The 72,089-nt window shown below is 39.5% G+C and overlaps 4 protein-coding genes across 10 annotated transcripts; 1 reads left to right on the plus strand and 3 right to left on the minus strand.

The window, feature by feature from the left end:
• The first annotated feature begins 21,609 nt into the window (after nucleotides 1-21,609).
• On the plus strand, nucleotides 21,610-42,815 carry LOC121745238 (DNA topoisomerase 2-binding protein 1-A-like). 3 transcript variants are annotated; one of them, XM_042139061.1, is made up of 18 exons: nucleotides 21,610-21,890; nucleotides 21,971-22,013; nucleotides 22,911-23,032; nucleotides 24,006-24,113; nucleotides 25,697-25,841; nucleotides 25,914-26,005; nucleotides 26,614-26,707; nucleotides 26,856-27,333; nucleotides 28,240-28,382; nucleotides 28,477-28,605; nucleotides 28,681-28,805; nucleotides 38,214-38,381; nucleotides 38,675-38,965; nucleotides 39,058-39,456; nucleotides 39,535-39,579; nucleotides 39,657-39,742; nucleotides 42,228-42,315; nucleotides 42,453-42,815. In XM_042139061.1, the coding sequence occupies exons 1-18, from the start codon at nucleotides 21,714-21,716 to the stop codon at nucleotides 42,534-42,536; spliced, it is 2,817 nt and encodes a 938-aa protein (XP_041994995.1). In that variant the 5' UTR covers nucleotides 21,610-21,713; the 3' UTR covers nucleotides 42,537-42,815. The 3 variants fall into 3 exon arrangements, with proteins under 3 accessions (XP_041994995.1, XP_041995011.1, XP_041995003.1); XM_042139069.1 differs by having other exon boundaries at nucleotides 21,722-21,890; nucleotides 22,895-23,032; XM_042139077.1 differs by lacking the exon at nucleotides 38,214-38,381.
• A 1,069-nt stretch (nucleotides 42,816-43,884) lies between these two features.
• LOC121797224 (ubiquitin carboxyl-terminal hydrolase 24-like) lies at nucleotides 43,885-46,750 on the minus strand. The gene is made up of 3 exons (XM_042195983.1): nucleotides 46,485-46,750; nucleotides 44,984-45,160; nucleotides 43,885-44,434 (listed from the first exon to the last, which is right to left on the minus strand). Exons 1-3 carry the CDS (start codon nucleotides 46,500-46,502, stop codon nucleotides 44,246-44,248), a joined length of 384 nt encoding a protein of 127 aa, XP_042051917.1. The 5' UTR covers nucleotides 46,503-46,750; the 3' UTR covers nucleotides 43,885-44,245.
• Nucleotides 46,751-51,896: 5,146 nt separating this feature from the next.
• Nucleotides 51,897-52,895, minus strand: LOC121745280. 2 transcript variants are annotated; one of them, XM_042139133.1, is made up of 2 exons: nucleotides 52,634-52,895; nucleotides 51,897-52,558 (listed from the first exon to the last, which is right to left on the minus strand). In XM_042139133.1, the coding sequence occupies exons 1-2, from the start codon at nucleotides 52,716-52,718 to the stop codon at nucleotides 52,092-52,094; spliced, it is 552 nt and encodes a 183-aa protein (XP_041995067.1). In that variant the 5' UTR covers nucleotides 52,719-52,895; the 3' UTR covers nucleotides 51,897-52,091. The 2 variants fall into 2 exon arrangements, with proteins under 2 accessions (XP_041995067.1, XP_041995059.1); XM_042139125.1 differs by having other exon boundaries at nucleotides 51,897-52,561.
• Nucleotides 52,896-62,781: 9,886 nt separating this feature from the next.
• Nucleotides 62,782-69,590, minus strand: LOC121745257 (VIN3-like protein 1). 4 transcript variants are annotated; one of them, XM_042139096.1, is made up of 5 exons: nucleotides 69,179-69,590; nucleotides 67,796-67,871; nucleotides 64,415-64,895; nucleotides 63,551-63,855; nucleotides 62,782-63,468 (listed from the first exon to the last, which is right to left on the minus strand). In XM_042139096.1, the coding sequence occupies exons 3-5, from the start codon at nucleotides 64,801-64,803 to the stop codon at nucleotides 62,996-62,998; spliced, it is 1,167 nt and encodes a 388-aa protein (XP_041995030.1). In that variant the 5' UTR covers nucleotides 64,804-64,895; nucleotides 67,796-67,871; nucleotides 69,179-69,590; the 3' UTR covers nucleotides 62,782-62,995. The 4 variants fall into 4 exon arrangements, with proteins under 4 accessions (XP_041995030.1, XP_041995037.1, XP_041995047.1 ...); XM_042139103.1 differs by having other exon boundaries at nucleotides 64,415-67,048; XM_042139113.1 differs by having other exon boundaries at nucleotides 62,782-63,465; nucleotides 64,415-67,871.
• Between the last annotated feature and the right edge of the window lie 2,499 nt (nucleotides 69,591-72,089).

The following is a 72,089-nucleotide window of genomic DNA, read 5'->3' on the forward strand; positions in this document are numbered from 1 at the left end:
AAGAACTTCAACATCGTTTCTTGTCATTTGTAATTAGTTCTTCACTAGTAGTCTCATTTGTATTTAAATTTTGTTTAAGACTTCAAGACCGCCATATGTTTTCAATTTGTAATTGTTGTAACTTGTAACGTGTAATTTGTAAACATGCAATTTCAATAAAATTGCAACTTTATCCGTATTTTTTTCAATTTTATTTACTCACATTTCATAAAAAAATAAACTTGAAAAGTGTAATGTAAGTTGATTAAAATTGAAAAGTTGAAAAATGTAAAAAAAAAAAAAAATTCGTCGAACCGTCGAACCGGCCCGGAACCGGCGGTTCAAGCCGAAAAACCGGCGGTTTTGAACTGCCCCGTAACCCGCCGGTTTTTTGAATCGGAACCGGAACCGCCGGGAGCTAGGCGGGCCGGTTCAGGTTCATACATTCCCCAACCCTTGAACCGCCGGTTCATGACCCTGAACCGGCGGTTTTCGACCCTTGTGCATGCCTAGGTCCGCCCCTGATGGATAGTTGTGTGCTGGAAAATTTGTACACATATGAAGGAGAAAAAAAACTCAGTATAAGTTGTAGAAATCATGGTAATAAATATGCCCGGTCAATGGATTTTGACCACATAATAAATGTGACGAGACATTTAATTTTGTGAAATTAAATGACATAGCGTCGATCTACATTTTACGTAGATAAATGTAGTATATTCACTTTCTCAAATCCGATTTCCGGTGAGTGAGAAATAGTGGATTAAAGTTGGGCATAATTAGCTTTTAATTAAAGTTTGGAGTTGGAGCTTAGGGAATAATTAACTAGTGTTAATTATCCCACATTGGAGGATTAACACATCTTTTAATGTGTATAAATTAAGTGACTTTATGTTACTTAATAATTATAGTGGACCAAGATGGGTGAAAGAGCCCACACGCGCGCACACGCGCGCGCCGCCCGCCCGTGCCCGTGCTCGCGCTCGCGCTCGCGGCCGCGGCCGCGGGCCTCGGGCCTCGGGCCCGGGCCCGATCCCGATCTCGATCAAGCGAGGAACAGTCACGGCTGCCACGTGAGAAATCCACACGCTCCACACACGGGTGGCACACTCCAGCCACACGCCTGTAACCGACGTCGGTTACGAATTGCCATGATGAGCCTTCAATGGCTGGTTGACCCTGCATGGTGGCTTGGCCTATAAATAGGCTAGCCATACCACTGCATTAGGACACACATACAAGCATTCTGCATCATAAGCTCTCTCCCTCTCTCTGCATTGTTTTCTGTCGAAGCTCTGCCCTCTCCTCCATCCCGTTCGCCGGAGCTCTACTGATTGCGGTGCTGCATCAATAGAGACGTAGCCGTTTTACCTTTGGGGACGACACGCCAAACCGAAGAGCACTACCGGGGCGTATCTCGTCTTGCGGGAAGAGGCCTCCTCGACTCGGCTAATCATACTGGTTTAGTAGTTTCGATTCTACGTTGTAATTTCTAAAGTTCAGTTCCTTCTTTTCCTTTCTTTTGGGTTCTATTACGCCCGATTTTGTTATCTCTTGTAATCCCCAGAAACCAACAATCGCAAGACGAGATAACTTGCCTTTGAAGGGATTTGGACCTTTTAAACTGAACTTAATAATTTCGAAACTTAAACACCTTTGCTGGAGATGTCGACGGAATCTAACACCACTGCTGCCGCCACCACCGCCGCCATTCCTTCCACCATGGCGACCACTGGACCGGTCAACACGTCGTCGATTCCAACGATGATGCCCACTCCCGGACGCTATCCCTCTTCATCAACAACCCCTTGGGAGTTCGTTAACCCCCTTGGGCTCACTGGTGGATCCACCTCGAGTGGATCGGTTGGTTCCACTTTTAGTGGTTCCTTCGGATCCTTTAATGGATCGAGTGCTGGGGTCTTCGGGCCTCACACGAATGCTGGGGCCTTCGGGTCTCATGCGAGTGCTAGTCTCTTCGGGGATAGTACGTTCATGGCGGGCTCTAGGCCTAACGTGAATGGTGGGGGCTCTATGCCCAACCACGTTGTTGGCTCCTTCGGGGGCAACGGAATTGGTTCCTTCCAAGGACCAACTGCGGCACCTTTGGCACCAAGAATGATGCCACCGGCCGAGAAACCACCCAAGTTTGGAGGATCAGACTTCAAGAGGTGGTACCAAAAGATGTTGTTCTATTTGACAACATTGGGCGTCGCCAACTTCATCACGGAGAACGAGCCGCCCGCGCCAAGCGACCAAGAGACTAGGCTCGAAGTCATGGCGGACTATGAGGCTTGGAGAAAAGGGGATTATCTATGTAAAAACTTTATTTTAAGTGCATTAGATGATAGCCTCTATAATGTATACTCCAATGTAACCACATCTAAACAAATGTGGGAGAGCCTAGAGAAGAAATATAGCATAGACAATGCTGCAGGGACTGAACAGGTTGTAGCATCCAAGTTTATGGACTACAAGATGGTCGACTCTCGACCCATCATGGAGCAAGTCCAAGAGCTCCAAATGATCATCCACTTCTTAGTGGCTGAAGGGATGACCTTGCCCGATAAGTTCCTAAGGTGCACGATCATTGACAAACTCCCTCCAAGTTGGAAGGACTTCAAGAGTTATCTCAAGCACAAGCGAAAGCAGATGACCTTTGAAGACTTGATCGTGAAGTTGCGCATTGAGGCAGATGTGCGCAAAAGCGACCAAAAGGCTAAGGGATTCACCCCAAATGAAGCCAAAGCCAACCTGTTGGAGCGGGGCGGTCCCTCCAACGAACGCCCTCGCCCAAACCGTCCAAGCGACAAAGGGAAGGGAAAGCAGCCTTCAAAGAAGTTTGAAGGCGACTGCTACAAATGTGGCAAACAAGGTCACTTTCCTAAAGACTGCCGCAGCAAGAAGAAGAAGCCGGCTGCCCACGTCGTTGAGAAGGAGTTCAAGGACTGGGATGAGAACGACCTCATTGTTGTGGTACTGAAGAGGTCAACCTTGTTAACAACAACAAGGGTGGCTGGTATATTGATACCGGCGCTACTGCACACGTCTGCGCAGATAGAAGTATGTTCTCCACCTACAACAACGTTGAAGGGAGAAAGATAAACATGGGGAATCAAGCCTCGTCTGAAATCCTCAGAGTCGGTGATGTAATCCTCAAGATGACGTCTAGCGTCTCAATCACCTTGAAGGATGCGCTGCACGTTCCGGACATCCGGAAGAACCTAGTTTCAGGATCAATACTAGTGAATAAGGGTTTTAAACTTGTATTTGAATCTGATAGGTTTGCATTGTATAAGTTTGGGAAGTCCCTCGGAAAAGGCTATGTAACCGACGGACTTTTCAAGCTTAGTGTAGCAACACTGCGTGTTCCAAAGCCATTGGCTAATAAGAATAAAGCATCTACTTCCTCTTATTTGACCGAGTCTTCAAATTTGTGGCATTGTAGATTGGGACATGTAAATTCAAAAGCCATTAAAAGATTAGTAAATTTAGATTTACTAAAGGCTAATGAAGTGGATAATCAAGATAAATGTGAAATTTGTCTTGAAGCAAAAATGACTAAGTTGTCATTTCATTCGGTTGAACGAAGCACAAAACCCCTTGAATTAATTCACACGGATGTATGTGATTTAAAGATGGTGCAAACAAGAGGTGGTAAAAAGTACTTTATCACTTTCATAGATGATTGCACAAGATATTGCTACATTTATCTTTTAAGAAGTAAAGATGAAGCAATAGAGGCGTTCAAAAATTATAAGAACGAAGTTGAGAATCAACTTGGTTGTAAAATCAAATTGATTCGAAGCGATAGAGGAGGAGAATATGTAGCCCCGTTTGAGGAGTTATGCAACGCAAGTGGTATAATTCATCAAACAACTGCTCCATATTCACCACAATCTAATGGTGTTGCAGAATGCAAAAATCGAACTCTAAAAGAGATGATGAATGCACTGCTTCTAACTTCAGGATTACCACATAACATGTGGGTGGAAGCTGTTTTGACAGCCAACTATATCTTGAATAAGATCCCTCTCAAAGGAAAAGATGTCACTCCTTATGAGTTGTGGAAGGGAAGGAAGCCATCCTACAAATACCTCAAAGTGTGGGGGTGTTTGGCAAAGGTGATGGTTCCTCCGCCCAAAGAAGTTACAATCGGACCTAAGACGGTTGATTGCATCTTCATTGGATATGCACTTAACAGTAGTGCATATCGATTTGTTGTTCACAAGTCTGAAATATCGACTATCACAGTAGGAACAACAATTGAGTCGAGGAATGCTGTATTTCTCGAAAATACATTTCCTTGCAAAGACAAGGAAAAAGTCTCAACCAATTCTGAGACAAGAATTGAAGAAGCCACTAGTTCTAAACCAGTGGAAGAAGAAGCCACTAGTTCTAAATCAGCGGATGCGGAACCTGAATCGCGCAAGCGTGCAAGGCCCGATCCAAAAGATACAGTACTAAGACGTGGTAATAGAGTCAGAACACCAAAAAGTTTTGGTCCTGACTATATTGCTTTCATGTTGGATGAAGAACCAACATCTATAAAAGTAGCCTTTGCTGGCCCAGACGGGCTGCATTGGAGAGAAGCTGTTCAAAGCGAAATTGATTCAATTTTGCTAAACCACACATGGGTGTTGGTTGATTTGCCCGAAGGTGCTAAACCTTTAGGATGCAAATGGGTTCTTAAAAGAAAGTTTAAGGCCGATGGAACAGTTGATAAGTATAAAGCCCGATTAGTAGTAAAGGGTTTTAAACAAAAGTAAGGACATGACTTCTTCGATACCTATTCACCTGTAACAAGGATTACATCTATACGAGTGCTTCTCGCTATTGCTGCATTGCACAATCTTGAGATTCATCAAATGGATGTAAAGACCGCGTTTCTAAATGGTGAACAAGAAGATGAAATCTATATGGAACAACCCGAAGGGTTTGTAGTACCTGGACAAGAGAAAAAGGTATGCAAGCTCGTAAAGTCCCTATATGGATTGAAACAAGCGCCATTGCAGTGGCACTTGAAGTTTGATAATGTGATGTTATCAAATGGGTTTAAAATCAACGAGTGCGACAAATGTGTCTACATCAAGAGCACTAATAACGGTCATGTTATAGTGTGTCTCTACGTTGATGATATGTTAATCTTGGGTAGCAACACTCAAGTAATTAACGATACAAAGGCCATGTTAAAGAGAAACTTTGACATGATAGACATGGGTCTAGCCGATGTAATTCTTGGAATGAAGATTCTAAGAACAAATGATGGAATCATCTTAACAAAATCACATTATGTTGAGAAGATATTGAATAAATTCAAAGCCTATGATGGCGCGTCGGTTAAGACTCCAATTGAACTCGACGTTCACTTGAGTAAGAACAAAGGCGAGCCCGTTGCACAAGAAGAGTATGCACGGGTCATCGGGTGCATTATGTACTTGACTAATTGCACTCTACCTGACATTGCTTGTGCCGTGAACAAGTTGAGTCGTTACACGAGCAATCCAAGCAAAGAGCATTGGAGAGCTCTTGTGAGGGTTTTGAGATATTTAAAACATACTCAAAATCTTGGGCTACACTTCTCGAGATACCCCCCGGTACTTGAAGGGTACTGTGATGCCAATTGGATATCCGATAATAGAGACTCACTTTCAACAAGTGGATACGTCTTTACATGTATAGCCCGATCAACAATGGAATCGGAGTTCATTGCCTTAGATAAGGCGGGTGAGGAAGCCGAGTGGCTTAAGAACTTCCTTGAAGATATTCCATGTTGGTCTAAGCCAGTGCCACCAGTGCTAATCCACTGCGATAGCCAAGCGGCTATTGGAAGGGCAAACAATAGTTTCTATAACGGTAAGTCTCGATATATACGTCGACGACATAACACCGTGAGACATTTGATCACAACTGGCGTGATTACAATTGACTATGTGAAGTCAATAGATAATCTAGCGGATCCGCTAACCAAAGGGTTAAACCGTGATCAAATGAATAAGTTGCTAGAGGGAATGGGTTTGAAATCCACAAACTAAAGAATTATCATAGCGGTAACCCAACCATGATGACTGGAGATCCCAAGAACTTGGTTCAAAGGGACAACTAAGCTATGAGAGTTCATGAGAAACACTCAACTATATCTATTCCCTAGAGAGCAATAGAGTGTTGGAGAACTTTCCTAGTGGTAAAGGCCAAGTCTATGACTTCTAATGGTTCTTAAGAATCTCAAAGAGATGGAGTTCTCAAAGAGACCAAGTATGGTAAGGTACTTGACTAAGAATCACCTATGTAAGTGTGAAGTGTGGTCGCTTCATAAAACACACTTATGAATCCAAAGTGGTGTCCAAGACTGCAATGGACACAAAACGTGAGAACGGATGAGGTTGAGGTGTTTAAGCGTTAACACCATTGTCTCGGTGCACGCCGTGGGGGATTAGTTCAAAGCATCGCGCTACTAAGCCGCCTGTGTATCCGATGGTATCGACTATGGAAGGTTCAAGGCCAACAACTACCTATCCTTATGCTTATATACCTCTCGAGGGTTGAGCTTGTGTCTGCATGCATATGCATTCGGCTATTTCCACTCATGTGGGGGATTGTAAAAATCATGGTAATAAATATGCCCGGTCAATGGATTTTGACCACAAAATAAATGTGACGAGACATTTAATTTTGTGAAATTAAATGACATAGCGTCGATCTACATTTTACGTAGATAAATGTAGTATATTCATTTTCTCAAATCCGATTTCCGGTGAGTGAGAAATAGTGGATTAAAGTTGGGCATAATTAGCTTTTAATTAAAGCTTGGAGTTGGAGCTTAGGGAATAATTAACTAGTGTTAATTATCCCACATTGGAGGATTAACACATCTTTTAATGTGTATAAATTAAGTGACTTTATGTTACTTAATAATTATAGTGGACCAAGATGGGTGAAAGAGCCCACACGCGCGCGCCGCCGCCGCCGCCCGCCCGAGCCCGAGCCCGTGCACGTGCACGTGCTCGTGCTCGCGCTCGCGGCCGTGGGCCGCGGGCCTCGGGTCTCGGGCCCGGGCCCTGGCCCAATCCCGATCTCGATCTTGGACTTGGACTTGGACTTGGATCTTGGCAATTGGTCTTTGGGTGGTCTTTGGGCTTGGTGCTTGGCCCAAACTATTCTTTTTAGACCACCGCCGAGTCAGCAATCCAAGTGGCTTGACACGTCGTCAAGCTAGGAACAGTCACGGCTGCCACGTGAGAAATCCACACGCTCCACACACGGGTGGCACACTCCAGCCACACGCCTGTAACCGACGTCGGTTACGAATTGCCATGATGAGCCTTCAATGGCTGGTTGACCCTGCATGGTGGCTTGGCCTATAAATAGGCTAGCCATACCACTGCATTAGGACACACATACAAGCATTCTGCATCATAAGCTCCCTCCCTCTCTCTGCATTGTTTTCTGTCGAAGCTCTGCCCTCTCCTCCATCCCGTTCGCCGGAGCTCTACTGATTGCGGTGCTGCATCAATATAGACGTAGCCGTTTTACCTTTGGGGACGACACGCCAAACCGAAGAGCACTACCGGGGCGTATCTCGTCTTGCGGGAAGAGGCCTCCTCGACTCGGCTAATCATACTGGTTTAGTAGTTTCGATTCTACGTTGTAATTTCTAAAGTTCAGTTCCTTCTTTTCCTTTCTTTTGGGTTGTATTACGCCCGGTTTTGTTATCTCTTGTAATCCCCAGAAACCAACAAAAGTTTCTAAATTACTCCTATTATACGAAAAGAAATGGGATAGAGGAAAGTAAATGGGAGAGAGACGAAAATGTGTATGCGTAAGAGCATCCACAACGGTGGTGGGAGTGAAGGCTGCCGTCCGTGCCAGCGGCGAGGACAAGGACCGCCGCCGCTGCGCTCGCGCCGCTGGCACGGCGCTGCTCGATGCATCGAGCAGCGCCGTGCCAGCGAGCAGGCGACGTGGCAGCTTATGATTGGGCAACGGCATAGCCGTTGCCTTTGAATTATTTTTTTTATTTTAAAAATCGTTTTTAAATTATATAAAATGAATAAAAAAAATTCCAAATCCCAAAAATATGGCCGTTTTTTTCCGGTTTTTTCTTAATTTTTTTGAGTTTTTTTTTTAATTTTTCCCCCCCCAAAATCATCTATAAATACACACATTCATCATCCATTTATCACATCAATTCATCTCCCATTCATCTCTCATTCTTAAAATTCTCATACAAACTATCAACACATTCATCCCTCATTCATAACCTCAAATGGATTTCACCCATATTATGGCGGAAGCGGAACGCGAAGAACAAGAATACTACGAACAACATCGTGCCGCTTACGAAGCATATGTCGCGGCGAATACCCCCGCTCCTCCTCCTCAACGAACCAGATCAAATCGGCACTACATCCATCGTGACCGGGAGGGAGCCCACGAAAGGCTCGTTGCCGACTACTTTGCCGACCAGCCGAGGTTTCCGGCAGATTACTTCAGGCGCCGTTTTCGCATGTCAAAGCGCTTGTTCATGCGAATTGTCAACACATTGTCCGCACGTGTTGAATTCTTCCAAACAGGTCAAGATGCAGCCGGCCGGCAAAGTATCACGCCGTTGCAGAAGTGTACGTGTGCCATCCGACAACTCGCTACTGGGCAAACGGCCGAAATCTTCGACGAGTATTTGCATATCGGTGAGCCCACTGGAATCCTTTGTCTAAAGAATTTTTGCGAGGGCGTTCGTTCAGATTTCGGGGATGAATTCCTTCGGGCACCCAGCACCGATGATTGCCAACGGTTGCTGTGTCTTCACGAATCAGTCCATGGCTTCCCCGGAATGCTTGTCAGCATTGACTGCATGCATTGGAGGTGGAAGAATTGCCCGAATGCTTGGAGGGGGCAACACTTAAGCGGTCACAAAGGCGGCGGCCCAACACTTATCCTTGAGGCGGTCGCCGACTACCGCCTATGGAATTGACATGCATATTTCGGCGTTGCCGGAGCCAACAACGACTTGAACGTGCTCTATTCTTCACCACTCTTCAATGATGTGATGAATGGTGTAGCACCGGCGATCGACTTCACCATCAACGGAAATACATACCACATGGGTTACTATCTCGCCGATGGTATCTACCCAAGGTGGTCGACGTTCGTGAAGACGCTCCACAATCCGCACGACCCGAGGCGGGTTCTTTTTGCGCAGCGTCAAGAGTCCGCGCGGAAAGACGTTGAAAGAGCCTTCGGGGTCCTTCAAGCCCGATTTAACATTGTGAAGGCCCCGGCTCGGCTGTGGTACGTGAATAATATCGCCGACATCATGTTCACGTGTATTATCTTACACAACATGATTATAGCCGACGAAGGGCCAAAGGCGGCTAGCTTCTACGACGAGGATGAAGCCAGAAGCTCAACAGTGAGGTCTCCCCCACGCCGAGGTGAGCATACGACGGTTGGCCAGAGGATCGAGACAAGGCACACAATGCGCGATACCCGAACCCACATTCAGTTACAAGAAGACCTAATCAAACACATGTGGGCGAAATTCGGCAACGAGTAGTGGTTTTTTAAATTTTTAGTATTTTAATTATGTAATTTTTAATTTTTAGGATTTTAATTATGGCGTTTTTTATTTTATTTGTCATTTGTAATATTATTTATGTTTTTTTAATGACTTTTAGTATTATGAAAATGTTTATGTTTAATTGAATATTAAATTAATTGTGCTCGTCCTTGCGGAAGAGCACAGTTGTGGGTGTTGTGCTCTTGCCAGAGAGCAGGCATGAATAGTACCGCCCGGGCCCACAACCGTGCCGCTGGTAAGAGCACGGTTGTGGATGCTCTAAAAGAGATCAGTTTCTGAACACTAAGAAAAAAAAATGGGAGGAGAGAGGACAGAGTAAATTGAAGAGGGAAAAATATAAAAAAAAGGCGCTATGTTGTGGTGAGAGAAAAAAGAGGCGGTAATTTTATTATAATTGAACCAGAAAAAAGTAAATTTAATTATAATTGAACCAGAAAAAAGTAAATTTAATTATAATTGAACCAGAAATCAGAAATGAACAGTTTTTTTTCTATTCAATCAGTTTTTGGTTGTATATAGATTTACTACTGACTTCGATACTAGTAACACATGGGGATGATAATTTGAAAAAAAATATATACTACCTCTGTCCTACCTCAATTGTCACTAGGGATGTCAATCGGGCCAACCCGTTCGGGTTGTCGGGCCATTCGGGTACGGGCTATTCGGGTTATGATTTTTTCGGGTTATAAAAGTTCGACCCTAACCCTAACCCTTCGGGTTTCGGGCTAACCCATCGGGTTATTCGGGCCAATGCGTATTTTTAATTCTTTTAATATTTTCAAAAAATAATACGTATTTTAAATTTTCTTTAATTATATACATATTTTTAATTAATCATTCAACAATGAAATACATATTTTTAATTTTCTTTAATATTTAAAAAAAGATTAAGTTATTTAAATTTAAATAACTTATTCATTACATAATTATTTACAAAATATCTATCAATAGTATGTTTATGTTTATGTATTTAAAACATAAATAAACACTTTGTTTCAAAATTCAAACATAAATCAATTCGTAGAAAATTAAATAAAATTTTCATAACGTGAGAGGTGCATCGTAGATGTAACAAAAATATTTTGAATTATTAAAGAGTGAATTATCAAGATGCTAGCTAATTGGAGTAAATCTAAGTTTTCTTGAATTATGATTGGTCAAATTTAATTTATTCCAGCTTTAAATAAGTCAAATAATAATTTATCTTTGTTTTAAGAATCATCAAAGTACGCATAATTCAATAACGAAGCGGCGTCAAAACACTTTGCACTATTATATTGGAAATATACTAAAAGAAAGCTTTTATATACGAGTATTTATGAATCCTTGAACCACATGGTGATTTTTTCGTGATCTTATATATTCGGTTGACGTATTTGGATTTTGCATTGTTTTAGAGGGTTTTCTTGGATGATTTTGATTATATTTCTAAATTTTGGTATGTTTACATGTTTGTTGAGAAATGATAGAAAATTGATTAGAAAATGTACACAAAATATGTGGATGTGCAGCAGCCTTATTTGAGTCAATGTTTCTCGCGATTTTGAAGTCCAATAAACCTCTAATACATATCATTCTCTTCGTCTTCGAAAGATCTTCGCGTGGATATATTGCACGCCTCAATCGAAACTTTGTAGAGAAAGTTATGACCGTTACAAAAACTGCTCGCTGTGCAGAAGCCTTCAACCCGACGGGCCGACCCGTAACCCGAACGGGTCAGCCCGCCTAACCTGACAACCCGAACGGGTCAGCCCAAATGGCCCGATTTTAAATTCGGGCTGCGAAATTACAGCCTAACCCTGTATTTTTATCGGGTTATTCGGGCCGGCCCGCGGATTCGGGTTACATTGACATCCCTAATTGTCACATTTAAAGTGGGCATAAGTTTTACTCCCTCCGTCCCAGATAATTTGGGACACTTTAACTGGACACGGGTTTTAAGAAATATAATGAAAAGTGAGTTGAAAAAGTTAGTGAAATATGAGTCCTATTTTTATATATTAGTTTTATAATAAAATGTGAGTAAGAATGAGTTAGTGGAATATGGGGTCCATTACCAAAAATGGTAAAAGTGAAATTGGACAAATTATGTGGGACGGACCAAAATGAAAAACTGGGACAAATTATCTAGGACGGGGGGAGTATAAAATGTAAATAAAAGTGGGTTGAATAAGTTAGTGGATTATGAGTCTCATTTATATATATTAGTTTTATAATAAAATGTGAGTAGAATTGGTTGGTGGAATGTGGCTCTTATTGTCGGACAGACTGAAATGACAAAATGTGACACTTATTGTGAGACGTAAATGACAAAATGTGACACTTAGTACATGTCATAAAAGTGGGCTGCTCTTTCTACCATTCGGGCAACCAAACTGCCCTATGATAAGACTCATTTCATGCATCGGTTTAAGGGTAAAATATATGCTACTTGATCGGTTTATCGCGCAAAACAAATGTTAAATGTGCAGAAATGCCACTTGACCAAGGCAGCAAGGCCGAACTGATCAAGCAAGTACAAAAGGCGATAAAAGGCCAAGAATCGGGGGAGTTGATCAAGGGGGAGTGATCAAGCAGTTAGGCGGGGACCGCTGGCTTCTAGAAGAAGAACACGTGAGGAAATGAGCTGGATATGGCGCACCATTCTGTTACCAAGGACGAGGTTCTAGAGGGGGACACGTGCTAGCTTATGAGACGCAAGGACGGAGCTGAGTCAGGAATCTGTTACTCAAAAGCGTCGTCATTCTAGAAGAAAGGGCACGTAGCAATCAATGAGTCGCTCATTCTCAGCATTAGCGAATATTCCCTGTCAAGATCGTTATCCAGCTGGAGGCTGAATCGAACTTATAAATAGAGGGTGTGCCACCATAAGAGAGGAGATCCGACACTTTACTTTCCGTCTCGTTTAGCTTAGCTTAGCTTAGTTATCTAGTTTAGTTCAGTTCTCTAGCTTAGTTTATTTAATGACGCCCCTCGGCCAGTACTGGGATAGGTTCCAAGGGCTGCTTCAAGCATGCCCTAACCACAAGCTGGGAGAGAAGGAGATCTACTCGATCTTCTATGGCGGACTCACTGTGGAGAGCAAGAACGACCTCAACCTCGCAGCTCAAGGGGATTTCTCAAAAACCCTTTTAAGCCAAGCTAAGAATATTTTGGAGAGGCTGATTGAGGCTAAGCGTTCGTACGAAATATCTCGAGGGCAGTATAGGAGAGGAGCAGTGCATGCAGCAGAGGCGCGCAACGATGAAAAGCTAGAGGCTCGATTCGAGCAGATGGAGAAGAAGCTGCTGGAGGCAATAGAAAAGGCCAGACCGCCGCCACCACCTGCACCGAAGGAGACACAGTATGTGCCGCATCCGCCACCGCCAGAAGAGCATCACTACTATTACTGCGAGTTTCCCCCTGAGGTAGAGCAAGTAAATGCCGTAGGCCACCGGAACATAAATGACAACTCGATCCAAGGGAGACAGAGAGATGCTCCATGGAGGGACCACCCCAACTTCAGATGGACTTATCAGAATCAAAGCCAACCACAACTAACCGCGACACATCATGTACAATCCTCTGACGAGCAGTCCAACTGGCCTCCTCGAATCTTGGATAGACCAAACACTGGAGGGAATAGAATGCAGGGAGGTTAGGCAGGTTGGTCAAATGGGCCTCAAGGGAACTGGTCAAGTGGAGGACAGCCTAACTGGTCAAGCCGACAACAGGAAGGAGAATGGGGGGTACCAACACCAAGGCCATCAGTATAGCAACCAGGGAAGGCAACCAAGTAATCAAATGGTGAGTTATGTCCCGCAGTACCAAAGAGGAAACCAACAAGGGAACTCACAGTATTTCCAAGGGAACCAGCAAAATTATTTCCCCCAGAACCAGCCAGAGCAGTATGGATCTTCCGGCTACTACCAGCAAGGTCATGGAGGAGGCCGATTTAATCAGAGGAATAACAGGCAGCAAAATGAAGGCCCAGGAGATGCGATGATCCCGCATCAGCCCCATAATGCTGTGCGAGAAATACAGGAAGCTCAGAGGGAACAGAGAGCTGCATTAGAAATGCTTACAAAGCAGTTATCTCAGGTCGCCACGTCACTGGACGAGCTGAGAGGTAATGAAGGAAAGATTTCAGCTACAGTACAACCACCTGCGGGGCGAGAGAATGTCAACACAGTCTCTCTGAAATGAGAAGGAGTTTATCAAAGCTCAACTGCAAGTTTTCCAGCACCCAGGACCAGTCATAATGAAAACTTTGAACCCAGTGCCCTTGATCAAGTTACAGCGAAAGAAGAGTCTAACATCTGTGAACAGGTTGCTGAAAAGAGAAGGAGGGTCGAAGCGGAAAAAGTGACCGGTATGATCCAACCTGGTGATCTTCCCCCCAAGAGAACTGACTCAGGGGTATTTACGCTCCCAATTTCCATCAGAGACGTTCAAATGGAGCACGCAATGTGCGACCTAGGGGCTTCCATCAATATTATGCCATATTCTATATACAAGAAGCTGGGGAATGCTAAGCTCGTCAAAACCAATATGAAGATACAGCTAGCAGACGGGTCTTGCGTTTATCCCGAGGGAGTTCTGGAAGATGAAATCGTCAAGGTGAATAAATTTATGTATCCCACCGACTTCTTTGTTACAAAAATGACGGAACGAGGAGCGGAGGAGTCTATTGGAATCCTTTTAGGGAGACCTTTCCTATCCACCGCCAACACAGTCATTGACGTCCGCCATGGGACAATTAATCTGGAGTTTAAAGGAGAGCGATTTACGGTCGGCATTAATAAAGCTGCAAGAAGGCCACAGGACAGAGAGAGCATACAAACAGTAGACGCTATCAGCCCTCGGAAACAGAAGTATCCGAAAAAGGAATCCTTCGAAGAGCCACCCTCTGGTTCCGCTGAAGGTGAACAGCTCAAGAGAGAGGCAGCAGAATGGTTGATACAACAATGACTGGGGAAATGGATGATGAAGCCACTGAAAAGGCAATTATGGAATTCTGCCAGCCATCACAACCAGCCAAGTCAAGAGAGATCACTCAACCGGATCGGAATGAAAAAACACCTGACCAAGCTGCCCTACTGAGAAGGGTGCGGGAGAAGAATCCCACGCCAACAAGGCAACTACCTGAATCGCCAAGTACCCTCAAGGACATGCTTGACCAGGCGTATCACAATCCAGTTGAACCAAGTCTGCATGGACAGATGAGACAATCAGGAAAAAAACTGAGGCTGGGTGAAGGAGGCGTCAAGTGGAAAACGGCAAACCCGATGGAAATAAATCCAAATCTGTGCAGGCACCCAGCCACAAAAAAAGAGTGACCAACTTCTCCTCGAGAAAGGAAGAACCCATCGGTGAACAGAAAGAGCTACCATTCCAGAGTCAAATCAAACTGATATCCAGGGAACAAGATTCTGAATGGGCAGACCCCCATATCACCACGGCGACACACACACTGGAGGCAAACATGCGCAAGGGAAACCTTTCCAATTCGTTCTCTTTTGTGATAAAAGGTAATAGGGTCAATCACTATAGAGACAAGGCCGAAGCAGGTATAGTGGAAGAAATTCCACTGACCCTGCCCAATCTTATTCAGTAAACAGGTATAGGGAGCTACTGCGTATTCTTGGGTAGTCTGCTTGATCGAGTAACATAAATCTAATCTTCGGTCTGATCAAGTGACATCCTAAGGGCACCAGTCACTCCCTAGATAACGTAGTGTAAATATTTTAGTTTTTTTTAGATAATTAAAAAGACGGAAGTGGAGGAAAGAGACTGATCAAGTGGAATTATGTGAGTTGTCATCGGGATTTAATGGTCCACGTGATCAGTGCAATTTGAATTTAATTAGTGGTGCAGTGAGTGAGTTGATAAGAGCAGGTGATAATAAGACGTGCGCAGTAATTAGAGACGTGTCAGGCGGCGCCGACTGATTGAAATGAAAGGACGTCCTAGAGAGAGGAAGGAAGCGTATCGGAGAAGCTTTGCCATCTGGCATTCTGAAAAGGCGCGCCGGTACGCGAAAAGTCGCAGAGATCTCAACAGGCGGAAATCTCAACAGTCGGAGTTTGAGTATAAAAGGGGGTCTTCCGGATCTCACTTTCCATCAACTACCTTCAGAACCTTTGTGCTATCCTCATCTAAATTCAAATCACCAGCAAACATAATCAGAAAGAAATGCAGGGCAATCAACTCGAGACTTCCAATACTTCCTCGTTTTCTTCAGGAGCCGGCATCAACAGTGATAACCAGAGGTCCTTGTTACCACCAAGACCACCAACCACCAGAGCCCCATTATTGCCTCCTAGATTCATCGGCCCACTCCAATATGTGGACCCGGCTGACATAAGGCGTGTGGACTCCTTACTCAGAAGTTTTCCCGCCAGCGCTGACCCCGTAGAGATTTACACCGCCCTAAAAGCTCGCATAAGAATTTCTCGGTCTGAGGACCCTGCTCCGCCACCACCAACAGATTGGCTGCCTCTTCCCACAGATCTCCATCTACGACGAAAGGAGGCAGAATTTAACCTTTCTTCGACTATAGTGGAAGACTTCATCCCGAGAAGGACGCGCCACCAGACAATGAACCAGCTGCTTTCTGAAGCTGAGGGTTCAAGGTAGTAAGCGGATGAGGAGAAACCCAACGGATCAGAGCAGTCATTGAAGCAAGCAAGATTGTGGAGAGCAACCAGGTGAGAGCAGAGGAAGAGAGCAAGAGGAAGGGAGAAGAAAGTATCCTTCATCCCCCTAATATGGGCCACCATACCAACCAAGGCATGGGGCTTACTAACGCTGCCAGCATGCTTTTTTCCCCCCCTAAGGAGAAAAAGAATAAAAAAAAATACCAAGGAGGAGGAGCTCCAATAAATGCGAACGCTTTAGAGGCAATAAGGAAGGCCTGTGTAATGGAAGCGATAAGGAAGGCGCGCAACTTTCCCCTGATTCACAAATCTAGAAGGCAGTAGTATCAACCTTAACCCTGTTTCTTTGTGTAAATTGTGTTTTTGACTTCGTTCTCACACTTAGTCCAGTGTCCTTTGTTTTGTCTATGTGTTATATTTTTTCTATATTAGCATGTGTTGATTGCTGGCACTGTCTCACACTTAGCCCAGTATCTGGTCTAAGTGTGAGAAGTTTCTCTTGTTGTTGTGCCGTCGCCTGTGCCTAACCCTTTTTTCCACTGCATTCAGTCCCTCGAGGACGAGTTCATATGCCGTGGGAGAGGGGACGGGTTAGTTACAATAGAATCATACATGCTAAAATTTTTCAATGATAAAATTTTTCAAAATTCCATTTAGTAATTAAATAGGCAGTATGCATGAAATTGGATAAATGGAAGACTTGAATACTTTTTGAGAGAGTTAGAAAAAGGATTCAGTATGCTCACATGAAGAACTTGATTGCAAAAACTTGATCAATTTGAACGACGCAAGTATGATGGAAACGCTCAATTTCTAAACCGACTGTGAAGCCTCTCTATATGTGAGTTATAAGCTAAAAGTAGAACACTTTCTACTATTTTTTAGAATTTTTTTTACGAGAGGCTGACTTTTAATATTGAGATGAAAGTTGCACAAGTAGTAAGGACTAAAGGCATTAGGACTTAGCCTTTTGAGCCGTTTTCTTCCTTCGATTCCACAACCCCGCCTCATTAATCAAAGCACTCCTTAGTTAACCACTTTGAGCCCAAACACCCTTACCCATTCTTTGAAGCCTTAAGACCAAATACAAGTTTCATATCACATGAGAAAAGAAGATCGAAGAGATGAAGTTTGTCAAGGGAAACAAAAGGGGATAATAATAGAATGATCGAAATAAGGGTAACCGGGTTGATCTAGTTAGACAATCGGGTTGATCATATAAAAAATGATGAAAAGGTTTGAGAAAAAAGAAAAGGGCTGGAAATGGTTGTAACCTGACCCAGAAAATCAAAAGTAAACAAATAAGCCGAAAGTTATAAGGCTAAAGGTCGAAATTTGATCGAGAAGGAGCATCAAGAAGAAGAAGAAATAAATATCCCAATTCTGATCCAGCGAGTTTAGTCAAATCTTTGGCTTTTCGACTCATGTGATTTTTCTTTAAAATTTTATATTTGAACTTAGAACCCCTAGGACCCTACCCTTGAGCCCCGTTACAACCCAAAACAAAGACCTTAAGGAACTATCTTGTGCAGTCCGATTCAAAGTATTAAATTTGTGGCAACACCGAGTGAACAGTCCTAACATCTCTGGTGAGAAATGAGTGACTCAGTGAATCCAACAGTGGTTTTTGAATTGAACAATCTTGACAAGCTGACACCTTGATCAAGCAAAGGCGAAAGGGAAGAAACATAAGCTACTGAAGATTGGATTGACCTCGACCTCGGGTATGATTGTTGGAAAATTATTCGGTCTAATGCATACATGCGAATACGTGTTATCTTGAGGTCTTGTTTTTCTTTACTTATGAAATAAGTAAACCATGCCTGGAATTTGCCTTATCTTTTTCTTTTCTTTTTCTTTATACTTGAGGACAAGTATGTTTTAAGTGTGAGCAGTTTGATGAGACTCATTTCATGCATCAGTTTAAGGGTAAAATGTATGCTACTTGATCGGTTTATCGCGCAAAACAAGTGTTAAATGTGCAGAAATGCCACTTGACCAAGGCAGCAAGGCCGAACAGATCAATCAAGTACAAAAGGCGATAAAAGGCCAAGAATTGGGGGAGTTGATTAAGGGGGAGTGATCAAGCAGTTAGGCGGGGACCGCTGGCTTCTAGAAGAAGAACACGTGAGGAAATGAGCTGGATATGGCGCACCATTCTGTTACCAAGGACGACGTTCTAGAGGGGGACACGTGCTAGCTTATGAGACGCAAGGACGGAGCTGAGTCAGGAATCTGTTACTCAAAAGTGTCGTCATTCTAGAAGAAAGGGCACGTAGCAATCAATGAGTCGCTCATTCTCAGCATTAGCGAATATTCCCTGTCAAAATCGTTATCCAGCTGGATGCCGAATCGAACTTATAAATAGAGGGTGTGCCACCACAAGAGAGGAGATCCGATATTTTACTTTCCGTCTAGTTTAGCTTAGCTTATTTATCTAGTTTAGTTCAGCTCTCTTAGCTTAGTTTAGTTCAGCTCTCTAGCTTAGTTAAAAGGGCGACCGAAGGGAGCGCTGCAGAATACTCATTTCTGTTATCGTTATCTTAAGTTTCCCGCTGAGATTCTTCTCATTTTTACCGCTTAGCTTAGTTTAAATTCACGCTGTACTCAGTTTTTAGTTTAATCGAAGTTATTTTTCGTTTACATCCTCGCATTTACTTTTCCGCTGTTACCTGCAATTTACTTGACCCAGTAGTTAAAGTTCCATTGATCAAGCTAGCTAGTTTAATTCTGCCTAGATTAAAAACAGTAGTTAAAAACTCCCAAGTTAAAGCGTGGCAGCAGCCAACCTCCCCTGTTCACTACTCACACACTCGACACACCATCTTCTCTGTGGGATCGACCCTGAACTTGCAGCTTTACGTTTAAAGTTGTGCAAAATTGGGAGTTATAAATATTTTTCTTGCGTGAGTCGGTTTGAGGATTGATTTGATTAAGTGGCAATGACAATTTGCTAACTGATCCGAACGGTTCGGTTATCTTCCATATAACTTGATCCAATTTCAATCCGTCGATCTCGACCTCACCACCCCATCATTGTAGCTGACCGAGAGGTGCCATGGACTGCACCAGCTGCAGCTTACAGGCCTATGCTGTTTTGGGCCCTCCTTAGTAGGAGCCCAAGACAACCACTATCTTTTCCTATGCTGCCCATTTCTTTTTCTTCCATCGCCTGCAATATAAGAAGCAAAAACTCATCAAGATCTTTAGGTACCATTTGCAGCTAACTACTCCCTCCGTCTCATAATAGGAGTCTTATATAGTTTGAGCACGAATTTTAAGAAATGTAAAGAAAAATATGTAGTTAGTGGAATGTGTATTCATTATATTTTATCTTTATAATAAAATATGAGTAGAATAAGATGCCTGCGCACTATTTATAGTCAAAGTGAAGTACGACTTTTATTATGGGACAGACGAAAATGATAAAATAAATTTCTTATTGTAGGACAGAGGTAGTACCGTTTGCGACCAATGAAGAACAAGGAGAATAAGACACAAGTGCTTAAAATTGAAGAAGAGAACCATTCTTAGGCCTGATAGAATCTGCCAGGAGAGCAGCTGTCAGCCATGCCACATCCCCAAAGTCTCCAATGGATTGTATCTCGTTTTACGAACAACATTTCTATGCCTGCAAGTTCAAATTCAGTTAAGAACAGTGTTATGTTTGGAGAATCAAAATACATATAAACATTATCGAGGAAAAATGAAGAAACTGCCATGATAGATTGAAGAAACCGTCTGACTAAAAGAGTGAGATGGGAGAAAAAACAGAAAATATCTTTATTGACCATATTGTGAAAGAGTTAAAATGCAAAATACAATGGAAAGCCTTATAATATAGGAACAAAATACCAACTAATAAATCTTAAACTAAATTCTAATTACTTTTTTATTTGCACATAAACTACCATTCAATATTTGCGATTCTAAAAATTATTTTTATTTAATAAATTTTAAAATTAATTTTAAATTTCCAAACAATCATTATTTATAATAATAATAATTATAAGAGTGAGGGCTTAGCGTTCTCTTATGAACAATATGTTAGAGTTTGTATACTGCAAAATTATCTTTTGAATGCGCATATATGTAATAAACTCTTTACTCATTTTAACCATATTTATGAGAATGAATATTTTGTTACAATGTATTTTTTTATATATTTATGATTTATGTTTAATATTCTAATACATAGAATATGTAAAATGAGTCTAAGTCTTCTGCACGTAGACAAGTTGTGAGCGACGTTTTTTTTAACGTCCTATAGAAATGAGGAAATTACAACTGATGTCAAGAGGCCTCGAACTCGGCACCTCATACAATAATGTTTAAGCTCTCTGCCGCAAGGACAAATGCTCTGGACTAGTTGTGAGCGACGTTCACAATAGGTAACTTGTTGATTCTTGTAAAAGGAACACTGTTTTACAACCTAGATAGAATTTGACAATCTATCTGAAAGGTTTGCGACAATCCAAAATTTCATTTCCTAAGGAAATGATGACATCAGTGGATATAATGGTGAGATAAGTGTTTTGTGCTATTTATTGAAAGACGAGATCTTGGTCGATTTATCATTTCTTAACCATTGTTGACATAACATTGATCATACGATAATATTTAAGAACTACTTTGACTTACTAAATGGTGAGGGCCTTTCGTTACCCAAAAATCCTGATAAATTAGGTAGTGATCATTATTATCTAGGTGATGCTAGTAGTGTTATTGCAATGCAACGTGTGATGGGGGAGTCCAGTTTGATTATAAAAAGTTTTATTATTCAGAATAAGGGTTTTTTGTTTTTTTTTCTTCTCTTTTTTTAAACCCCAATTTTTAAATTTCTCCACGCAAAATCCCTCGCCACTTTCTCTCGTTTGACGGTACATTGCAGCTTGCTTTCCTTTACTCTTAATGGAATGTTTTGATACAAATACGAATTTTATACATATATTTGGGACCAAAATTGACATTTACTCTTAAAGAAATGCAAAAGGAAAAAAAAATATAAATCCTACTTAAAAGGCGAATGCATAATATATTATTGTTTTTTTGTCAATTGATTTTTTAAAATACTAGATTTTACAAATAGATAGTTTAGTGTATTAGTATAATCTGTGAGATAAAGAACAAGAAAAAAAATAAGAAAAAAAGGAAAAAAATAAAAAAAATTATATTCTAGAAAACTTGCATGCCTCCTGTATTCTAAAAATTCAACGAGTTAATCCTAAATTCTAAAGGATCATAGAATTGAGACCCATTCTGAAATTTCTTATCCCACTCGAGTTCAACTTGTATAAATAGACCACATTAAATCATATATTTTGTGAGATAAATAATAAGAAAAAAAGATAAAAAAATAAAAAATTCCTATTCTGGCCTCGAGTTCTACATATAGATTTCCCGCGCTCTATTTTCATTAAGTGCAATCGTCAAGAAATGAAAAAAAAGTAGAAATCCCTATTTCTCCTGAAACCTAATCAGAAAAAAAAATCTCACCATTCACCTGCTCATAGAAATTCATGGCAGCAAAAGTGTTTAGTGGAGCGAATGTATGCCTCTCTCGGAGTCTGGTTCCACCGGAGCTCTTCGACGCGCTGCACGACGCCTTAAAGTTCAACGGCGCCCAGGTTTTCCTCAGCTGCGACCCCTCGCGCAATGGACCCGCCGACTATCACGTCATCGCCTCGGCAGAGCATGTACGTAACTTTATCTGCTCTAGCTTGTAAAGTGGCTTAATTCTGGAAATTAATTGACTTAATTCTTTCTGATTTTGCAGGACAAGTTTGAGTATCTTCGATCGAAGGACTGTAAATTGCTCGGTATGCTTGTACGCTTATTGATACAAATTTTAAATGACTTTTCAAGCTTAGCGACACACATTTTTAGGTTAGCATTGAAATGTAACGACATGAATATATGTATGGAGTCCTCCTCAATCGAAACTAAGATATTATTGTTAAAATAAGGTGTTTTGGGGTAATGTTGTGTATTAGAGCTAAGCATTAGCTTCAATTGAACAAGCTCAACCTTGAAAAAAGAAGAAAGGCGGAAGAACTTTTGAACGAGTGATGCACCTTTGTACTTTTGCCCTAGAATTGAGATAGGATGTCGTTCTTGGGCTATAGTGTCATTAATCATTATAGGAACCCATCATTAAGGTTCTGCTTCTCCTTATAATGGGTGAAGTTAGCTCCAACTCTAACCACAAAGGAAGGATTCGCATTTGAATGGATTAATTACAGATATGATATAACAAGTTTAGTTGTAAACATAATAAGGAAGCGATTGTTGTCAGGACAGTGGTGAACATATTCTTGTTTTGGTGCCATATATGTAATGCCTTAAAAAAGAAAAAATATACTATATGTTCTGAAGCCTTCTTCTCCTTATGGAAATAAAAACTCACAGTAGGTCATGCAATAAACTGCTTTTTTCGGGTTTATTTTTGTATTCACTTGAAAATATTTAGATAGATTGCATACAAAATTTATTGCTTTCTTATTAGATGTGTGATCTACTCATCTACGAGAAGATACAACGCATGCCTTGTTATTCTTCAAAATGGTTTATTAGTGAATCTCATGAGATAGGTTGAATTTGGACCCAGAAATCAGAATAACTAGTGTTTTCATAATTTCTAGTTTGTTCTCTGGAATAATGTTTAACCTTGTTAATTTTCAGTGTTTTGATTTTTAGCTAGAATTTGGTTGTCCCAGGTCCTCAATGTGTGTTGTTCTGTGCAAAAGAGCGTAGAAAGCTACCTAATCATGGATATACTTGCTGCTTTGCACTGGATGGTGTAAATATAGTTACATCTGGTTTTGATAAGGATGTAAAGGTAAAATGCCACATACCTACTCCAAATGCTGTCAAATTATATAAGGCTTATAAAATTCCCTTCTTTTATTCTTGATTAAGCATAAACTAAACAGGATGTATGTCACAATTAATTGTATATTACAAGTTACAATTTTTATTTTTTTTGACACATCTTGATAAATCTATGGTTCATGAGTGCTTGGAATTTATAGGGGTTATACTCTCCTTGTAAACGTACATCTCATTCTTAGCATACCAAGCTACATTACCCCTCTAAATAACTTATGTTTCACAGATGTTCAGCAATATTAATTTTATGTAATAGGTACGCCATCCGTTCACAAAAAAATTACACATTGTGGACAACACATGCTTTTAATTAAATGGTTGGTAGTGTGTGAATAGAGTAAGAGTTCTATGTTAATTGGGTGGGGAATTGTGAAAATCCCACTATTATGGGTGAAGTGACAATTTTTTCATAGAGGAACCGACAAATAAATTTTGGCAAAAATTCAACCTTTTTCAGGAATATGGGAAGTATAAGTGTCAATAACTCACCCTTTTTATTCACTAACAAGCTATTTGTGGAAATGTGTCAGAACTTCACTTGCATGCGCCCTAAACACTTTATAGGTGTGTGCTGGGCTTTGGGAAAGTAAAGCCTATCACACAAGCATTTTCACATTTCTAATGTACACTAAAGTCAGGATTTTTATATGCCTATACAAATATGTGTTCATGCCCATTTGAGAATTGATATATTTGCATTTCAAGATAGTAGATCTCATCCATGCATTAGTGGATCTCTTCTACTGGTAATTAATGCCATGAACACCATGAAATCTTTTTTATTTTATGTATCAGTGTTCTCATATTCATCGAGGGCATTTGTAGCTTGCCACCTAAATTGTTATCCTGCTATATAGTAGTTTCTATTTCCGTTTCAAATATGCTACAAATAATGATTGTTAGTTTATCGAACTGACTTGTAGGCCAATATTGGAAAGAAGGTCACTGCCATGGGAGGACAACTAACAAAAAAAGCATCATCAGATGTCAGTTTCGTAATTGTGAAGGATGTCCTTGTCCAAAAATACAAGGTTTATTTTTATTGTTTATTTTTCTAGTCTTGGAACTTTTTGTAAATATTTTAGTAACTTGTATATGAGACTAAAATTATGACTAATTGACTATAGCTAATTAACATCTTATAAGTGTGATTCATTGTTGTGCTGAAGTGTAATTAGTTGGCGACTTGGCATGCTGAGTTATGATTCATTGATGTGTCGGAATATGATTCATTATTAGGCTGGAGCATGATTCATTGTTGTGTGAAACTATAATTCATTGTTGCACTGAATTATGGTTTGAATTGATGGTGGCACTGATTCGTTAAAATAATTATATTGATAGTAATAAGTTAATTTATCCTGATTTACTCAATCCTAGTCATCTAAAGGCTGAGCCCGATATTAGATCTTTGTCTATATATATAGAGGTGCGATCAATTGCTACCTCTTCTTAAATTGCTATCCTGCTAATCATCAACGCAGTGTATTAGAAATGTCAACACGAAGACATTAATATTATGTCAACACAAATTCAATTGACATACTTAAGTCTTTGGATTGGCGTCAATATTTAAATCTCAACACAAAGACATAAGTATGTCATTTAAATTTGTGTTGACATGTTAATGTCGTCAAGTTGACATTTTAATATACCGTGTGTGTTTATGAGTTAGCAAGTTAGCAATTAAGAAAAGTTAGCAATGGATCGCACCCCATATATATATATATATATGTTTAGGGTTTAGATTGGTTTTGCACTTTTGTTATGAAACATAATGTGGTAGGCTAAAACGTAATGAGCTTGCGCTTGGGCTAGAACGTATTCCACCGACAATATCAGGGCGCCCCTGCCACTCCTTGAATCTTGATCGCCCAACCACCTTGGGGTGATTCTAGCCCCAGGGCGCGCTTTTGACAATATTGCTAGGGAGGTGCATTAATCCCTAATCCACCGTAGATATTTCATATTTGGGATCAAAGAGCTGAAAATGATTTTCATTTCTCTCGTACATTTGTCATTCTCATCCGATCCTCTTCCTACACACACACACACATATTTATGTTTTTTCCATTTGGGGCCATCCACCGAAATTAGTCCAAGTTTCTCTGTAATAAGTTGGGACCCATTTTCCACTAATAACACTTCATCCACTCTCTACCTGTGTCTTACCTTACCAAATTTTCATTACAACCCATGTTGTCAACTACCAAGACTATTTTTCATTGAGTTATAAATTCATCATTTTTGCAGCATATTATATCTAAACAATTGCACTTCTAACTTTTTATCGTGGGTTTGTGCCCCATTAGAAATAAATTATTAAACGGATTTCCAGTTTGGGTGGAACTGTTTACCCGGATTGAAATTCAGTTGAGCAATTATATGTTTTTGCACTTGATGTCAGTTTCTGTTACCACTGTCCCAAGAACAGGGAGGAACACATAAAGACAGGGGGGAGAGAGAGAAATAATAAAAGGAAATCAAAACAGAGAGTGAGAGGAATAAGAAAAAGAAAATCCAAACAGAGAGTGAAGAAAATATCCACATGATGATTTGATCATTTGTCTCCTAACTTGTTCTGTTTCTTTTTCTTCTTGCAACATTTTTGCAGTGGGCTCTAACCCAAGTGAAAAAACCAATAGTCACAACAGAATGGCTGGACCAATGTTGGAAAGAACACCGTGTAGTTCCTCATGAACCTTACAGGGTTTCTCCTTTTTCTGGACTGACGATATGTGTTAGCGGAATTCCTGCAGGTTGGAAATTTGTTTCCTTTTCTTCTGTAACTACAAAAAGAAGTGACAAGGTCTTTTATTTGATTCTTTTAGATGAACGTAAGGAAATGGTGAAGCTTATCGTACAAAACGGTGGGATATATTCTGCTGAGCTTACAAAGAGATGCTCTCATTTGATATGCGATATATCCTGTCTTGTGGTTTTTGTTCTTTTGAATATCAACTTGCCCTTGTTTGGTGTTTGCTTCTTTCTACAGTGTCCTTTGTGTCTTAAGCATAAAATCTTTTCTTTCTCTAGCTCATTTCTGAATGTATCTGTTGTTTGATTGAAAACTTTTTGCATGTGGATCTATTACGGTGCACAATTTTATACTCCCTCCGTCCCACAAGAGTAGGCACTTTTAGTTGGGTATGGGTTTTAATGCACATTGCACAATTAATAAAGTAAGAGAGAGATAGAAGGATAAAGTAATTAAAGGATTGTTTGTGGAGAATGGGTCCCACCTCATTAGAGAGGAAAGAGTTTCCAAAATTAGAAAGTGCATACTCTTGTGGGACGGACTAAAAAGGAAAGAGTGCATATTCTAGTGGGACGAAGGGAGTAATTCTTTCACTACAAATGGTTATCCATTTTTTTCTTTAATTTTTTGATGCTTTAGTTGTCATCAAGTGTGCAAATAGAGGAATGTTTTGTGATTGCTATTATCTATGCTACCCAGGGACTCTTGGACATTTATATTTACCTTACACCCAGCATATGATCTTCAATATTGGCATCCTTAATATTTCATAAGCTCCTGAAGGTGACAAGTATATGGTTGCAAAAAGATGGCGTATCATATATATAGTTAACAGGAAATGGTTTCATCAGTCTATTGCCAGAAGAGGTACAATCATGCATAGTTCATCTGCAGCATTTCTGGTTCGGTTTTCAGTGTTTAATCTGTCTACTGGAGCATCTTTCCAATGGATCCTGTCACTAATTTTGCATTCCTATCATTATTTTCTTGGGTTTTCACTTGGTCAAATATATAGCATGCCTTATGGAAGACTCCTTCCCAGTTCAACAATCATCTTCTGGTAGTACTTTAAAGACATTGGAGCATCACAGTCAAGGAAAAGGCACCAGAAATTCGCAGCCTATCCCATCATCTAACCCCACTGTCTCAGAATCAGACACCAATCCTTCTGCTCAGGATATGGAACCTGATGTGGAGAATCTCCTAACTAACATCCTATGCACATCTTCTGAGGTTCCCCACATATCTAAAAGGGGAAATGATGCACCTACTGAAAAACAGAAAAATGTTCCTGATTTTACTCAATGTGTTGCTGATGATTCTGAAAGTGAGGATGGTGATCTATACTTGTCTGAGTGCAGAATTTTACTTTTAGGCTTCGAGGCTTCTGAATTGCGGAAGTTAGTCAGTATGGTTCGCCAGGGCGGGGGCTCTCGTTATATGTCCGTCAGGGAGAATTTGACTCACGTGGTGGTTGGAAATCCATCAGAAAAGTAAGATATTTAGGCATGTGGATGAACTGCTTTTTTCAGCATATAAGTTCTAGTAAACAAGTTTTCAACTCTATTATGAAAATCATTGCAAAATATAGTTAAAAGTGTCTAAAATCTATATACTTGAAATGTTATCTGGAAATCTTGTCTTTTCATCTGCCAAAAATGTGCTACTAAGTTGTCAGAGATTGCGTGTCTGGTCAATTTTTTTTATCAAGTTCAGAGTGAATCTTGTTCCCTTTTATGTAAAACCACTGCAATACCTTGCTCTTTTTGTACAATTAACTATACTACAATAATATATTTTTCCATATCTCATAGTCAGTGGTTGTTTGCTCCAAACTAAGTCCTAAAGACTAAAATGTAGTATTTGAGTTTTTGTACATCCAGGGAAGGAGGAAGGTCCTATATTTTCGTTTTTATTGTCAGATTAAATTAATTATGTTCAAAGTCATATATACTAGAGTAATATGTTTGCAGAAATCATTCATTTTTCAACACTTGGACTTATTCGTATGAGAAGGATGCAATTTTTTCTCAGCATCATTGTTCCTTGCTAAGTGGATGGAAATGTAGAATTTCTGTGTATGAGGATTACATGTCAATCTAGAACATGATGGGAGTGTGATAATAGACATGGAGCACTCTCTTTTGAGTTTTGGAAAGAGTAAGTTGATTGGTTTTGATATATTATCGATGGTTAGGTCATCTTTATAGGATTGCAATATTTAGATACATCACTGCTTGATCTGGACTACTAATCACCTGGAGCTGGAGTTACCTGGTTGTTATTGACATGCCAGTAATGATTATCAATTAGAGATATTGTATGACCTATTATTCACTTCAAGAATGTGCAATCAGGCACTTGGTCACTCATTCTTGTTGTGGTAACGGTTGGTGCAGAGAAATCAAGGAAATAAGGAGCCTTGCAGCTTTTGGAGTTATTAGTATCGTCAAAACATCATGGCTCGAAGAATGCATAAAAAAAAAGAAAGAGGTCCCTGTTTTACAGGGTCACATTGCTTATGATTTACTTCTTCAAAAAGGTTCCATCTTCTTTCTTCACTGCCTGTTTAAATAAATATGACATTTTCTTCTTTCAGCATGTCCGACATCCACCCTTGTTTACCCTATTCACAGATTCTGTAGTCTTTAATGGGACTACTGCATCTAGCTTAGCAAGTTTGAAAGTGGGGAATCCCTCTGTTCCTAAACTTGCTGACAATAGCATTGTTGAGAACGAGAAGTCTCAATCAGACATATTATTTGGTAAGAGTACATGACATATTCATGCCTATAAGAAACTCTCCAAACACATTACTTTAAATTCTTCCACGTTTCAAGGTTTGAAAGAAGACAGTAAGGTGAAGGGGCAAAGCATATTGAACAATGGCATCAAACATATGAAGTCTTCAACTGTATTTAGGGGGAAGCTCTTTCAGTTTTCAAGCACATTTCCTGAAGAACAAGTAAGCTGATTTGTTTATTGATTTAAATAATATAATAGGCCCTTATAACACCCTTTTCCCCTGGTAGTACCACCTGCCGGATTTCTGAATTTAAAACCTTGTTGTCATAACTTTAATTTTAACATCATTTTGAGTTTGAATCTGAATTTAGTTCCTCCAGTTTACCAAGATTCTCTTGTCCCAAACACATTATTTTAGATATAGGTTGAATTCAGTGTTGTCAAAATGTCGCTCGGGTCGCTCGGGTCGCCCGGGTCGCCTGGGTCGAGACCATCACCGCCCCAACATGGGTGGGTTGATCGATATACAGGGTCGCCGTTGGGTCGCCTGGGTCGAGTGGGTCGCCTGGGTCGCCCTAAACACATGCTATCTCTGATTTTCTCAAATCTCTCACATGTTTTCTGACTATCTCAATCATGATTCTCTATATATATGCATGCACCACATCAAACTTTCCAAACCTACTTTCTACACTTTAGAATTCGGCCTCTTCACTCCTAAACAAATAAACAATTCAAAGATCTTTTGCTGCCACCCTTCATATATTCCTTTGTTTTGATATTTTCAGACAATGATTTCAATTATTTATTGTGTTATGACTTATGAACTGTTTTGATATTTTGATCATTTCTATTTTCCACTTTATCTCTATTCACATGAATTGCGTCTACATTGATATTATTTGATATATTATAAACATTAGAGCAATATATTTATTTTATTTAATATTAAAAGGCAAAAAAATTAGCCTAGATTTGTGGGTCTCTCGACCCCGTCGACTCGTCGACCCGCGACCCAAATTTTCACCTCATCGACCCGGTGCGCCCCGCGACCCTAACAACATTGGTTGAATTATCCAAAATAATCTAAACTATCTGCCCACCTTCTAAAATATCCATACTATCCTTAATATCTGATACGGTCAAGGCCTGGAGGGTATACAGCCGCCGAAATAAGAGGGAGACGGTTGAGGGCGGCGAGGAAAAGAAGGAAGCAGGCGCGGGAATATGAAGAAGTCAGCTGAGGACTCGGCCCAGCGTCAGCAGCAGTTCTGCATTCCCTATTTTCATGCATCCCTAGTTTTATGCTTTTTCAGTTAAGTTGCTTTAGTATAAATAAATGTAATTAGGGAGTTAAATTTATCTTGGATAGATCATTGTAATTGGACGACATTGTCGTAGGCCTCTGCGGAGGAGTGTTCGCTACTATCGTTCTTGCAATACAAGTGATCGAATTCCATTCATTACTAGCCTTACGTTCTACATATCGTACTTCCGTGCACACCTCGTGCTCCCTACCCCTCCCCTCGTCTTCACTCCTATCAATTGGTGCGGTGAACAATGGTTAACTCAAGGGCGACTCACGACTGGAGGAATTGGAGAAGGCGACCGGGGATCTGCGTCAGAGCAATCTCTCATTGGACGCGGCTGTCAAGGAACTCAACACTCAGTTCCGCCACACGGAGGACCAGGTAGCCGAGGTCCGTTCCGAACTCACGGCCATGCTCCGGGAGATGCGAGCAGGTTTCGCGTCCCTGAAACTCAACGATGCATCCAACCCCGAGGATGGTTCTACTTCAGCGAACCATGCCTCAAAAACAGCGGCGGCCGGGGGCGCCTCGGTGTCGCCCATGCCCACATTCGATGGCTCGGATGCCCTCGCTTGGCTGGCACGGGCTGAGCAGTATTTTCTGATCGCCGGGACCGCTCCCGAGGATCGGGTGGGCTTGGCGATGGTGGCACTGGCAGGAGATGCCCTGCCGTGGTACCAATTGCTGCGACACCGAGTCCCGGATCTGCCATGGGCTCGGTTCGCAAGAGAGCTGATGAAGCGTTTCGGGGGCACCGGGGCCCTGAACGAATATGAAGCATTCGCGGCGGTCAGACACACCGGGTCGCTGGCGGAATTTGTGGCGGCCTTCGAGGCGCGCCTTGCACAGGTACCGGACATCTCGTGCCAGCAATACCTGGGCTTTTTCATGGTTGCCCTCCGACCCGAGGTGCGGCTACAAATGAAGGCTGCCAAAATCACGACCTATGAAGACGCGGTCGAAATGGCTCTAGACCTCGACATCATGGCGTCGGCCCAACCTCAGCGGCCTGCCCCCTCCCAAGCCACGGTCCAGACGCACTCCTACCAGAGCCACGCAACTCGGTCAGCCACGAAAGGGTATTCTCCAAACCCCTCGTACTCAACAGCCTCGTCGAAGCCAATCTCCAAACGTTTTCGGAACGTGTCGCCGGAGGAATATAGGCGGCATATCGCAGCAGGGACCTGTGTCAAGCAGTGTTGTTAAAATCGCGCCCCGAGCGCGGCTGGGTCGCGGGTCGCAAGGGTCGAGACCGACATCGCCCCGACGCGGCGGGGTCGTGCGAGATCCGTGGAGCGACGGTGGGGCGCGGCTGGGTCGTCTGGGTCGCCGTGGAGCGCCTGGGTCGTCTGGGTCGCCTGACTCCCGGTTTATGGAGGATTGTTGATGGTTGAAGAGCTTGGGCAGAAAATTTTGAGATGCAGACAGAACCAGAGAAGGGAACGAAAAAATAGAGAAAGAAGAAGAGAGAAGAAGAAGATTGCGGCGCGGTGAAGATAAAATTAGGTTTAAAATTCAATTAGTAGTATGATATATTGATGGGCTGGGCTAATCATATACTATGTATTTATTTTTTGTACAAAGTCATGATTCAATAATAATATACGCGATGAAATTGCAAATTTTGAAATAATTAGTTTAGAGATAATTTTGATAGTCCGTCTAGTTGAACTAATCAAATGATTATTTAATTTATTTTGTTCTCCCTAACATATTTGTAGTCCAATATTGGTTCGTCCTATATTTAAAAAAATTTGAAAAGAGGTAATGGTTGATCTTGCGTATGAATACTGAGATATTGCAATTAGACATGATTGGACACTATATCAGACGGTGTCGACTTATCGTTTTTTTTCAATTGTCATTTTGTCTATGTATTTCAGACTAGACTGACTATCACATCATATCTTATTTCACCAGAAAATAGATGGATGAGACAATTATAAATTTTCATCTTTCGTGATTTAATTTTTTTTCAATTTAAAAAATGAGTAATACCAAAATTTGACCATCTATCTTAATTTATTTAGCAAATTACCCCAAAAAACACTTAAATTAATTATTTCTAATACTAAAAGATAGTTGAAGAGGGGAAGTGTCTAATATAGGGCAACTTTTTTTGGAACTCTGATGTTTTTTGATAATAAAATTCAGTTATTTAGTTATGTTATGTTGTTTAAAAATTTATATTTTTCGTCTAATCTTCTTTTTTTTATATGGAGTAATGATATATGTAGATTTATTTGATGTGATAAACATTCAAGCAACAAACTTATAAAAGAAACTCAAATATAATCATCATTCGGCTATTCTGGCGCCCCGATTCGTGGGTCTCTCGCCCCGTCGCCCCATCGCCCCGCGACTCGGGGTCCCCCCTCATCGCCCCGGGGCGCCCCGCGACCCTAACAACACTGGTGTCAAGTGCGGCTTAAAGTTTGGGCCAGCCCACCGATGCCCCCCAGGACTCTCAACGTCATGATTTGCGATGACAATGACGATTCGGCCGCTGATTCCGAGCCCGACGACGCTGAGGTGGTGGAAACCGGGGCTGAGCCACAGCTGTCGGCATTGTCCCTAAACGGTCTCGACACGGCAAACACAATGAAACTTTTTGGAGCAATCGCCTCTCATTCCGTTGAGGTGATGATCGATAGCGGGGCTAATTACTGTTTTATTTCCGAGCAATGCGCCCAGCGGCTCGAGCTATCAATTACGCCTACCTCACCCTACTCGGTGGTATTAGGTGACGGCTCCACGCGTCGCGCATCCGGGATCTACCATGACGTGCCGCTGAAGTTGGAAAATGAGGAGTTTGTGGTGTCTTGCTACGTTTTTCCCCTCCGGAACATTGATGTCATTCTAGGTGTCGCATGGCTAGCGTCACTCGTCTATGTCATGGCAAATTGGCAACGGTCTTCTATGGATTTCAGGGTACACGGCCGCCCAGTATCTCTCAAAGGCGACCCGTCTCTCATGCGCAGAGCGTGCTCCACCCAGGACCTCCGCTGCCTCGAGGAGGGAGACTACTGCTGGGTCCTCCGCGCTATGGAGCAAGCCGCCACGGCCGAACCCTTTGGGATGGATTCAGCCCTGTCCCCGTCGGCCAGGTCGCAATTGCTCGGACTGATCGGGGAGTTTCCGGCAATCACGCGGGACGCCGTCGGTCTGCCCCCACGCCGCCGCACTGACCATAGGATACCCCTCATTCCAGGCACCAACCCCGTTTCAGTGCGGCCCTATCGGTACAATCACTTACAGAAGGATGAGATGGAGAAGCTCGTGGCCGAGATGCTGAGTTCCGGAGTGATTCAGCCCAGCACCAGCCCCTTCTCGAGCCCGGTGCTCCTTGTTCGGAAAAAGGACGGATCGTGGCGATTTTGTGTGGACTATAGGGAACTCAACAAACGGACGATCCCGGACAAATACCCAATTCCGGTGATCCAAGAGCTACTTGACGAGTTGCATGGGGCCAAGTGGTTTAGCAAGATCAATTTAAAGGCAGGGTACCACCAGATCCGGGTGGCAAACGACGACGTCCCGAAGACGGCTTTTAGAACCCACTCCGGTCATTACGAGTTCCTCGTCATGCCGTTCGGCCTCACCAACGCCCCAGCCACCTTCCAGAGCCTTATGAACGACATTTTCCGACCAGCCCTTCGGAGGTTCGTGTTGGTGTTTTTTGACGAAATTCTCGTCTACAGCGCGACTTGGGCAGACCATATGCGCCACCTCCGCCAAGTTTTCGAGGCCTTAAATGCGCACACCCTCGTCGTTAACGCGAAGAAGTGTCTCTTGGGTCGGGCTAGCGTCGAGTACCTCGGCCACATTGTGTCTTTCGAGGGGGTTAAAATGGACCCGGCCAAAGTCTCGGCCGTCCTCCGCTGGCCGACACCAACATCCCTGAAGAGTATCCGTGGGTTCCTCGGTCTGATAGGATATTATCGCCGATTTATCAAGGATTACGGCAAAATCGCGGCCCCACTAACGGAGCTCCTAAAGAAGCAGCCCACACCGCCTCCGAAGGTTGCATGGAACTGGACACCGGCCGCAGCCGCCGCCTTCGAAGCCCTCAAATCGGCCTTGACGTCTGCCCCCTGCTCAAGATGCCGGACTTCACTAAGGAGTTTGTGATAGAATGCGACGCATCGGGGAGGGGCCTCGTGGCCGTACTGATGCAGGACCGCCTGCCGGTGGCCTATTTTAGCAAGACATTATCCTCTCGATGGTTAGCCAAGTCGGCCTACGAGAAGGAACTCATGGCCCTCGTCCTAGCAATCCATCACTGGCGCCCCTACTTGCTGGGTCGTCGTTTCGTCGTCCACACGGATCAGCGGAGCCTACGCCAGCTCCTAGCCCACCCCATAGCCACCCCAGCACAACAAAATTGGGCGGCCAAACTATTAGGCTACGATTTCTCCATCGTTTACAAAGAAGGGAAGCTGAATCGGGCCGCCGACGCCCTATCCCGCCGCGATGAGGAAGCACCAGAACTCTCGGCAATCTCGGTTCCATCTTGACCGGATTGGTCCTCGGTCCAGGCGACCCTATCTGCCGACCCAGCCCTCGCCAAGATCAAGGCCGCTTTGGAGGCAGGCCAGCCGAGCTCCCCTCATTACGAGCTTGTTCATGGAACATTGTTCTACAAAGGGAGGATCGTCGTTCCCCCCCGTTCACCGTGGGTTCCAAAATTGCTCGCCGAGTTCCATATCACACCCACAGGAGGCCACTCAGGGGCCTACCGCACGTATCGCCGGATCGCCTCAAATGTCTATTGGCCCGGGATGATGAAACAGGTCACCAATTTCGTCGTTGCATGCGCAACGTGCCAGCGTCATAAGACCGACACCAAGTCACCGGCCGGTCTCCTACAGCCCCTGCCGATTCCAGACCGAATTTGGGAAGATATCAGCATGGTCTTCGTCTCGGGGCTGCCGAAAGCGGGGGGACTGGACTGTATTTTTGTCATCATCGACCGCCTTTCCAAATACGCCCACTTCATCGTCCTGCGCCACCCTTTCACAGCCCGACAGGTTGCGGAGGCTTTCACTAATGAGGTAGTGCGTCTCCACGGGATCCCTCGTTCAATTGTGTCAGATCGCGATCCTATCTTCCTCAGCTCCTTCTGGAAAGAGTTATTCCGCGCCACAGGCACCACGCTCAAAATGAGCTCCGCCTACCATCCCGAAACTGACGGCCAGACAGAGGTGCTCAATCGGTGCTTGCAGACATATCTGCGTTGTTTTTCGTCGGAGGGGCCCAAGCAGTGGAACAAGTGGCTGGCATGGGCGGAGTACTGCTACAACACTAGCATCCACTCAGCCTCGGCCATGACACCGTTCGAGGTGGTGTACGGCCGACCCCCGCCCACCCTACACGCATTCCTTCCGGGAGAGGTTCGGGCGCAGTCCGTGTTGGATACGCTCCACTCCCGCGACGAGGTTATGAAATTGCTTCGCCTCCACTTGAGAAGCGCCCAGGATCGCATGACCGCCTCTGCAAACAAGTGACGCCGGGACGTCGAGTTCAGCGTAGGTGATATGGTCTACTTGAAGTTCCGGCCTCACCGCCAATCAACACTATTCGCGGCCCATAGCAGGAAATTGGCCCCGCGATTTTTTGGCCCCTTTAGGGTCGAGGCGCGCATTGGGTCGACGGCGTATCGGCTGCAGCTTCCCGACTCGGCCCGCATCGTCTCGCTACTCAAACGTGCCATTGGGGACGAACCGGTGGAGGCCAACCTTCCCGACGGCCTGGTCAGTGCCGACCCACCGGTCCTGCCAGACAAGGTACTGGCAAGGAGGACTGAGCGACGGGAGGGCGAGGTCGTTGAAAAAGTCCTCATTGGTTGGGTCGGACTAGGGGAGGACGAGGCAACATGGATGGACACGGCGGATGTCAGAGGACAGTTCCCTTTTTTCAGCCTTGAGGACAAGGCTGTTTCGGCGACCGGGGCAATTGATACGGTCAAGGCCTGGAGGGTATACAGCCGCCGAAATAAGAGGGAGACGGTTTAGGGCGGCGAGGAAAAGAAGGAAGCAGGCGCGGGAATCTGAAGAAGTCAGCTGAGGACTCGGCCCAGCGTCAGCAGCAGTTCTGCATTCCCTATTTTCATGCATCCCTAGTTTTATGCTTTTTCAGTTAAGTTGCTTTAGTATAAATAAATGTAATTAGGGAGTTAAATTTATCTTGGATAGATCATTGTAATTGGACGACATTGTCGTAGGCCTCTGCGGAGGAGTGTTCGCTACTATCGTTCTTGCAATACAAGTGATCGAATTCCATTCATTACTAGCCTTACGTTCTACATATCGTACTTCCGTGCACACCTCGTGCTCCCTACCCCTCCCCTCGTCTTCATTCCTATCAATATCCAAACAATACCTATACTTTAATTTTTCTTAATTTTATCTTATCTTATCTTAGATAGATATTGACTAACAAAACAGTTGTTCTTTTGTTGACTATACCAAATCAATTCACTCAGCATCGACTTTGATATTAAAACAATAATTTTCTTTAAAAATGAATAAAACATAAATTCATTGGGTAAGCTTTCTCTTTAACCTAATGCATTATTTTATATAAGAATCTTATAGACAAATAACCTATGATTTTTGAGAAACTATGGACAAACAACAGTTCTTCTATACGAACTCATCTTTGATTTTTCTTGGTAATCAAGTATATCTTCTCAACAACACCTGCATCGTGTACCCATGAACAGATATAGATAGATGCATTAAAGGGTTATTCTAAAATTTTAGCCTAAACTTTGACCTGATGACTTTTTAGCCAGAATTTATGAATTTACAAATATATTCGATAGTTGTCTTCGTTGTTTGTTTACTTAATAGAACGAGTAAAAGATTCCCGGCCGGCCAACTAATATTGATGTGTATTGCTGGAAGCTGATTAGTTTGGGCAAAAAAACGAGATAAATACAAGCTATATTTGTAAATTAGGGCAAAAAAATCACCAAAGGTCAAAGTTTGGGCTACAGTTTAAGGATAACCCTGATTAGAGTATAAGAGAGGTTGGCATAACTGCTGTCATGTTGATCTTCTTTGGATAGACACCAGTGTTGGTAGTTGAATATGGTGGTAAAAATTGAAAGTTGGGTTGTCGGCACAAAGAGAGATGGTTCCAGCGTGGTGAGACGCAGTGGAAGTGGAGTTCGCGATACAAGCGGTGCAGCGGACAGTGGTGGTAGGCTGATAGCTATTTGGTCAAGAGGTAGAAAAGGGGTGGGGAATGCTGGTGAGCACAGAGAGCATAGTTGTCAAGGTGGTGGCAGTGAGAAGCGGCATGGTGGATTTGAATGATGGTAGATAGTGTAATTCTTTTCAAATGGTGAACAATATAATGGTTTAGGTAGGTCAGGAATAAAAAACTTATTTGCCATAATGTGAAGGAAAACCATAGCCGCTGGGTTTGGGGAGGCTGGGGAGGATGAAGAAATTTTGTGAATTACTAGTTTCTTTCAAGATTTTCTTTAAATATCTATTTCAGATGCCAAATGGACTGGTTTGATCTAGTCAGTCAAAGACTAATGTGATTCTGTTAGCCAATAGTTAACAGATGTCAGATTAGGATAAGAAATAAATACTGCTGTATATATGGATATTTTGATATTATGTCATCTTTTTGAAGGCAGGTCAATAATTTATAGTATTAAACACTTTTTCCTAGAAGGCTAGAATATGATAGAGACTTCACAGTTTATAATTAGATTACTTGCTCAAATCCTTTGGTTGGATTAGTACAGTAACAAATTTATTTTCTATAAATTTCAATTTTGTGAAACGTATACTCCAATTTAATTAATTTTGGAGTAAAACCAAATTATGGAAGAGCTTCCTAAGTATTTAGCAGTAGGGGTGCCAATTATGGTAATGAGCCATATGACTCATATTTTAGCTTTTTCCTTGATCTTTTAAAGCCACCTAATTTTGTAAGGGGTGGAGTATTGAGTGCAGAATCACAAAAAGGGATCAGGTGAATATAGTATGGAGTAAAAAATCAAACTGCATCATGTTTTTATAATGGTATTTGTCCACTGAATATATATATATTGGAACTATGATATCAGTTCACCTGCAAGTGGAAGCAAACAGAATGAAACCAATTCTATTGGTGTGAATTAAACTCTAGCAGTTGGTGTAACCCTATGCTATAGGAAATGTGAAATGTTGCTTATGAAGCTTTACTTGTTGACATGCGTTTCCTGCTATTTGATATTCTTTTTGTTACTCTTTTACATTTTAATGTATCAACCCAAGTTTGTTATTTGATGTTTGACTTCATGGTTTTCCCTCCAGAGACCCGAAATAGTGATGTGGGTTACTGAAAATGGGGGCAAGGTTGTTCCAGATCAAAACAGAAAAATTGTGCACTTTATTGTCGAGCGCCATGGTGTAGTTTCCCCTCTGACACAGGCATCCTCGACTTCTTATATTACCCCACATTGGATTCAATCTTGTAAAGTGGTACTAATCTTGCACTTAAATCTTGAGAAAGTAACCTGCTTACTGGGAATAAAAATGCAATCATTTTGGTAAAAACCTTCAAAGTCCTGCTGAGTTTGTTCACACTGTTAATTGGTACCGCAACCTATTATCTGTCTCGGTTTATAGGATTAATATCTTTAGAACCTTATATGTTCTCTCATGCATTCCTTCACACCAATCTCTCTGAAAATAGTATCATACTTGCATGTCTTAATTCATTTGCAACTCTGGGATGTAAAAATACTAATGTATTTGGAACTCTTTAATTGAAGGAGGGATGTTTGCTGGATATTGGAAGTCACATTCTCTATTCTCCACTTCAATGCAAAATACCATTACCTGGATTTGAAGCATATTGCCTCTGTGTTTCGGGGTATGACATGAAAGAAAAACAGCTGTTGAGAAATTTGTGCTTTATTCTGGGGGTGAAGTACGCAAAGAAACTTACAAAGAAAGTGAGTCATTTATTAAGTAAATTTGCTCAAGGTGATAAGTATCAGGCTGCTTGTAGATGGGGAATGAATGTAGTTACAGCTGACTGGATATATGAATGCGCTAAGCAGGTTGTTGTAACATCTTTATTTCCCTTGTCCTCAATCTGTTTTCTGCTACACATGATAGTTTTCTAACTCAGTTGCTGTTCATAATGAGACAGAATAAAGTTGTTGATGTGAAACAGTTTCTCCCTAGAGAGCTTACTTCTCAAGACAGGCAAGCAGGAACTTATTTTATGAGCCAATATCCTGCTCACTCTGATAGGAGTACATCTGCAGATGATGTCTCTCAACACCCGAGTCAGCCACATGATTTGGGAAATGTGCATACCATTGATTCCTCGGTTATGTCAAGAAATGAGGAACTTTATTCTAGTAGTAATAAGAGGGCGAAATTATTAGGAAGTCATAGTGAAAAGCATTCTTCTCCTCGTTTCACTGTCGACAATTTTGTCAGTAGGATGAATTATGCGGGTAACAATACTGAAAATAATAGAGTTCCATCTGTAGTTCCTGATGTTGCTACAGTTATAGAGGATTTGTTGGAGCAAACAAGCAAGGTAAATTTATGATCCCTCATTTTCTTATGAAAAAGGTGATATGTTTGCCCTTGTTCTGAATGGTGTGTTTCTGATTAGATTCAGGATCTGAAGTCACAGGAGACAAGTAGTAGCCATGAAACTGTATCCTTGTAATTCTTTCAAATGCAAACTTTTATAAATACAAAAATTGCCTGAAAGTTGTCCTTGACTACGAGCAGTTTTTGTCTTCTACTTCTACAATGCTTGGTCAAAGGCATGCTGCTTCCCCTTCTGAACTAGTTCCACAAAAGCAATGGATCAATAGGTAACTTGCTCTTGCTCAACTATGGACCTTGTGTTTCTCGTCTCATTCAAATCACAAATTGCAAGTTTACAATATCTCTGTTGACTAAATGCATTTGCTGCTCAATTGTCTTTCATTATATCATGCATTACGGGGAGCTAAGTAAGATGAACAAGGAATTGGTCAAGTTTCTCATTAGTCTTTCAGATGTTGTGGATTTCTCCCTCTTATATTCTTGAAGAATTCTGAGAATGGCTTCATTGACTTAGATTAAATATGCATGATATAGAATACTTCATTTACATTTCTTATTTTCATTAAAAGATTTGCTACCATCTCCTCAATTTTCAAAATGTGTGGCCATTGCTTTCTACATGAATGCAACAATCTTTTCCTCTCAGTATGATCTCCTAACTGCTTACCTCCGTAGTTGGAACTGCTAATGATTTTGGATTGATGGAATGAAGAAAAACGAATTGGAATTGAAAAAAGAAAGTGAAAAACCCTAACCAACGAAAGGGATGAACCATAAGGGGACGAACCCTAACCAACAAAGGGGATATTTATAGAGTCTAACAGAGACAACAATCAAGGAGACAACAATCACCTCACTTGCCGGTTTATGACTCAATAATTCAAGACATCCTCTCAAACCTCAAGGAGATATTTATAGAGTCTAACAGAGACTCCTACTCCTAAATAAACGTATTATAGACCTGACTCGATTCACTCAACAACGATGACAAGAGATAGACATTAAAACAAAGTAAAGATAAGCATGGATAATATCCAGTGGACTCCCAAACCACTGCATTTCCTACTCGATCTCCCCTCTTCCGTAATCTGCCACAGTTCTTCGTCCTTATATATACATGACCTACAATGATATCTTTCAACTAACCTTGTCCACTATGATAAACTGTGGTTTTATCAGTGTTGTCAAAATGTAGTTCGGGTCGCTCGGGTCGCCCGGGTCGCCTGGGTCGAGACCATCACCGCCCCAACATGGGTGGGTTGATCGAGATACAGGGTCGCCGTTGGGTCGCCTGGGTCGAGTGGGTCGCCTGGGTCGCCCTAAACACATGCTATCTCTGATTTTCTCAAATCTCTCACATGTTTTCTGACTATCTCAATCATGATTCTCTATATATATGCATGCACCACATCAAACTTTTCAAACCTACTTTCTACACTTTAGAATTCGGCCTCTTCACTCCTAAACAAATAAACAATTCAAAGATCTTTCGCTGCCACCCTTCATATATTCCTTTGTTTTGATATTTTCAGACAATGGTTTCAATTATTTATTGTGTTATGACTTATGAACTGTTTTGATATTTTGATCATTTCTATTTTCCACTTTATCTCTATTCACATGAATTGCGTCTACATTTATATTATTTGATATATTATAAACATTAGAGCAATATATTTATTTTATTTAATATTAATAGGCAAAAAAATTAGCCTAGATTTGTGGGTCTCTCGACCCCGTCGACTCGTCGACCCGCGACCCAAATTTTCACCTCATCGACCCGGTGCGCCCCGCGACCCTAACAACACTGGGTTTTATGCTTTATTTTATCTCCATCTTAAAATTGCACAAATAGTAACTAATACCACTTACATTAATCTCACTAGGTTTCAATTTGTATTACTCCCTCTGTTAATGTTTACCTACAGTGTGCAACAATTACTATAAAAGGTGTCCACCATATAATCCTGCAACTTTCCTTTTTTGGTAAAAACTCACACTCCCTCATAGTTTACCCTCACATACAAAAGAACTTAGGCATAACCCGCTAGAAATCACTGATGTGACAACTATTTACCCCTGCGGTGACATTTTCTCCACCACAAAAACATCTACCTAATATTTTATTAATACTCGTGAGTCGTGCCACAAAGAATGTTGCACACTCTTGTAGTCTTGTGGGCGGAGGGAGTATATATTACTCATGCATCAATCATGTCCTATTCCAACCTTTTAATGAACTTTATACTATGTGGCATGTAGCTGCCAAAGCTTCAACTTGCCACATTTTGCCAATCAAATTACCAAGTCTAGAGAATTCTCATCACAATCTTAATTATACGAAATATTTAAAAAATTGAAAGATGACCAACGTGCTAAAGCAGTTAGGAGATTAACTACAAAATTATGGTCTAAATTAACATTGTATTTCAAAATCTACCATAAAAAATATATTCAATGCTGAAGTTTAACAGTTAACACAATAATATTCAATTCATATTACAAACATGAACACATATACTGTTTACACTTGTCTGGTTTGTGTTAGTTGAAAGGTGTAGGCTTGCATGGTAATCTATGGCCGGACCAGGGCGTTTGTGGGCCTACTGGTACCTAAGTGAGACACTCACTGGCCACTGCCTATTTCAGATCCCCTTAGAAAAATTGTGTCATACATTTATGTATCCATTTGGTTTATCCCTTTTAAATTGGTCAAATCTCAATTAAATTGGTCAATTCTCTTTGATCCAGGTCAGATGAAAGGGATGATAATCCCTCTGATGATAAAGTACCAAGGGGATTTTATGATGGTTTTAGTGAAACACAGAGTGATTCTCAGGTAATCTCTGGTTTCTCTCCCCAACTGGAATTGGTGTCCCTTTTTTTTGTGATTGGCTTGTGCAATCTCTGACTTTGGGGAAAATCAGGGTTGACAATGTTTGCTGTTTGCTGATTGCTGAAAATATATACCTGCAGGTGGTTGGTTATGAAGAAGATCTATCTGGTAGGCAAATGATTATTGATAGAGTGAGAACGAGGAGTAGCATGCCCGGCTCATAGTGTGCGTGTGTGTGTATCGCCGTGTGCAAATTGATTGAACCAGCAACAGCACAAGCACCGGCACAATTCGATTTGTACTCATGAACTATTCAAATATCCAAGTCTATATTTGACTAATTTTTTAATGTTAATATTGATTTGTGTGAAATTATTAGATCGATTTGTTTTTTGGAGTGTATTCTAAACAAGTGTACAAAGATTTATTTTTGGCTCTTCCAAGCTAGCAAGGCAGTTGTGCTCCAAACGCAGGAAAAGGTGAATGAAACGCTGCTAAGCAAATCTTGTTCTTGTTTTTTTTTTTAAATTCAAAAGTAGATTAATAAAAATCGATTAATGATCAATTAAAATGCTTGTAAATTCTAGTAAATAATTGTTTCGTTTAATATTTCTATTTTATTTTGGAAACACTTCTTTTTTAAAAAAAATTATTTTATTTCTATAACTTATTTATTAAGAAATGTGAGTGAGAATAAGTTAGTTGAAAGTTGGTTGAAAAAGTTAGTGATCCTCCGTCCCCCAAATTTTGAGTGAGAATAACTTATTTATTAATGATCCTCCGTCCCCCAAATTTTGTCACAGTTTGACTGGGCAAAAGTTTTAAGAAATGTAAAAGAAAGTTGGTTGAAAAAGTTAGTAGGACGTGGATCAAACTTTTAAAGTATTAGTTTTATAATAAAATGTGAGTGAGAATAAGCTAGTGGAATGTAGGGTCTACTATAAAAAAATGGTACAAAGTGAAATGTGACAAATTTTATGGGACGAATAAAAATAGAAAAATGTGACAAAATTTCAGGGAGGAAGGGAGTAAAATCTATTTTATCCTAAAGAATGATCTCCAGTTGAGTAAAATTTGTTATCTTCATCAAATAACGAAACATGACAAGCAAAATTTCCATCATAGCTTGTCAAATAGTTGTTGGAAATTTAGTCTGCCTCGACTATAGAGACAAAATGTAGCCAACGAATAGGCACTCCTTCAATAGCCTAGAAGAGCAAAAGATTTTCATTTTGTGCACAGTTGGGGATATATTGGAGAAAGTGGGAAGATTCCTCGTTGATTTTTTTTGAAAAAAACAGCCTAAAATTATGTGTTCGAACAAGTGAACAATCCAGATCACCATAGAAAGGCGACGCATTATACTCCATCCATCCCATAAAAATAAGCACAAGTTTTAATGCAAAATTGGTAAAATATGAAAGATAGAAAGAAAAAATGATTAAAATATTGTTAGTGGAAAATATGAACGACCTTATAAGAGAAAAAACTTGACAAAGGTAGAAGGTGACTAATTTTGTAGACACCCCAAAATGGAAAAGGAAAATTATTTTGATGGGACGGAGGGAGTACTTATGAACTAGTGAAAGATTTAAACTGGCCAAGTCAAAGGTTTATTTATGCACACTGCAGTTATTTCTCATCATCCAACATTTTCCATTTAAAACGTACAACATCTCTGTCTCTCCACCATTCTCAACACGAACCAAGCCATGCCCGATATCAATAATACCTCGTTAGCACCAAAACATTCTTAAATCATCTGTAGCTGAAGTAACCGGCATCGCCTCTCAAGAGTGGACGTTGGCAGCATATCTGAGGTTCACCCGTGTACTCATCTCTGAAGATGGCAAGGAGACTGATTTAGATGAGCATCTCTTTTAAGCAACAAACATTCTCCTCCAATAGTTGAGAGTAAGAGCTCCCATTTCTTCTATAATTGCTTGTAGAAGAGAACATAAGCCTGTTCATGCAAAACTTTGCTCGTGCTGATGGTAGTAAGGGATGCATCATCAAAACGCAGCCACTGACCATTAGGGCAACGGACATCAGCGGTATAATGGCCTTTCGATGCTTCCCTCCCATGATGTGTTACTGTGGCAACAAGTTCATATCTCCGACCCTGTATATATACAAGTGATATGATAACTCTCCTTTTTCAAACTGCCTTTTCTTGCATTCGGTTAAGTAGACATGCTACCGGAAAAGAAAATAAAAGGTTGCACAATTATCACCACCTAAAATAGAACTTTTGGAAATTTTATTCAATAATACAAAAAGGGTAACACGCAGATGGTAACATATACTCCCTCCGTCCAATAAAAATAGTTATTTTTCTCTCAATTACTTTACTCTCTTACCGCTTTAACTATTTAATAGTATCATTTTTGCAAAACGGGTGCGAAAAAGAAACGACCTAACTACCTTGGGACGGGAGTATCATTTTCCTATCTCCTTCACATAAGACTTATGTGCAGTAATCATCAAGATTCAAGACAGAAGATCCCTAAAATGTCTTTGGTAATACACTTAATACCTCAAGGATGGAAAGCCATATTCAGACATTTTGAATTCAATAATAAAGATTTGGCCGCACATATTTCCTTATTTCAATTGGATGTTCACAATTATCATTAACGGGAAGCCTGTGAAGGATTCAGAGAAATATTACCTCCGCATTAGAAGAGACGAGCAGATCACGGCTCAATGCAAGGTCAAGAGGGAAATGTACAGGCTTGTGCAGTTTAGTGCTACCATAGCTGCCATAGCTAAAACGCTTAAGGTGTAGGATCATAATCTTCGGAAGTGTTTTTATGTTAATAAACTTCCTGGCAGCAACAACCCCGACCTGAGATTTCATGATATATCGTCACCATGAATAAATATTCCCATAATAAAGGCACATGCATGTGTACATAGAGCAACAGGAATGCTTTGTTGCTAAAACCAATCAAATAAAGTAAAGATAAACAATATAACTTGAGGTAGATGATTATAGTACTATCTCCGTTCCCTCATAGCTGAGTCACTTCTTTTTTTGCACTTGTTTTGGGAAAATCATAATAAATAGTTAGAGTGGAGAAAGATTAAAGTAAGAGAGAATAATGTAGAGAAGACTTTTCACTATATTATTCTAATTTTTCTCCACTTTAACTATTTATTATGATTTTCCTAAAACGAGTGCAAAAAAGAAGCCTATGGATGGAGTATATATATACAGTGCAACTCAGCTATGAGGGAACGGATGGAGTATATATACAGTGCAACTCAAATAAGCCCTAACACTAGAAATTTTAAAGACAACATAGCATAGCATAAACTACAATAGTAACAATACACATGGAAACTGAATGTTTTCAACAAGAACTCTTCAATACAAAAGCGGACACTCAATAAGATAATCCTGGAAGGAACACATTAAATCTGCGAAAAAGAAAATAAAAAAGTAAATAAAAGCATATCATCAGGTTAATGTAAAGTTGTTAGTAAATACTCCATCCGTCCGTCCCATTCAAAATGTCCACCTTTCCTTTTTAGTTGTCCCACTTAATGTCCACTTTCTATATTTGGAAATAAATCCCTCTCTCATGGCGATCCATAAAAAAACACCAATACTAAGATCAGCTAGAATAAAGTGATAGCTAAAAGGAATTATTGAATAACTTAGTAAAATGGATATGACTGCTATGGATGGACCAATACTGAATAAACACATCTCTCCTCATTTAAATATTCAACTACCTTTTTCTCTCTACTTACTCCACCGAACAATTCATCCTAAAATGACATCTTGAGTGGAACGGAAGGAGTACATTAACTTAAAGATAGCAGTGATTTTTCCACGATTTAATTTCACCCAAATTGAATCTGACATAAGGAATGTGGAATGTTGAACATCTTGCAGCTCCTCAATTTCAAGTCCAAGGCATTTCCATGTAACTAAAAACAAGATGAAAAAAGAGGCCCATGCAAACTTATTAGATCAATTGATAATCAATGAACTAATGTTCACCACTGTAATCAATTTGGGGGGAAACGGATCTTTCTAACAACACCCAATTCCATACCTAAAACACTAGTGAACTAACACATAAAAATTTAAACTTTTTATCCATCAAAATTAAGCAAACGCCAGATTAAAGTGAAGTTGAGTCTCTGGAATAAAATCAGACCTTAGAAGGATGACTCATGTTGTGTAGCAATTAATCCAGGAATCTAGCAAAAGTTGGGGTAGAGATTCTCTGATGTAAAATAAATAAGAAAAAGTTTGGGATATCTGCTGAAAATAATCAAGAATTTATTTTGAGAGGTGAGAGGGGCGAGACCGAAAATTGAAGAAGACATGTGAGAGAAACCAGAGTTTGAACGTGGAGAAGAAGCATCGACCTTTAAGCTATGGAGACTGTGATTGGGGTTTTGGGTTTTGCCTTAATCCATCTCCAAACCATACTCCAAATCTTTTTTTAAAAAAAATCACCAACTATACATTATATCAAAACCCCTTTTTTTATTTTTAACGGACTAAACATAAAAATTGTCCTAAACATATTGTTAAAATATGAAATTGGTCCAAAATATTTGCTTTCCGAAATCGGCTCCATAATAAACAAGATTGTTGTCAATCTGGTCCTTTTTTTTATAGCACCGTCAATTTATTACGGTCCACCGCGAGTTAACGATTTTTACCAGATTAGCCGATTTTGATTAATGTAGCTAATTTTATAAAAAAATTAATTTATGAAATATTAGAAAATGCAAAATAAATACTCCCTCCATCTCATAATGGATGCCACCACTATCCTTTTTAGTTTATCCCATAAGGGCATCTCCAGTGGCTTTCGCCCAGCAATAGCTCAACCACAAACTCCTCCTGCCACATCATCAGGACAAGCAAATAGCCCAGCAATAGCCTAGACACATCACCCCTAATTATATAAAACAAATAATTGGCAATCAAACAAAATACGAAATTAAATTTACGACACAGATATGGGAAAATCCAATTATTTTATTTAAATTTTAAAAAAAGTACATTTAAAAAAATTACATAATTAAAAAAAACTAACGCCGTGCAATCCTCCGCGCCCACAACTCTTCAATTAAATCCTTTTGGAGTCGAATATGAGCATCTGTTTGGCGCATGTCGGCATGTGCTTGGAGGAGGCCGGCTTCATCGTGCGGACCCCATTTCGTACGTTGGGGGCGGCTATGTCGTGGCTTGGACCGGCTTCAATCACTGTTCGGCGGTGGACAACTGGTCATGGTCGTGGTCGAGGTACCGCCGGCTGCAAGGCCCTCTGCAGCAGCCGATCAATCTCACGGTTCGTATAGGCCTCTAACGATTCGTTCATTCGACGATCGTACTACTCATCATCCCCACCACTACCACCACTACTACCACCAACGTTGCTCATTTTCCGTTGTTGATCTTGTACATAAATTAAGATAGAGAGTACTCGTTAAAACAAGTGGTGCGAATGAAAATGACGTGCAAATCGCGTATATATAGTATTTCGAAAATTAAAAAAAAACATTAAATTCGCTCGCCGATTGCTCGCCGGTCCTGAGCCTGCAATGGCGGCAAGCAGACCGGCGAGCGCTCGCGAATAGGCCAGAGCTAGCTGATTTTTTGCCGAAATGGCGCTCGCCGGTTCCAATGGTTCGGCGAGCGGACCGGCGAGCGCCGGAAATCGGCTAGCCTGCCCGCTCGCCGCCATTGGAGATGCTCTAAAAGATGTCACATTTTCTATTTTAGAAAGAGTTCTCTCTCACATTCATATAAATATACTATTTTCTCTCTCTATCTAACACACGAAACAATATCTCCTAAAATCCCGTGACATTCTCCAACTATGCCATCTATTATGGGACAGAGGGAGTACTTTGTTGACATCATTGTCGACACTAATTGAATTGTACCATTTTCAAGACCTATTTGATCTTGTTTATAAATATGATGAACTAGTTTGACGTTTATTTTGTTGCATGTTTTCTGCTATGTAGCATATTCAAAACCTACATATACATTTCAACATCCATCGTATAGATTTTTTTTCAAATTCAAAATCAAATTTCAACAAAAATTAGGGTTTTCATTCAAATCCATCAAATTACTAGAATATACAACAATTGTTACAACAACAACAAAGCATAGACAATGCGAAACAACATTCATTAATTTCCCAATATTTTGCTTAATTTCTGATAAAGGCTAAACAATCAAAATCGGAACCGGCCAGTGAGGTTGACGAACTGACGGCTTCGTCTTCATCGATGGGCTCGCACCACTTGAAGAAGCAACATTCTTTTCTCTTACATAAAAAGTAACATTTCCCCTTTGTCGGTTTTGCTTGGCTGGTGACAATACGGAGCGAAGTCACCTTCTTGCAATTGCAGAAAACCTAGCTAAAGTGGAGGTGTCGGGCGCCACCGTTGTCGCCGGAACCCCTGTTGCACCTTGACCGCCCCATATCCGACGAGTCCGACGAGTTTTGTGGTTGTTGCAAAGAAGGATAAATTATGGTTCTTGTTCTTGGATGTGGGGAAGAATGAAAAGAAAAGGAGAGAGGAATAAAGATGAAGACTTAGGAATAGAGTGAATCGGGTTTTTAAACTTACTAATTTCTGATTTTTTATTTTACGTTTTCTAATATTTCATAAATTATTTTTTTTATATAAAATTAGCTACAATCAAAATCGGCTAATCCAGTAAAAAAATCGCTAACTCACGGTTGACCGTCAGAAATTGACAGAACCGTAAAAAAGGACCAGATCGACAACGATTTTGTCTGTTATGAAGCCAATTTTTCAAAAAGTGAATGCTTTGGACAATTTCGTATTTTGGCCATATGTTTAGGACCAATTTTGACATTTACTCTATAATTAATAGAGTAAATTGATGGGGTTGGTAGCAGAAGAACAAATAAATCAGAGAATTAGATCTATTTAACATATTATTTAGACAAAATCTATCTACGTAATTATCACATGTATCATGCTTAAAACATGAATTAAAACATGTGTTTGATTAAATGAAACCTAAAACATGCTTTTCTACGGAGATGATTTAATACCTTCTTGATCCTCCAAAGAATCACAGATGAGTCGTTACTACTCCACGTGATGATCTTCAATACTAGACAATAAATCTTCATACTGGTTCCCGAACTATATTTCGATATCAGGGGGGACTGATCTTATCCAACTATATAGGACTTGAATAAAGATGACAGAACTCCCACACAAAGTAGGAGAGGGAAAAATCGGCGTCTACTCAGAGAGAGGGGGGACGAAAATTATGAGAAAAAGTGTAATTTGTCTCTCTTTTATTCTCGTATTTATATTAAGTTACATATTGAGCCCAATCAGGAATCTATGGAGGTGTGGATGAGGCCACACCCAATTGGCTCATATCTAATTAAATTGAACCCCAATTTAATTAATTTAAGCTCATATTGAATTACTCATCCAAATCCGAAATTACAAGTAATCCAGATTTTCACTTTTAGAAAGTTATTTCCCGCGCTAAAGATATAAATGTCCATTAAATAATTAATATCTTGTTAATTCCAAGAGTGGACTCAGCAAGAAACGCTTATTTATTATTCATGGAATAATTAAATTCCAACTAGCTAGGTTCTGAATAATAAAACTTTGTTTCGAGCTCCTCTTGAAGACATTATCAAACTAGACTCATCAGGCGCGCGTTCCAATATAATAGCAATCCTAGCACCGGTAGTATTAATCACCACTATCCAAAATATCAGGATTATTGGGTTGCGAAAACCCGTACCATTTTAAATCAAAGTAATGCATAATCAATAACGTATGCTCAATGCTAAATATATTTTAAGAAATGATTATTTATCAAGATCTCATATTTCAATAGATAGCATAAAGACATGTCTTGCTGTTAGATCCATTCAGTGTTATAACACACCAATGTCATCTTATTTCAGTAAGGCTTAGAAATATACGGACTGACATTGCAACCTTTCACGATAGGTAGTCAAAGACTATCTGAGTTGTGAAATTTTGTTCTTCCTTTGTTTAGAACTAACCGTGTTATCTTAAAGTGGACGACGCCCACAACCGGTCTACAAAACAATGACTTAGACTTGTTATGTTTTTTATATATTTAAACATGTAGAACAGCTATTAAATGCAAAACATAACACCATTATAACAAAATAATACTTCCTCCGTCCATAATAGATGTCACACTTTCTTTTTTAGTTTGTCCCATAAAAGAGGTCACATTTTCTTTTTTAGAAAAAGTTCTCTCTCACATTAATATAAATATACTATTTCTTCTCTCCACCTAATACACAAAACAACATCTCCTAAAATCATGTGTCATTCCCCAAGTGTGCCATCTATTACGAGACAAAGAGAGTATGTTTTATTCCTTGAAAAATAAAATAAGAATTTTTGCAATATCTAATGTTATAGGTAATTTCTGGTATATAAATTAAACTCTAACATAAACAACATAAATCACTTTATAGGTGATTTCTGATATATAAAACTCTAACGTAAACAACATAAATGACATAAATGGTCCCTGTCAATTGTATTTGCTCTGTTATGGTACTTGGCAAATTTGATTAATTACCCGAGCAATAGTGGTAATCACATTTTTGGCCATTTTGCACATTTTTAAGACATTTCTACCCTTTCTAATTTTTTGTCTTTAGAACATATTTGTCCATTGATTTACTCTTACTCTATTATTCTCGTTCTCTAACTACTGCAAATTATTTGTATTTTTTTATCATGTCAACAAGCTATTTATTTATTAACCATTTATACTGTTTTTGTCTTGTTAACATATTTCACATGAAAAATATATTCTCTCATGATTTTGTCAAAAAAATATTTTATGTCTGTCAAAATTAATGTATTGGTGTCAAATTAATCATACCATTCAATGCCGATTATAAGTTGACTTTTTTTTAGTATAAAATACAGTTAGAAATTAAGAAAGAACTGTGAAGAAAGGATAAACATAACATTCAATGCAGATTATAAGTAGACTTTTTTTAGTATAAAATACAGTTACAAATTAAGAAAGAACTGGGAAAGAAAGGATAAGAGGATGTATGACAATAAAAAATAAAGTAGAGAGAAAAATCATAAATGAAGTGGGATAAGAGAGAATTAAATATGAGTAATTGGAAAAAAAAATTATAAAGTCTGATGTAATATTGGTTTATTGTTTTCAGTTATTTCATAGTAACAAATTTATAGTCATCTATATAAATATATTGTTCATATTTTAGCATTGTTTGCTTTACTTTATTCATTTAGTTCAATTTCAACACATTAAAATTTGTTATTGACATTTTAAAATTTGGTACGAATCAAGAATCGTCTCTCGAAGTAATTGCACCTCCAGCTATGACTCTTACTTTGACAATGACAAATATTTACATTTAATAGTTTCAGAAATTATATATCATACTAACATTTAAATTTTGTTAACAAATTTTAGCTCATGAAACACTACACAAATTTTGTTCACTTTAAAAGATGATAAATAATTTATGGAGTAATATAGTTGGGGAAAAAGAGACTACCGTTGCTTCACCAAATTTTGTGTCGCTAATATGCAGGGTTTAAATACATAAGTCCCGAATGATTCTGAGGCGAAAGCTCAATTAAAGTTTATTGCACCTTCAAACCGAAAATCACTGCTCACTCGCACGACATGCGCACCCGAGAAACGCATGCTGTCAAAGAACAGCGAAATGCTACATGAAAACAATAAAAACAGCCAACTAACTCAAACAGCATAAATGTACATAACAGGCAAGGATTCTCAAACAGCAGACCCTAAAAGCAATCAATTTCAAGGTCTGCGACATAGTCTTCATGAACGCTCTGACAACTCGACGCTCATGCTCCCTCGCCTTCCAGCTAAACCATGTCAGGAACTTCAACCTGAACTCCATACTGACATGACCCCCCTGCTCAAGCCCCCAGATGATCCTCACAATGTTTTCAAAGTCCTCATCCAATCCTTTGCTCTTCTCCACTGCTGCTGTGCTTGTCTTTGTATCGGGCACTTGAAACTCAGGAAGTGTCAGTCTAACCTGTAGAGTCTCGGCCTCAATACCTCCGACTCCCATGCATTTTTCCCTGCTTTGAGGCTCTTTTCCTCTTTTCTGGACAAGCTTCTCTCTAGAATCTGATTTGACATCTGCTCTGTTCTTGTATCGATGTACGGAATTAGAGACCAAACCCTCTGCTATTAGATCAACGGAGATTACTGTTTTAGTTTTCAACGAGTAGATCTGCTAAAGATATGCTGTGTACATACCACTGAGATTTAAAAGTGAGCTGGAATTTGAAATCTGAAGTTCTTCAGCTTTTTGAATAGCAAGCTTGCACATAACTGGCTGCATTAAGTCTTCCAGTGTGTGCACGGGGAAACTTGACCGCTGCTTCACTGATTGGACCTAACTCCCTCTCTTACGCGACCTTCATATCTTCAATGAACTTGTGGAGTTCAAAAAATCTGGATGTTCCGCTGTAACTCAAGAATATCCTATAGCACAGGAGATCGACATGGTTGGAATCCATAGCAATCTTTAACTGCTTCTTCCAGCATCTGCCACTCATTTCAGATCAAGAAGCCCGACATAAGGTAAGTGTGAAGTCACAAAACAAGTTGAGTATATGAAAGTAATCTGACCATTAAGATTACAAAATTTCAAATATGGAGATAAGCTAATTACAAATTGTAAAGTCTGCCTCTGAAAGGTAAGTATTTATGAAGCACAATGATGATTCTTGGAACACAAAAAATAAGTGCTAACTAGTAATGTATTTACGGTTTACCAGACCCGCTGTTAAGAAGATGACCATGCACAAATATGAGCTAACTATGATTTACTGTGCACTTATTTCACACGCACGCCGCACACACAAAAAAAGGGCAAGAGTGAAACAAAAAGATTTTAGTGAGAACTTCTGTGGTTTCCCCACCAAAGATAGCTCCTACTAGTAAGACTACTACAACTATGACCAAGGCCCCAGATGTGACTAGTATGGTGGAATGAGATACAAAGATGGGGTGAGAAAGACCATTTCTATATTGATTCATATTAGTTACAGTATGTCTGAAAAAAGAGGAAAGTTAAGTTATTGGAAGAAAACATTGAAACATAAAACCCAATTATTGAGGAAACATTACCACATGTAGCACAAGTATAGGAGTCATTCCCGACTATCCCATGTCGAAGAGCACCCTCAACATGACAGGAAGAGCCACAGGAACCTTCTGAACCAGACTCAGGTGTGCATTTCAACCAAAGGCTTGGGTCCATATTGTTATCAAATCGACAACAAATACAGCAACAACACCTCTTGCAAAACCCGGGAACAGTGGATTGTGTAAAATGCATAAACCTCAAGATCTTAGCTTGTAAAAGATGCATTTTACTTGCCATGAAAACCGCATTTTTCGAACCACAATAGAACATATTAATAATATACTTGCCTAAAAATTCAATGGATAAATTTTCTGAACTAAGAAACACTGTTTCATTCTCATCACATTTACAATTTTCTGAACTAAGCATATGATACGTGCATATCCATTTGAAGATTCCCATATCTTTATTAATTAGTTATTTTGATTTACCGTATCTTTATGATATCTATTTTCTTGCTCATTAAGTTAGTATTAGTATTATAAAAAGGGTTATTGTGATTCTCTTCCATCAATCAAGGAATATATGAATTTAGTCTCTTTATGTTTTATTTTATGCACTTTGTTTAAACCTTGAGTTGTCGACGGGATTCTGCCTCCCGGGACTTCTCTTTTATCGTCTCCGGCATCTTGATAAGGGTATTTCCCTTATCAATTGGTGCTTTCATCTTCGAACTCATGGCAGAAGTCAATCTTCGTTCATGGCCGGAGATATTGCAAGCTTCCGAAGGCTTGCAACTGAATTCAACAGTCGTAACCTTGCAGCATATAGTGGCATGGATGGCACGCTTAGAGTCTAGATTGGAAGAGTTGGAGCAGCGTGCTGTGACGCCGATTCCCCCGTCGCGCCCCGAACCTGACCCACCGGACGGCCCTCTGCTGTACGCCGTTGCACAGCCGCCTTACCAGCCATCGGTTCGTTACCAGCAATAGATAAACCCGCTGCACCAAAACCCTCCCTCCGGCTGCACCTACAATGCTGTAACAGATCCATACATGTTGTCGGCGACCACGTTTCAGCAATTATACGCAGTACAGCGTACCCAGCAATACCTGCAGCTGCCGTCGTCCTACCAGCCACCGCCCGACACAGGTTGCTTGCCCTGCGGATTACCGCAGCCTAATCGCCAAGACCCTATTTCAGTGTGGTTTCCGCCGGAGCAACCCAAGGTCAGCACACCGAATTGTTGGGATGCTACTGACTGCCGAGTCTCCAGCCTCCTGCCACCAGCACAACAGCTCACGGACTGGCAGCAGCTACACCAGCTCGGCATGCCCTTGCTGGAGGATCCGACGCCAAATATGCAGGAAAGGGAGATTCAAGTCCTTGTTGATGAGAATAAGGCTCCATCAGAGACAACAAAGGATGAGCATAGATTAGAACATGAAGAATTGGTTTTTGAAAAAGATGTTTATCTATGTGCATTTGTTGGAGATGTAGTTGAACATGCCCTTTCAAAGGGTTTGAAGGCAAATTCTTTTGATGGAAAAATTGATTCATATATTTCCGATGACACTAACAAGCAGTCCAAGAAAGCTAAGGAGTTCTTTTCCACCATGGACGTGCTTATGATACTTCATCAGCTTTGTGCACGACATAAGCAAATGCACAGTTTTGATCCAGGAGGGGATACCTCGCCAAAGCTTTTGTTGGCCACATTCTTCGTTTTGTCGTGGTTTCCACCTTGAGGACAAGGTGGATTTTAACCGTGGGGGAGTTGATACGTGCATATCCATTTGAAGATTCCCATATCTTTATTAATTAGTTATTTTGATTTACCGTATATTTATGATATCTATTTTCTTGCTCATTAAGTTAGTATTAGTATTATAAATAGGGTTATTGTGATTCTCTCCCATCAATCAAGGAATATATGAATTTAGTCTCTTTATGTTTTATTTTATGCACTTTGTTTAAACCTTGAGTTGTCGACGGGATTCTGCCTCCCGGGACTTCTCTTTTATCGTCTCCGTCTCCGGCATCTTGATAAGGGTATTTCCCTTATCAGCATACCATTTCCTGATAATGGTATTGCATTTTTCATCAATCAACTCCATATAGTAGATAATAGGTGATTTAAAAAATCAACCAAATGAGTAAATAAAATAAGATGCCAAGTGAATATATCTTTCATTTTTCACCTCAATTCCCAGAAGAAGAAAAGTTTGAAGAAAGAAACCATAGTGCACACATATATGAGCGTTCACTATTTGAGCTAGAAGGTTATTAAATATTCACAACGCATCTTGTAACCGTTCAAGGATAAATGATATATAATGTGTAGCAATTATTGATGCTAATAAAAGAAACAAAAGACAGTGAGCTGCATAAACAAAAGTTACATACCTCCACATAATTTTACTTGTCTGCAGAGAGTAGGTGCTTTTTCTGGACACTTTTTATGCATGTGATTTGAGTATTACTTGAAATGCAGTAAAAGTTAAAAAGTAAAAAACAAGTATCATGGGTACATACTCATAGCCTAACAATAATGAATATGCATATTAACATAAATTCATAGATATACAGATCTGTCCACTTCAGATTTAAAAACATAAATGAATCTTGGGATCCATGATCCATTATGTTAATATGGATACAAAAGAATACTGAGAAACACACGACAACATATGCACATCAAGTCATGCGAGTATACTTTTGAGTAAATTGACTGTATATGTTCATTGTTATTAATACCCATACACAATCAGCTCATGTAGTCACACACATACTCATACCCTGTTTTCATCTACTTCAAATGAGCTCGTAAAAACTAGCATTCAACTGCTATATTGTGGGTAATGATACAATTACAAACTCTCGACTTTAAGTTCTGAAGTCTCAAATAAAAGTCCCATCTACCCAATAATCAATTTAAATATAAATTTAAATGTAAATGCTAATCTTCAACCAATGCCTAATGATAGAACACAACTGACAAACAGAGGGCTGCCTTATTTTCAAAATTTTGAATCTTACACCCTCGACCACTTCTGTGCGATGGATACCCTATATATCCAACAACTCGGCGATATTCTTTCTCAAAGTTCTTACAAATTAGGAATTTCCTTCAACGCGGCCATCCAGATGTACATTACAAAAATGACAGCCTTGTCCAGTACTAGCTGAACCATGATAGACCTTCTAGTTTGTATCACAGTGTGACTAGTGATGCAATAAATCAGCACGGTAAAACGAAATAAGCAGCTTTGGCTCCTTATGAAAAAACTAGAAACTTCAACAAAACAGTTGCATAAACAATATAAACACCAATGAGTACAAACTTACACGAGCCTAGGTACCGAAACGAGCAAGAGACAACAATGTTATATAACCAAAACAGCAAGAGAAACTCCCTCTATTAGTCTTTGAACCTGCATCCACAGATCAGTGTCCTATAATAATGATAACAAAGGCTAGAAAGAAAATTTGACGTCTAACAAAAACTGATTTCTACTAGCAAACATCAGAAAGTGTAACTGCACATGGTTAACAACTTAAGTGCATAGTATTTGATAAAGGAGTCTCAGTATCTCCATTTTCTGGAAAAAAGATACACATAAGAATTTAACAACAACAACAACAATAATAATAATAATAATAATAATAATAATAATAATAATAATAATAATAATAATAATAATAATACAAATTGAAAATGAGGAAAAACAGTGGGAGCTAAGGGATTTGGTTATTACTAATGTCCGTCTTCTTGCGAATTGCCTTGCAACATCAGTTACCATTCTCCAATCTGGAACCGCTTCTAGGCTTTCAGGAAGGTAGACTTGAGGTTGAGGATTTGAGTTGCTCACAAGTATATTACAGCCTACCATTTGAATCTCAAGCCATCCATAACACTTTCTCCAAATGCGATCATAGAAATTGCAAGAGCACATAAGATTGATTACCAATATCTTCCTATGGATTGGAGCACAAAACACATAATTTATCCATAGCACAAGAAACTAATCCCCTTATCCCCAAATTATCTCTAGTAAAAGCTCTATTTCAAAGGGAAAAGAAGAGACCTTAACTTCAAAACTCTCAAATCCCTTTCAATTTTAGCATTGCTCAAAAGGAATTTCTGTTTCCATCCTCCTCCTTAATAATAAGAGCTGAATAACGCCTTGAAGAATTAAAGATAGTAACGTGTTACGATTTGAAGGAAAAAAGATAATCCCTCTGATTTCGGGAAATGTTTGCAGAATTGCGATTTGATTTAATGCAAAAATGGTGCCAGAATTCTGTTACTAGTGCAGTCGCAATTTTAATTTTTACTAATAAAAAAAGAGACTGTCACTGCTATACAATCTATTCTGAATCGTAGATGGTTAAAAAAAGACTTCTTTATCAAATTTGGGAAAATCAGGTATCTAGGCTAGATTACGTTTAAGTAAATGTACCCGTTTTGCTATCTCTTTCATATATTGGAAAAACGCTAACCGTATTAGTGTTTCTTTAAGTAAAGACGCCAACCGCATTGGCGTTTCTTTAAGTAAAGACGCCAACATAGTTGGCGTGTTTTAATTTCAACTTATTTTAGTCATATTTTTTATAAATACAGTATCGAGTGTAACACGCCATTGAGTTTGGCGTGTATACTATAAAACGCCTTTTAAGAGGGCGTGTTTATGAAATTAGAAACGCTGAGTAGAATGGCGTTTTGATAAAAGACGCCAACAAGGTCGGCATGTTTTTCTGAAAAACGCCACTCTCACTGGCGTCTCTAAGATGGATAAATTTTGGCCAATTTTTTCCACGAAGGAATCGGACATTCTGTAAAAACTCGCCAGCCCCATTGGCGTGTTTCATAACACGCCAACAACGTTGGCGTTTTTCAGAAAAACGCCACTCTCATTGGCGTCTCTAAGATGGAGAAATTTTGGCCAATTTTTTCCACGAAGGAATCGGACATTCTGTAAAAACTCGCCAGCCCCATTGGCGTGTTTTATCAAAAAACGCCAATCCAGTTGGCGTTTTTAATGAAAAAACGACAATCAAGTTGTCGTTTCATAGAAAAAAAACGTCAGCCATAAATACAGAAGTCCAAATATTACACAATGCATAAGTCCAACTGAGTATCCATCCTTGAAAGAGCATTCGAGCAGTTGCGTCTGTCGTGACCTGGTTGACGGCAATGTTTACATCGGCGTCGGGCTCGTGGCTGGTCAGCTTCACGGACATCCATCTGATTAGGAATCCTAGTAGTATGGTATCGACCGCGACTTTTAGGCATTAACTGAGCTCGTGAACATTGCAAAGTCCATTCAGGCACGGCCCAATAATCTTGGTGTCTGAGTGGATTGAACACCGTAGAATATTGGTGTACCCAAACACTTGTGCGGTATACGGGATCAACAAGCGACAGCATGTTGTCGTTTCTAAACCGCGCAACTGCCGCTGCATGTGAACATGGAAGTCTCCACATCTGCCACTTTTGACATTTGCACTTCGACTCCAAGTACTTTACCTTCCACTTGTTATCACCCTTTCCACCAAGTCGACGTTTTGTTCGAACCACATAAATCCCTGCAATTGCGTTTGATGCTCTGAAATTATGTAACTGACCTTTTACATCATGTTTGCACACTTTCTCATGCACCCACGGGGTAAGTGGCGTGGCACACTGTGTTGCTGCAATTGACCGCTCATTGAACCATTCTATAGTCCTCCAAAATATCATGTCAATGCAAGCTTTGATTGGGAGTTGTCTTGCGCCTCTCAACACATTGTTGTAAGATTCCACAATATTAGTGGACATCTCACCCCATCTTTTGTGTTTGTCGTACGCCAAATTCCATTTTTCTAAATCCACGGCATCAAGGTACTGCAAAGCCTCGTTGTCGATGTCTCGAAGTAAACGACGTCTTTTCTTAAACTTGCACTTTTTGGTAGCTATACCAATTTTCCAAACAAGTCTTTTAACCATGATACCTTTGTAACTCTGCATAACATTCTTTCTAACATGTACCAAGCAAAACCTGTGATGACCTAAAAGTTCTTCTTTCCATATGGGAGAATTCATTGCATCTATGATTCCCACATGCCTATCAGATATGACACATATTTCATGCTTTGTTACATGAAGTCTAATGCGTTCCATAAACCAATTCCAACTTTCTTTGGTTTCCTCATCAACAATGGCATATGCAACAGGCAAACATTTCTTATTAGCATCAAATCCAACGACAATAAGAATTTTACCTCGACATTGTCCACGTAGATGAGTTCCATCAACCGTTAAAACTGGTTTGCATAGTTGAAAAGCCTCCACAGCGGGTCCAAAAGCCCAGAATACGTACTTGAATACCTTGTTCATACCATTGCTTAATATGTCATCGTGCAACCATTCCACAATTGTGCCAGGATTTTGTCTTTGCATTTCATTCAAATAAGCTGGTAAAACTTTGAACGACCACTCCCATCCACCGTATACAAGCTCAATCGCTGTCCTCCGAGCATACCATGCTTTCTTGTAACTAACTTTGACATGAAATCTATTTTCAATATCCGCCACAATTGCTTTTACCTTGTAGCAAGGATCATTTTCTATCTGATGTCGAACACTCAACGCTATCATACCCGACGAAAGATTAGCGTGCCCATTATAGTTACGATCCCCCATGCAAGTATGAGCAGTGCTAAACACTCTAATTTGCCAGTGTTCATCATGCTTTCTCAGTGTTGCTCGACACTCCCACAAACATTTCGGTAATGAGGTATCCTTCGGATTTCCTTGTGGCCACTTACAAACTGCATGCCATCTCTTTCCTTTACTTTCAGCAACTGTATATTGTCGGATTTTTTCCAAATGCCAATGAGTCACAGCTGCCTTCAATTCCAACTTCGTTCTAAATTTAGTATGCAAACCGACATTGCTAGGATCTTTTTCACTCCAATAATGTACACTGGGATCATCACGCTCAAAGTTTTTGGGATCAAAACTATCATATGGACCTGGTAAGGTGCGAAAATAGTTGATTCCACGCTGTGGGAACTGTGGAACTACTCTTCCTCCAACTGCCCTTCCACCAACTGATGTTTCTCCAACTGCTGTTTCTCCAAGTGGAATGGATGGTCTTGAAGCAACAAATTGTTCATCATCCGACGGATCACCATCTAAGTCTGTACTAACAGGGTCGGAATCTTCAGAATAATAAGGTGATTGTGGATCAAGAAAGTCGGCTTTATCAGGACCTATTATGTCCTCAACCACATCACAATTGTCACTTTCCCCTAAATGCACGCCTCCAGCTTCAAAATCTTGTGTTGCAGCAAAATATGGTTCTTGGGCTCTCGTAGACGTACCAACATCATAACTTATGACATGATGACTATGATGTTGAGTAATTGCCGAATACTCAACATATAATTCAATTAGACCTCCAATAACCATACTCTCACTAAACATTAGTTGCATGCATACTTCTTCTAGTAGAACACCTATAAACGTGACTCCGGATCCAAAGCATATAGTACGTTTCCATATTATTTGAATTTTGTTTTCATATATGCTTATCCCCATCGTTTCACAAATTTTTTCCACAAGCTCATCGTACGAAATTGTTTCATCCAACATAATGAATCATTTAGCAAAAGGAGGACCATACGAAATAACTGCTCCGAGAATTATCTTTCCACCCCAATATAAATTGACACACCACGTCATACTATCTGCAATAATGTAAAACACAAATAAATATGTATTATTTTTACATTCATCATTATGTAGAGTGAGCCAAAAATTTAACAAAATATTTCTATTAAATACACTACAATATATATTATCATAACAATCCATTAAATATTGGTAACAAAATTAGATATACTACAACATATAATAGCATAACAATTGGTCAAAATATTTCTATTAAAATATATACTATCATAATAATCCATCAAAATATTAGTGTGCCCATAACAATTGGTCAAAATATTATATTAATTACACTACAATATATATTATCACAACAATCCATCAGATATTGGAAGACTAATGTTTGGAAGAATGAGTCTAAAATTTGATATACTAACCGATTAGAAGGACTAATGTTTGGAAGAATGAGCCAAAATCGAAATCTCCACGCTCAAATCCACCACCGGGTCGACCCGAGCAAGGGTTTCCTTAAGGTTTTTCCGCATTGGGAAGGGTTTTCGCGTTTTGGGGAGGGAAAGTGTTTAGGGTTCGCGATGTTGGGAGAGATCTGATTGGTATATGGTTCAACAGAAACACGCCGACCAGGGTGGCGTGTTTATGTTAAGAACGCTGACCTCATTAGTGTTTTTTAATTGAACACGCCAACTACATTGGCGTTTTTAAAATTGAACACGCTAACACATTTGGCGTTTTTTCTTGTAACACGCCAATTAAGTTGGCGTTTTTTAACGTAGCTGTATTTGGAGAAAATACAGCTAAAATACGACGAAATTATAAAACGCCAATGTTGTTGGCGTCGTTACTTATAGAAACGCCAATGCGGTTGACGTTTTTCCCATATATGGAAGAGATAACAAAATGAGTACATTTACGTTATTTTAAACGTAAAGTACCCTAGAAACCCGATTTTCCGTATCAAATTTGAAGGGTTTAAATACACAAGTCCCGAATGATCTCAACGAATGGTTGGATCTTTTTGCTTTATTCACTCTTGTGTTTAATCATAAGGCAAATTGCTCATATGAGTATTTTTGTTACTTGCTTAGATTGATCTCGATTTAGGTGGATGTGTACGTGCTGCCTCAAAAAGCATTCCCCAAGGTGATTAGTATTTCAGGAACAAGAAGATCATGCTATCATTCACAACAACTACTACATAATTGGTTTTGAGAAGAGGACCAAGCGATTTCGATTTCGATTTCGATTTCGATTTCGATTTCGTGACTATGGCCTTTGGTTGGTGGACGACTTGGCGGATTATAGTGAGTCCGAGCTTGCTTGCTTGTATCAATGGCTATTGAGAAACAGAGGATTCTGAGGCGAAATCTCACAGATGAGGTTCTTCCCTTGTGCTTTGTTGTCTGTTTTCATCAGCAATGCATAGTGTAACCTTAGTTTTCTTCATCATCATGATGCATTTATCAGATTTATGAAGCTGCATTACCATCCATCCTGCTACTATAATTTGATGCTTTGTTCCTTTTTTTCTGTTTTGATTTTTATAATCAATTACTCTCTATACCTCTATAATTATTTATTGCATCGAAAATCTTGGATACACCACTGCACCGTCAATTAACGGTGAAATGCAACATGAAAACAATAAAAACAGCGAACTAACTCAAACAGCATAAATAAATGTACCTAACAGGCGAAGAAGACCAAACAAAAGAAGAATAAAATGTACAAAAAAATAGGCAAAGGATTCTCAAACAGCAGACCCTAAAGGCATTGAATTCAGTCCAACTACCGTTGCTTTAAATACATAAAGAAAGGGTTCTCAAACAGCAGACCCTAAAAGCAATAACTTTCAAGGTCTGCTACCTATTATGATTGCTGAGAAAGTATCCACTAGCTGCCCAGCAAGACCACTTGGGTCATCGATCATAGTCTTCATGAACGTTCTGACAACTCGACGTTCATGCTCCCTCGCCTTCAAGCTAAACCATGTCAGGAACTTCAACCTGAACTCCATACTGACATGGCCACCCTGCTCAAGCCCCCGGATGATCCTCACAATGTTTTCAAAGTCCTCATCCAATCCTTCGCTCTTCTCCACTGCTGCTGTGCTTGTCTTTGTATCGGGCACTTGAAACTCCTCGTTCAGGTCAGGAAGTGTCAGTCTAACCTTTAGAGTCTCGGCCTCAACACCTCCGACTCCCATGCATTTTGTCCCGCTTTGAGGCTCTTTTCCTCTTTTTTGGACAAGCTTCTCTCTAGAATCTGATTTGATATCTGCTCTGTTCTTGTATCGATGTACGGAATTAGAGACCGAATCCTCTGCTGTTTGATCAACGGAGATTACTTATTAACGAGGTTTTAGTTTTCAACGTGGAGATATGCTAAAGATATGTTGTGTACATACCACTGAGATTTAAAAGTGAGCTGGAATTTGAAGTCTGAAGTTCTTCAGCTTTTTGAATAGCAAGCTTGCACAGAGCTTGCACATAACTGTTAAGTCTTCCGGCGTGTGCACGGGAAAACTTGACCGCTGCTTCACTGATTGGACCCAACTCCTTCTCTAACGCGTCCTTCATATCTTCAATGAACTTTTGGAGCTCAAAAAACCTGGATGTACCCTTGAGGAGCCTGTAATTCAAGAATATCCTATAGCATAGGATATCAGCCTGGTTGGAATCCATAGCTATCTCTAACTGCTTCTTCCAGAATCTGCCAGTCATTCAGATCAAGAAGCCCGGTATAAGGTAAGTGTGAAGTCACAAAACTAGTTAGGTGTAAGAGAAAGTAGTCTGACCATTAAGATTACAAAACTCCAAATATGGAGATAAGCTAATTACAAATTGTAAAGTCTGCCTCTGAAAGGTAAGTATTTATGAAGCACAATGATGATTCTTGGAACACAAAAAATAAATACTAATGTATTTACGGTTTACCAGACCTGCTGTTAAGAAGACGACCATGCACATAATTGCAGTTTTCATGCACAAATATGAGCTAACTATGATTTCCTGTGCACTTATTTCACACGCACGCCGCACACACAAAAAAGGGCAAGGTGAAACAAAAAGACTTAAGTGAGAAAACTACTGTGGTTTCCCCACCAAAGATAGCTCCTACTAGTAAGACTACTACAACTATGACCAAGGTCCCGGATGTGATACAAAGATGGAATGAGAAAGACCATTTCTATATTCATTCATATTAGTTATGTCTGAAAAAAGAGGAAAGTTACGTTATTGTAAGAAAACATTGAAACATAAAATCTTACCCAATTATTGAGGAAACTTTACTACATGTAGCACAAGTATAAGAGCCATTCCCGACCATCCCATTTCGGAGAGCACACTCAACATGACAGGAAGAGCCACAGGAACCTTCTGAACCAGACTCAGGTGTGCATTTCAACCAAAGGCTTGGGTCCATATTGTTATCAAATCGACAACAAATACAGCAACAACACCTCTTGCAAAACCCGGGAACAGTGGATTCTGTTGCTTCACATGCAGGATTTTTGCAGATCGACAAACTAGAATCTTGTGGCTTCAGAAAAGAGCCTTTTCCTCTCTTGTTTCGCTCTATTGAATCCCAATCCTCTTGATTTGAAGACAACCGCTTCAAAGCTTGATTATTCGTTGTCCTTGGAACTTCTTCAGCCATTTCGAGCTATAATTATGCTTAATGCACCTTCCCTTCCCAAATTAACTGTGGGGTAACTCCTTCTGGAGAAGATCTCAAGACTTCTTGGGTCACTTGTGGCACATGACATATCAAGTATTAGGACAGAATAAGGGCAGGCAAAGTATAAGGATATAGAATTACACATTCTTTTAGGGGAACCTAAATTGTTCTAGCTGCTAAGGAGCCAAGTTTGGTGTGTTGTGATGCTGTAACACCATCCTAGAAGAATATGTATATAAAAAATAAAGTTTTTTTTCCAATCAATGTTTTTTACTTCTAAATAATAAACTATCCAATTCTGCAGTCATTGCATATTTGAAACCCACAACCTTACCCTGGACCTGAAATCTCAAATAGCACACCAGTGGATGCACGTGGAATTAACAACTGCATTTACATGTGTTGGAAAATTATTGAAAATGCTGACCCGGAGTGCCATATGAAAATCTCAGACCCAGAGTGCCATATGGAATTTCAGGTGATACCTTAGGAGATAATTGTGAAAATGCTGAAAGATTGGTGTCGGTTTGTAATTTATCAAATGTTGGAACATTATTGAAATATAGCTCAAAAGTAGGGACATAAACTGATATTTGTTTCTATCATATATTAATCCCTCATGTCTAGAAAAACTAGCAATGAAAATAGTCATGTACATCATGTTTGGCATTGAATCTTTCTACTTGCCTGAAAAAGGAAATGTCCAACAATACTAAAATTCTGGTTTCTATATAGCCTCACATATAGCAATTCTTCGCACTGAAGAAAATTCCATCAAACACATTTAATTCAACTTCACAACTTCATTCAACCATTTTGAATCATGAATGTCAGTCAACACTTGATCCATAAGAACAGATAATATCATCCAACCCGATAAATATGATTAATTATACCTAAATCTTGTATGCAGATACAATTGAACTTAAAATTCATTGAATCGTCGAAAGAAAGAATCAGCAAGAACTATATTCATATATTACCTCAAAAGGATGAATCAGAATGAAAGCTGATCTCTTTGATATGGGAATACTCGGAATATAATCTTTTGAAAATGAAAGGTTTTAAGCTAAAGAAGTGAACACTTGATAGAACGCGATTTGAAGACCTTAAGATGAAAGGGAAAGGTTCGCTTATATAGGTGCTTCACAGTAATGTTAGTATATGACAATCCAAGAAGGGTTTTTAAAGTCCAGAAAGGAAAACACAAATTCTACGAGTTTAACATTTGTATTAAGGAGATTTCACAAGTAGTCAACGTAACGGACACTTTTGCTTAATTTAATACTTATTGCCAGGTATTTTTAGTATATGTGCTTTTTTGTATTATAGATTACAATCAATAGGAAAAGACAAATCGTGACAATAAGGAATACATACATTGTGAAATGGAAAGAAATGCATACAATCAATATGAATACATATATTGGAGAAACGATGTTCTATGTATATTACACAACTAGAAATACTCATATATATAGAGAGAAAGTAGAAACTAATCTAATCCTGAAATAAAAGGATCTACCTACCATATAAAGTCTATCTAAATAATTGGAGATATATATGAAGAAACATAAATATATATATATAGGGATGTATTCATTTTCAACTTGCAAATATTGTTCAAAATCAAAACACTTGTTATCCATTGGATCTTGTGATCTAACGGTTAGATTAATGCCACGTGCAATCTAATAATGTAGATTATTAGTCTAATAATGTAACTTAGCTAATAATGTACTTTTTTTAGTAAAATAATAGAGCATTTTAGTCTAATAATGTAGCTTATCATGGAAACGAGAAATTACACTAATCCTAACATGACAAGAATTTCAAGGAATTTCCTACCGTTGATTGAGAAATCCAACTATAATAAGAGACACTTAACATTCTATGAAGATCGAAAATTAGAAGAATTCCTTTCATGGAGCTGAATGCCGGACACTCGGCACAAAAACAATTCCTTGTTCTACCTTGGCGATTATATGTAAATATCAAATCCTAGATTTTCATTAGTGAATAAATTCCCTAACCTTCACGCTTTTCTGGTTGAATCTGAATATCTAGCCATGTGCTCTATTTTGGAATATGTAGACATTTCTTCTTTTTTTTCAGTTTAACTTTGCAAACATTTCGCCTCAACAATGCGAAGAAAAGCTTGTGAAAATGTTACTCGATAATTTGTTGAGGGAACCTTCATTAGGTGGATACCTTTATGTGTGTCCTGATATGAATCTGAAAAGTCAGAATATCTTTAAAAGCAAGCCAAGCACTGGTTAATAGACTTTACATTCAGTTGTTCTTGTTTTTTCAACTTAGTTGTAACTAATTGATACTGCGAAAGTGTGAAGAATGTACTTCATGTGTGAAGTAATTTGATAATGACCAACTGTGAAGCATGTAATGAAGAATTTTCCTTTAACTTAACAGTCATTTGCATTCTACATTCAGCAGGAGCTTTAATGTAAAATGCATAAACCTCAAGATCTTAGCTTGTATAAGATGCATTTTACTTGCCATGAAAAATCACATTTTACGAACCACAATAGAACATATTGAAAATATACTTGCCTAAAAATTCATCGGATAAATTTTCTGAACTAAAAAAAACTGTTTCATTCTCATCACATTTACAACTTTTTAGGATATATCTGCTCGGGATGCTTAGATAAGCATACCATTTCCTGCTAAAAGTTATGGCAAATCAACCAAATGAATAAATAAAATAAGATGACAAGTGAATATATCTTTCAATTTTCGCCTCATTTCCCTGAAGTAGAGGAAAAGTTTGAATAAAGAAACCATTGTGCACACATATATAAGCATCCACCATTAGAGCTAGAAGGTTATAAAATATTTACAATGCATCTTGTAACTGTTCAAGGATAAATGATATAAAATGTGAAGAACATTCATTGATACTAATAAAAGAAACAAAAGACAATGAGCTGCATAAACAAAAGTTACATACCTCCGCATAATTTTACTTGTCTGCATAGAGTGGGTGCTTTTCTGGACACTTTTTATATATGTGATTTGAGTATTACCTGAAATGCAGTAATAATAACAAGAAAAAAAATTTAGGCTGCTATGAATTCGTCTTCCACCATGCAATCTTCAGATACATGTTGAATTATATCAAGTATCAGTGTCATGGCTACGTACTAATAGCCTAACAATCATGAATATGCATATGTAACATAAATTCATAGATATACAGATGTGTCCACTTCAGATTAGAAAACGAAATCCATGATCCATTTTGTTAATGGATACAAATGAATATTGAGAAACACATGACTACATATGCACATCATGGAATGTGCTTATACTTTTGAGTGGATTGACTGCATATGATCATTTCTATTAATACCCATAAACACTCAGCTCATGTAGTCACACATATACTCATGCCCTGTTTTCATCTACTTCAAATGAGCTCGTAAAAACTAGCTTTCAACTGCTATATTGTGCGTAATGATACAAATTACAAACTCTCGACTTTATGTTATGAAGTCTCAATTAAAAGTCCCATCTACTCAATTACTAATTTAAATAGAATTTTAAATGTAAGTTCAAATCTTACACCGATGCCTAATGATAGAACAACAGACCAACAGATGGCTGCCTCATATTCAAGATTTTCAATCATACTCCCTCAACCACGTCTGTGCGACAGATACCCTATACATTCAACACGTCGGCTCTATTCTTTCTCGAAGTTCTAACAAATTAGGAATTTCATCAAGGCAACCATCCATATATATTTTACAAAAATGACAGCCTGATCTAGCACTAACTGAGCCATGGGTCTTGGAAAGGATAGACCGTCTAGTCGTATCATAGTGCGTGACTAGTGATGCAATAAATCAGTAAGGACCGAACTAAGCAGCTTAGGCTCCTTCTGGAAGAAACTAGAAACTTCAACAAAACGGTTATTGTAAACAACAGTGAGTACAAACTTACACAAGACTAGGTACCGAAGCGAGCAAGAGACAACAATGTTATACAACCAAAACAGCAAGAGTAATTCTCTCTATTAGTCTTGGAAGCAGCAGCCACAGATCAGTGTCCTATAATAAGGATAACAAAGGCTAGAAAGGAAATTGGACGAAATTGAGCATTCTGTCTAACAAGAACTGAGATGTACCACACATCAGAAAGTGTATTTGCACACAGATAACAACTTAATTGCATAGTAGTAGTTGATAAAGGAGTCTCAGTTTCTCCATTTTCCCGAAGAAAACTACACATAAGAATTTAACAAAAACAACAATAATAATATAACAAATACTATGATCCTACAAATTGAAAATGAGGAAAATGAGTGGGAGCTAAGGGATTTGGTGATTACTAATGTCCATCTTCTTGCGAATTGCCTTGCCACTTCTCCATCTTCGCTGCACAGTGACATTGTTGACCATTCTCCAATCTGGAACCACTTCTAGGGTTTGAGGAAGGTAGAGTTGGGGATTTGAGTGGTTCAGAGCGTGCCATTTGAATGTCGAGCCATCCATAAGAGTTTCTCCAAAGGTGATCATAGAAATTGCAAGAGCACATAAGAAAGATGGTCAATATCTTGGTATGGATTGGAGCACAAAACGCATAATTTATCCAAAGCACCAGTAACTATTCCCCTTATCACCAAATTAGTAGCTCTATTTCAAAGCCAAAAGAAGAGACCTTAACTTCTAAACTCTCAAATCCCTTTCAATTTTAGCATTGCACCCATCTTCCGACTCAACCCAATCAAAAAATAATTTCTGTTTCCAGCCTCCACTTAATAATAAAAACAGAATAACGCTTTCAAAATATAAAGATACTGTTTCCACAAAGTAGCGTGTTAAACATACGAGTATATGTTACCTTATTTGCATGTAAATACATAAATTTTTAATTTTTTCTAATTATTTCCTAAAACTTTTAAAAAAGGACCACTTCGGCCACATTTTTATTTATTATAGATCCGTTTTTCAAAAAATGAATATTTGGGCTAAATTTATATTTTGATCATATATTTAGAACTAAAATTGAACTTTACTATTTTTTAATTAATATAAACATGTTAGTGTAGTTTTGATTGCCACATAAACTTTAATTTGCCATATGTGTATTGATTTTGATCTATGGGAAAAATCAGAAAAATCTAAAGTTAATGTATTTATATTCAAATTTTAATTTTTTTGGAAAAAAAATCAGAAAAAACTCAAAATTCATGTATTTAAAGGCAAATAACTCTTATATTCATAGTCCCTCTGATTTCGGGAAATGTTTCCAGTTGAAAAACCTACGATCTGATTTAATGCAAAAATGGCGCTGGGAGTATTATGTTTATTTTTCAATGATAAAAGAACTTTGATGTATTCTCCCAAAATTGTTGTTTGTATATTCCCGGACAGTGGTCATTGAAAAAATATTTATCATAAGAAGTCAATGAACTTGGTATATTTCAAATAATTTGGCACATTTTTCAATTTTTTTAAAGAGTATAGTACTATTTTGGTCCTAAACATATGGCCGATTTACGATTTTGGTTCAAAACATTCATCTTTTGAAAATCAAATCCAAAACAAATGAAAATGTCGCCGAATTGGTCCTTTTTTTATGGTTCCGTAAAAACCTAACGGTTAACCTTAAATTAGTGAAATTTTGACTTAATTAATATATTAATACATAATTAATTAAAATAAAATATAATAAAATTTTTTTAAAAAATAGAAATTTAAAAAAATACGACTTCCACCCTCTCTTCTTCTGTTCCACCTCTCTCCTGTCCTTCCTTCTTCCCCAAATCGCACTCTCTGTCGCTGGCAGTCGGATTCCGGCAGCTTCGATTTATTATGACTATTGAATGACAAGCCTATCAACAGGACAAGATAAATTAGAAGCAGCTCAATTGAAATCTTGTGAACCTGCGATGGATTTGATTTCATCATTACAGACAAAAAGAAGGTTAATTATAGACGAGATACTTTATTTTAGTGTAATTGGATTAACTTGATTGATCAATATTATCATAATGAGACGTCATATAAGTTTGGAAGTGCGGAGTGCACGCTTGTTTGAATTCATTATGATTAGACAGAGGTTCGGGGGAAGCGCCCCCGAGTAGCGGGGTCCAAGGGGCAGAGCCCCTGGCTGGGGTCGAGCTGAAAGTATGATCGAAACATCAACATACGAATCTTCTACAAACCTGAATTGTATCCGATTAAATATTGGTAGAACCACCAAATTGATTTGATCTGAAAGTGTTTCACTGTCTTTCAGGATATCCAATTGTTCACATTTAGTAAATCTCCCTAACATCTTTTTCGTTTAACAAGGGGATTTGAACGAGAGCCATAGGGAAAGCGGCACTCTTCTATTCTAAATCGTTTTCCATGGCCTCCCATTTGTATTTTTTTTTCTGGTTTCTTTTAGAATAGCTTAACCAAAACGATGATGAACCCATGTAAAGTCTCTCCATGAAAACCATGATGAACATCGCCAGACAAATGTACACACAAATCGTCAGCAACGACACTATCAATGGCGCCTTTATCAACTCCCACACAATCCCAATTTCCGAATAATACCCCGGAAATGATTCCGGTGTGAAGCTCTTTCCAGATACTTCACCCATTTTTTGTTTCTCAATTCTCACATAGTATCACTCTTACTTCTCTTTCTGTAGTTGTAGTAGTCAATTTTATTATTCTCATTTTTAAGTGAATCAATTTTTTAAATCGATTCAAACTTATCAGTGACTATTTTATTTATTGTTATTCCCAACTTTGAGGACCTCCTTCGCGAGCTCCGGCGAGGTGATGCAACGTTGAGCTTGTTGCCGAGCTTGAGAGAGTAGATGGGGCCGTGCGAATGGGCGAGGACCTCAAAAGTTATGAAGAGCATTTTTGTACATTTCCTCATTACTTAACATCTCTGGTACCTAAAGATAACTTAATCAATATCATAGGGTAGTAAATTAGTACAAAATCAAGATGAGTAAACTAAAAAAAATTTATGGTGAACGTAATTTCAATATTGGTGGTACATTGCTACAATGAAGACCAAATGTCAAAATTGGTACTAAACATATGACCAAAAGCCCAATATACGAAATTGATTCAAAATATTCACTTTTTGAAAATCGGCTCCATAACAAGCAAAATCGTTGTTGATCCCGTTCTTTTTTAACAATTCCATCAAATTTTAACGGTCAACCGTGAATTAACGATTTTGTGACCGGATAAGCCGATTTTGATTAATGTAGCTAATTATAATTT

The sequence above is a fragment of the Salvia splendens genome, chromosome 1 (genome assembly GCF_004379255.2).
Source record: "Salvia splendens isolate huo1 chromosome 1, SspV2, whole genome shotgun sequence".
Classification (NCBI taxonomy): Eukaryota; Viridiplantae; Streptophyta; class Magnoliopsida; order Lamiales; family Lamiaceae; genus Salvia; species Salvia splendens.

Excerpts from the sequence above, each read along its gene's own strand:
- LOC121797224 (XM_042195983.1), bottom strand. Across the intron at positions 44,435-44,983 it reads TCGTCTCTTCTAATGCGGAG|GGTCGGAGATATGAACTTGT; the intron begins GTAATATTTCTC and ends GTATATATACAG.
- LOC121745238 (XM_042139061.1), top strand. The coding sequence starts at position 21,714 with ATGGCAGCAAAAGTGTTTAGTGGAGCGAATGTATGCCTCTCTCGGAGT. Across the intron at positions 23,033-24,005 it reads GTTTTGATAAGGATGTAAAG|GCCAATATTGGAAAGAAGGT; the intron begins GTAAAATGCCAC and ends ACTGACTTGTAG. Across the intron at positions 26,006-26,613 it reads GCTCTCATTTGATATGCGAT|GCTCCTGAAGGTGACAAGTA; the intron begins ATATCCTGTCTT and ends AATATTTCATAA.
- LOC121745280 (XM_042139125.1), bottom strand. The coding sequence starts at position 52,718 with ATGCAGCCAGTTATGTGCAAGCTTGCTATTCAAAAAGCTGAAGAACTT. Across the intron at positions 52,562-52,633 it reads CTCACTTTTAAATCTCAGTG|CAGAGGGTTTGGTCTCTAAT; the intron begins GTATGTACACAG and ends TTGATCTAATAG.
- LOC121745257 (XM_042139096.1), bottom strand. The coding sequence starts at position 64,803 with ATGGCTGAAGAAGTTCCAAGGACAACGAATAATCAAGCTTTGAAGCGG. Across the intron at positions 63,856-64,414 it reads AAAGTTTCCTCAATAATTGG|ATTCTGGAAGAAGCAGTTAG; the intron begins GTAAGATTTTAT and ends AATGACTGGCAG. Across the intron at positions 63,469-63,550 it reads CTCACTTTTAAATCTCAGTG|CAGAGGATTCGGTCTCTAAT; the intron begins GTATGTACACAA and ends TTGATCAAACAG.